The following is a 72,089-nucleotide window of genomic DNA, read 5'->3' on the forward strand; positions in this document are numbered from 1 at the left end:
TACCCATTTCCGGTTGTAGTATTGGAACCCACTTTTATGATAACTGATTCGTTTTTCCTTTTCACTAGACAGCTGGCCGCGGTAATTACGACTTTGCTTCCAATGAGGCTTCCCGAACAGTATCTTGAGCCGTATACTATAATGACGTGATGAGGTACGTCGCTTATGTAAACGACTGGATTACTATTGTAATTTAAATATGCATAGGGTAGTATTTCACGTTCTGGTAAAAAACGGTAAGGTGAGGCTGTTGGCAATAGGAGCAACAATGATAGCCTGGAACAGAATCAGTTGGACTTCATATACTGAAAAATATTGTGTTATTCCATGCAAAACACAGTAATTACGAATGCTATTTTTAGTAGTAGTTAAGGTCGTTTTTGTTGTAGTGCAATTAGAGAATGGATTTTTTACTTTGCACACTCGCCACTGTCTAAGATTTAATTATATAAGTTAGAAGAGATATAAGTTAAAATTCAAGTTAAGAAGAATTTTTATACATTTTCAGTTTACTTTAAGATTCCGTTAAAAATTTACTCGTCAAAGACATTGTTCTTCTTTCGTTTAGGTTCTTGACTTGTGCAGGTCATAGACCTCTCATTATTGAAAATTTAATTTTATAATTATGATAAGTAAATAAAATTATTCATTACGTTGATAAAACGAACTATTTTACATTTAATTATATGTATTATAAGTACTAAACTACTCATATGTGTATCCAAGCTCTTTGTTTACCATGCAAGGAAGAAATACAAAATACTGCGAAAAATATTTTTTTCTTTTCAGTACATATACTAGTTGTCGTCCGAGGCTTCGCTCGCGACTTTTGTGGTCAGTCGTCAGACATATTAAGCATAAAAAAGTACCTTACTTGAGGTTCAAGTTTACTTCATACCAAATATTAACAATTTATGTATTTTTATTTTAACGTTTACTTTAATCCAGTAAATATTGTTACAGCTTAAAATTATTTAAGTTAATTTATAATACATTATTTTGTTTGTATAGTCTGTGCCGTCTTTAATTGTACTGTACTGTGTGTAGGGTTATTTATATAACATGGCTGTGGAATGGTATTTTAGTTTTTTATTATTTTCTCAAAGCATCTGCATGTTGTGCACGTCTGCAATGCAGTTAATATTACTCTCGACGTGAAGATGTTAATAAAATAGAACAGCTTTTATATTTAAATGGCCTACTTATTTACTATTATTCATATTATGTTTATCTGAACTAATATATTAAATAAGAAAGGAACCCTCTATATGTCTGTTTGTTATGCTTTCATGATTAAAACACTGAACATCAATTTATGAAATTTGTTATAAGACAAGCTTGTACACCAAGGAAGGACATAAGCTTTTTATAAGTAATAACCTAAAACTTACGATACTATCACTCCATCTAAGCGGGCGAAGCCGCGAACGTAAAGTAGTAATTTCATTAAAGATTTGGAATTCGAGTATAAATATTGTAGCGAAATCGATATTTAGCTCGATTACGATAAATCGATGATAACGATGAATGTTTAATATAAAAATAAAACTTACATTATTCAGTTAAATTTAATTTATCTCCGTTTCAGCTTGAAACATGATAAAGTCCACTTCTAACGATCAGATTAGGCAATAAAACTACGCGAACTATAAACAAAGAAATTGCTATCAGCGTCATAAAGCGGTCGCGTTATTGTGTATTAAAGCCTTCATCATACCTCGTCTGTGCAACCGATACGGAGTTATTGTTGTAAGGGAAAATATTTATTACAATTTTTATCAGTCATTTTTATATCTACGAGGAAATTTGTGACTCTTATTACATAGGTAAAAAGGTATATATTTCTAAGTTTAACTGTTAACCGAGTGAAAAAGTTGGTTTGACGCTACACATCCTATAAACGCGTGGAATTGCCCTGTATCGCAAAGGTGGCAGGGCCATCCCTACAATATCTACGGGTTGATATTCATGTCACGTTTGGGGAGAAAAGTCGGAGGAATGGATTTACTTTGGCACTTTGATATGAAAGGAACGGCGTGTAATCACACAGAGGATAGACATTCACTTAAGCGTATTGAAATGTACTAACTACGTTTTGTTGTGATACCTTTGTCTAAAGTAAAGAATGTCTTTGACATATTTCAGTGTTAGTTCATGTAAACGATATAAAACAATGTCGCCTTTTTTGTCTTTGTTACTATTTAACCACCCAACGGATTTTGATAAGGTTTTCACGAATTGTGAAGCTATAATTGATGTAAGTTTGTATATGTAATTTGAAAATATTATTATTACTGAACGATGACGGTTTTTTATCCAAAAAACTATACAGACGGTTACAATGATAACGCTGGTTAAACATTAATAGAAACATCAAAGCACTTAACTAGAAAATTGAAGATTTTAAAAGACCAACAGAATAGTCAGCGCCACGACTTGTGTCTATGTTGTAAGGTAAATTAAATATTGTTATATATTATATATTACTATAAAACTAAAAGTTATATACGAAGCCATTTTCTCCAATTAATTCAATTCATTGCTAATCCTTATTCAGATATGTTTGTTACCTAAGCATTTAATATTGGTTGAAACCGTCTTTCATATATATTATTCTAATGAATTATTTAGAAGATATCACCGATTCCAAATACGTACTACCAAAAAAACGTTCACTGTGAAATATACGGTCGAAAACTAGCTGTAACAATATTTTTTTTAACATTATTAGTATTTCGAGATTCGGAGAACACTGAAAGTGAATATAATTCTGTTATTGAAGTATTACAGGGAATTTGTAATGCTATGTTCATACAAACTACATGAAAACATAAAATTTTTATTCAAACATTTATTTAAAAAAATATTATCTTCATTTTGTATAAATAATAAACCGAGGTGCAGTTCAGATATAATTGGTCGGCCATGATAGGAACCAGAAAGCCACAGAAAATCGTAATGCATAGAACCTCAGTCCAAAATAAAGGGGTTAAACAAGCGACAGATACCAGGAAACTCAGATCAAAACTATTTTTCGCTAAGCTATCTATTACAAGATTTTATTAATTTCATTGGAATATTAATTAACACAATACAAAGGGAACCTTCGGCTTATTTTTTCGTAATATATTTTTAAATATTTTTTAACGAATGTTTTACGTAATCGATACGCGCAAATCGCGATGCAATCTCGCCGCCGCCGTGTTGCCTAATATATCAGAGCGGGAAGAACGCAATGAAACTTTGACACTTTTGCCGCAAATACAAGGGAAGGTGTGAGGTTTCCGCGCGGCATATTTATCTGTAACGCCCAATCGAGCAAGGTCAACGACGTATATCCAACTTAAAATAAATTACACCTGTGCCAAGCCTGGGCGGGTCGCTAGTATACGAATAAAATAAAAAGGGAAAGCATTATGTAGGTTTTGTCGAAAATGAGATTCTGCACTTTCAGGTTGATGCTTTTATGTATAATCTTATTTGTTCCTTGGCATATTTTATGTTTCAGGAAATAGTTACTACACGAAATAATAGTTTCTAATCATTTTTCTTCATGCGATTTCAATAATTTAACGCCATTGAATGCTACGCATTTTTTAATTAAATAATTTCTAAGAAATTGTAATATACAATTCAATGTATCGTAATTACATTTTTAGTTATCACATAGTTGAAATATATTTTTAGAACATGAATCACCTAGAATTTTAAATAAAATAATATTTTACGCGACTAAAATTCCAGGTGATACCGAAAATAAATTAAAAAATTTTGCTCCATCAGTCCATCCGTCCATGGTTATAGGACGAATTGATTATTTAATTATATGTACGTATCGTTTATTCTTTACATATCAGAATCGAATGAAGTTATACATTCGTAGTTATTCAGCGCCGACCAATCAATTTACTACGCTCTGCAATGCGTCAATTTTATATTTTTTATATTTCAATTTAACGAGATGGATACAGCAGTACACGAACGCTTTGAATCATGAAACAGAAATGAAAAGAAGCTAAAGCTTTTTTAAATCTCATCCGTCTATTCGATTTTTAAAAACGTTATTCAAATCTTAAAGTTTCAAGTTGGTCCTTATACCTAGAATGATTAATGTAAAGTTCTTGTTTGACTTTTTGAATACGATTATATTTTATTGAAATATTTATCATATGTACCACTAAGTTATGTTCTTTGCAAATTTTTTTTTAATCATATTTTTTTAGAGTATACATTTATTTCACATGGTATTTACACTATAAATATAATTTAATATTCCTCTTACGTCTTAGATTTATTTTATTCGATTCTATGAATAGCTTTATAACAAAAAATATATAATCATCATTGAATAATACATAAAACAAGACTGCCTTAAAAAAATATTTTCATGATGGTCTAAACCAGAAAAATAATTTCTGAAAATAAAATATGTATACACTAAACGCTCATAAATGTTCTATCACAGAATAAAAATAAAGGCTCCGTTTGTCTCTTGTTAAGTATTGCGACCAATTAGAAATAAACCTGAATGATGGATTATCAGAACTTAACCTGACAACAGCAAGTTTCCTGGTGTTTTCCGTCACCGCAGCTTGAGACGAATTGCAAGCAAAAATCAGAACGTGAATACGCCTTTATATATGAACAGATGTTTTATCCGCTGAGATGGTTCGACGTTATTAGAGTGGTATAACATCAGACCCAGACGTTACACCATCTGAAATATTTTTTAGCTAATGAACTCAAACCACCTGATGGTAAGTGGTCACCATCGCCCATAGACAATGGCGCTGTAGGAAATATTACCCATTCCTTACACCGCCAATGCGCCACCAACCTTGGGAAAATGTCCCTTGTGCCTATTTACACTGGCTCACTTATTCTTCAAACCGAAACACAACAATACTGAGTACTGTTATTTGGCGGTAGAATATCTGATGAATGGGTGGTACCTACCCAGACGAGCTTGCACAAAGACCTTGCAGAAACTACAAAGTAAATATTTACACAGACACACGCAGGTTTCCTCATGATGGTTTCCTTCAGCGCCGAACACGAGATCAATTATTAATAATATTATTAATAATAATTACAAATTAAGCGCCTGAAAATTCAGTGGTACTTGACTGTGGTTAAGATGCACGCGTTCTAACCACTGGGCTATCTGGGCTTCTTGTGCTTGTATCCTTGGATCTGTTCTACATTTTCGGAACAATTTCTACTATAAATATGTTATAACAGATTCTATATTTTTTTAATATTAATGTTAATATTTTGTCATACAATGTACCGTGATTCCCATGTCAGTCTCATGTACTGTGATTTACATTGTCAAAGTGATACTCGCTTAAATTTTTAGTATCCACATGAAGTATGCATTTGTGACCTGCGACGCTATAGTAACCTTTATCTTGTTACCCCCATTAGGTTTTCTTTATAAGTCGTTTTCTTCGGAATATTTGTCATTTTATAGCTGACTCACATTACTGGTCAGCAAGTCGCAGAAAATGGGATCCTAACCTTAGTAACGGTGACGTGACATTGTGTATTCATGTCGATAAAATCTTTAAAAACTCTCTTTATAGGCCTCTGTCTCTTAGAAAATGTCGGTTTAAAGTCGGTTTTATTTAATAATAACTTATATATATTATACTTATATTTGATAACAAATGATATTTGTTATTGTTAAATGTTTTACAAAATAGTCGTGTCAAACATTTTGTATCCCAGGCTTAAATATTTTTATATTTACCAATTTATAATAGAAACAGTAAAATAACTACTATATAGAGTACTGGTATTATTGTTCAAAATAATACCTCCTATGTAGTTTGTAGGTGAATACAATTACATTGAAAAAAAAAGACAGCTATTTATTTTAAAAAGAATATTTTTTTTATTCATTTTAATCGGATTAAAATTTTTATTACAGACTCGTTGAAGAATAATTCCGCATAATCCTAACCCTGACCCTCAAGAACAAAACACAGTAAGTATAAGTAAAACAAAAGTAGGTAATCCTTGTCGGTTATTTGTTTATATAAAGTGCGGCGGGGCCCGAGACGATGGCGCGGCACGCAAGCCGTAGCGCACGATGCCGCGGCAGTCACGCGAAGGCGGCTGACCTCTACGGTGGTCGCTACATAGCTACGTCAGTACTACGCGCTACGGCTACGTAATGTGGTGTTTTCTACTTTTGACTCTGTTCGTCACAGTCCAAGGACGCGCGGTAAGAATGACTTTCTTATTCTTACAAAACAACGACTGAAATCGAAAATCACATGTTTAAATATTTCTTGTTTGATGTTTTTTTTTCTATCATTAGTCTTTGGATTATTTTCTGTCATAATTTAATTCTAGTACTTATATAAAAGGTTCCTTTTATGTTTAAAACATTAAGACATTAATTCTTTGCATTTTCTCAAAGCGAACCTAACTTTCTACCGTCTCCAGTTGAATTCGCTTGTAGACGTAATTTATCACTTCGGTGAATTTAACGTTTCTTATCTCTTTGTGTGAATTTTAAATAATCTTATATTATGGCTAAAAATACTAGTTCATTTTAATGACAATTTGGTAAGTTTGATTAATGACTTTAAAAAAATAGAAATGATGTTCGTAAGTTTTTTATTACTTCAAACAAAGTACTATAAAAATTATATTATTTTGTTTTTAATTAAGTTTTAGTTATAGTTTTATTCATACATTTTTTTTTAAATATAGTTTTGTGAGTGTACTTTAAAAAGACATATCAAGTAATTACCTAATCGTAATAAATCTTATTCTATTGTTGTTGTCCGTTCACAAACTACAGTATTTGGTCTGAGTAGAGAATTAAGTAGGTGTGCGATATTTTTATCACTGGATTAATACAAAAGATAAATGTTTCATCCTTATCTATGTAGCCTATTTATATTATTCTTTGCCAGTAAATTTCCATCTATAAATATGGAAAATAATAATATCATGTTTATATTTATACATAAACATTATGTGTAGTATGTAAAATAAATGTTTAAGCATTATATTGAAATAAAAAATAATCTTTATAAATTTATAGAAAGGACTTAAAGAATATGCATTGAATAATAATAAAAAAAAAAACTATACAGACAGACATGATGTACAAATTATAGCAAAGTCTTTGGGCTATTAACAGTCATTAATCACGTTGATATAAATACTAAGAGCATTGCATTTGTATGTTTTTCTGTTATTTCTGTAACTATGATATTAAAAGTTACAAAGCTTTGCACTGAAAGTGTTGCAATTGCAATACATATTTGTATGTATGTATGAATAACGATGCTTGTATTCATGTTAAAACATTCATAAATCTGCTAATGAAAAAAAATACCTTAATTGAAATACAGAGTACTTTACTGGAATACAATACATAAACAATGGTCTATCCATTTTGTAGTAACAATAGACTTGACAGTACTCTTAGAACCAAAGCCGGTCTTCTTACGACAACAGTACAAAGAAGTGTATCAATTGACACGATATGATTAAAAATATAATTAAAATCTTTTAATTTGGAAATATATAACACCGGATTCTATGATAACTTCTTCTTAATTATCTCTATGATTGTTTTGATAAAAAAAATAATAAGAAATTTTATTTTGTTTTATCAAATTTATGAATAAACTATTCTAAAGGTTTTTTAAAAATAGAATGAATAAAAAGAAATTATAAAGTAAAGTAAAGGAAAAATATATTTATGAGTGACTCATTGTCTCTGCATAATTAAAAAAAAAACAGTGATGGAAGAGGAAGATTTAAATATAATACATGGATAGTGACGCTTATGCTGACATGATGTCTTAAGGTCCGTGAGATGACTAATGAATGACTGATAAAAAAAAATTCAAATTGGATTATATTTGTTAATGCACGCTGATGATTTGACGTAGAGGCGCGTTCGTGAGTAAAAAGGTCTATAATTTTTAGTAAGTTCAGAGGCTGTTTTAAATTAAATCATATAACTTAATCTTCGTTTTTCACGTTCACTTTTTCCAGAATACCACTGGTGTGGCTTAATTTAAAGTCAATTTGTTTAAATTAACAGAAAGCGCATACAATTTATTTGATTTTTTTTCTTCTCAAGATTAACGCTATGTGAGGTGACAAGTAAATTTAAGTAACCTTTTATTGTTTTGCATTTTTTAATCCTAAAATAAAAATAATCTACAAAAGATAAAGGTTTTCTAAATCCGAATTGAAAGCTTCTTTTACGTTTTATTATCTTAAGCCATGCTCTAAATGCACTTTTATAAACCAAACATTAAATTAGTTGAAAATGATCAAATATTAATCTATGTATTCTATATAAATAGTAAAAAAATAAAATTGCCTAACTTTTTTAAAACGAATCAACGGATTTTGATGCGGTTTTCACCAATCGAAAGAGCGTTAAACAAATAAATTTTTATATATATAATTTGTAAATATTTTGTACGAATTGTCTGAACTGTGACGGTGTTTTCTCATAATAAACTGCGTTTGTACGCTTACATGGCTATCTCTCGCTTTATCTGAGGAGATAAATCAAAACAATTTACTAGACGTTTTTAGGTTATTTACATAGCCATATTTTCCATTTTATTATAAATTCTTATTCAGATAAATGTTGTCTTTTGCATTTTACCATTCGGAATACTTTAGAAGATATCCAACATTAGAATTTGTACAGATTCCAATTTACTTGCAATCAAAAAAATTGTTCGCTTTGAAACATTTGGTGCTTGGCTAACTGGATGAAACAATAATTGTTGACCATTAGAATTTTGCCAGTTAGAACTATAAGCCTTCGAATTTCATTTGATTCATGGTTCAAAATAAAATTCCGAATGAACTATTTTTTTATATTATTTATATTTAGCTTAAATAGGGATTTATAATAAAATGGAAAAATCTATTAAAACAATAAACGTCTAAAAAACTTGTTCACATATTTAATGCTTTAATTGCGCCCGGGCGTAGTCTATAGTATTTTAGAGCGTCGCTAATATCTTACTAAAACTTATAGGGTGAAATTGTAAGAAAAAGTAATCGAGGGCACCTCATCGAAATTCAAATCATTCATTAGAAAATAATAATCGGAAAATCGCGAAAACCAATTTCTTTTTATGTTTGCATTTGTAGATTATTATTTTTTTGTTTGATTTTACCGTTTATCTTTTCTTATTATAATTTAATCCTTTTTTCCCCCATCGGATCAAACGAATAATATACAAAAGAAGAATATTATAATATCTGTAACTAAATTTTTATAAACAATGCACAAATAACTCAATATTACATAAAATGACATTTTTTTATTGGCCGTTACACGAGCTGCCTCGTGAAAAGTTTTCATAGCTGATGATATGTCGCATAACTAAGTTCCTTAGTATGAAAACCGTATACCCGTATATCATGCAATTTCGTTATTTTTAAAATCTCTATTTAAAGAGAATTCAGCAAGTAGTAATTCACGAATCCGAAGCCATAACTGACTTTTATAAGATTAAAACTCTACGTTATTTTTAAGTGTGTTTCGTCCCATTTTTTTAATCTGGTGCTGAGATTGATTTATAAGCTGTAGTATCTGACATTTATATTAGCTGTGATCAGATTATCTAGCTTATGCTCATATATGTAATTGAATCTAATATTTAATATTACGTTTTACACGCAATTAACCGATGACCGAGATTTTATATCACTTGTGCCTAAAAGAAAAATGGCTGAGGAGTAAGCTTGAAATTATTTCACCACGCTGCTAAATTTAAATTATAAATTTGATGAGAAAAAAGTGCCGTGCAGGTTTTGCTCACGATGTTTTTGTTTCATCGCTGAGCCTGAGATGAATAATAAAAACAAATTAAACACAGCAAAATGTAAATTAAAAAAAAAATCAGCAATGCTTTGAATGATCTCAGCTCTCTGACTTAACATTATAAATTCATCGTCAATTGATTCAACGTAACTAGCACTTATCGAATGTATAGCAGAGGAAATACAAGAGAGCACGAGTGATTATTTGAATCAGCAAGTCAAATACGAGCGCGAGAGAATAGCTGGTTAATTACGTTATCAGCACAGCTTGTCTCGGTATCTATGCAAACTGTAGGAGTTAGAACACAGTTGACTATCGATTCCCGTCTTGCATGTATAAAGTTATTTTATTGGTGGAAACGGTACACTGTTTTGCGTTTTATGCATATGTAATATGTTTGTTATGTAATATGTAAGTTTTTGAAACTAAATGTTACTGAAGAACGTAAATTTTGTTTATAGTTTAAAATATTTTTATATTGGGATTGCTTTTCATCTTTTACATGTATAGACTATACCAATTTATATTTAAAAGTTAAAGGGAGATCTTTATACTGTAGTTATAAATGACAGCAAATAAGTGTTTTTTATACAAGACTCGTACCGTAGAATTTACCCTTATAATTAACAAGATCAACATGTCACATATACCATGAAGTTTCTGAAAACTTGCTAGCGTTCTAATTTGTTTTAAGCAATCAACGCTGTACAGTTTAATTAAATACTAAAATTGATTGAAAAAATATAATTAAGATTAGTTATTTTAAACATAAACAAAAAACATGATGTTTTTGTCCAAACATCAAAAAAGTCACATAGCAATAACCCCCGCAACATATTTAAGACTACAATATTAAGAGTATATAATTGATTATATTTGTATTAGAATATAACTGAAAAACCTGATTTACTTACATTGCATCCATTCATCACCTAGTTTTCTTTAAGCCATTGAATAAAGCGTGAAAATGTTAGACGTGATTTAATAAGGCAATTCACATTACAAAAGGAATACCGATCTTAATGGAATCATACCCTATTAATACCTATCGGAATAGGGGCAAATGAAACAGATGACGTCGAATAGGAAATTACTTCCAACGGTGTCGATTTGATAAAGCTTCGAGATTCCGAGCCAATTCAAACTTTAATAAAAGTTTGAGTATACCGAGTGTAGTTCATTAACAATGCAGCTAGTGCATTCCGGCTTCAATTTTATCTTGCTACGTATACAAGTTTTAGTATAAGTATTTCGGTAACGAATTTCATTCTGCGTTGAATTCTACGAATGTTTCTTTTTCCGGCATTGCATAGTTTTGAGAAAACAATGAAATGGTCTTGCAAATATTTGTATGTAAGTTTAATTGTATGTTAAAATGAAAATTAAATTTAAGATAAAATTTAGGAGCTGAGATGCCGCAGTGACATTACTTTTTTTTCGAAACTGTGTGTTGAATTTACAAAGACTTTATTTCGAATTACCTCGTGCATGGTGGTCAAGGAAAACAGATTGCAAAATCAAAATCAAAATATACTTTATTCAAGTAGGTTTTTGTAAGTACTTTTGAATCGTCATTTTATACGATTGTTTTAAATAAAGTTACCACTGGTTTGGAATGTAGATTCTATGAAAAAGATCCGACAAACTCAATATTTACTCTTTTCCAAACATTTGTAATACAAAGTTATTTCAATCATATACATATAATTAAATTTGTAAAGTATTTCCAGCCTGAAAGTCAATAATTACTAACTCCATGATTTTGTATCATTTGTATCTTGTGTTGACTAATGTCTTATTTATTAATGATTTTTAAGCCAACGATTTAAATCTATGAATTAGCAAAGTTAAAGATGTCTGCAAAAATCATTAGAGTATCATGTCAGCGTCTGTGGTGTGAAGAGAGGCCCAGCTGAGGGATATTTACCGGTAGTTAATTTTTGTTTTTTGATTGAATTGAATTTTTTGATTTGATTAATTTTGGTTTTTGGTAAACAGGTAAACATCAGTAACACATGGGTGCTACCAGAGGAGGGCTTCCCCGTGTTCTACCGCTACTTCAGAGATCGCATCTCATGGTACGAGGCTGATGCGGTCTGCCAGTTCCATCATGCGAACCTCGTTACAGGTAGGTAGCAAATACTCCTGAACTTAAGTATTTTTTATATTTAAATTTCTTTCAACAATATGCTTTTACATCTGTGTTACTCAATCATCCGTACAATACTAATCTAAATAAATATACTAGGCGAATTAATATTGAAATGAATAGTAGACTATAATTGTACACTGATTTTAGGTGAATTGTAAACAAAATAATATTTAAGTTAAATATTACCTAAACACTACAAAAATATGGTTTATCTTTGAATAAACCAACTTTTCAGCAAAAATATAACACGTAAAATTAATTTTATCTATGCGAGTATTTTTCGTTAATAAATATTAAATATCACATAACATACATATAAGAAATATTATTTAAAGTAAGTATTTTAGAAAAAAGTAAGTGCCTTTAAAATGATAATTTATATTTAAGCATTGACGTAATCGTCCGACATAACCAATAAAAATATATAATTGTAAAAAACACTTGTAATTAATAAAACCTTATACAGAATAAGAAAACAGCTACAATGAAATAATCTGGTCATTACAGTAACAACCTATCATTATATCCGGAATAACGGTATTGTTGGTTGTAATGAGGACATTTAGGAAAGCAATTTGGCCATTGTTCACAAAAATGGGCAGCTGTTAGGGTGTGATCAAAAATACTTTAATATTGAAGATTGCATTAAAGTAATTAATGATTTTATGAAAACTTTATTTTTATATGATTTCAATTTAATTAAATGATTTCTTGTACTGAATTTTAAAATTGATTATTTAGCTTCACTTCCATGGCTTGTAAAGAATTATGTGATTTTTTTAAAACCTCGTAAAAAGTAACAACGACACATTCTTTAAAGTATTTATCAAATATTTGCATTAAAAAAAATAACTTTTTTCAATACGATGTTAGTGTACATTATTATATTCTTGAGCTCAACATATATATATTTTAAATAAAATTAAGCAAATATTGTAAAATTTGACAACATTATACATATATTGTTTCAGTAATTTACTGTGGTCTCTAAATAATCAATTAAGATTTACTTATTTTACTTAAAAAACATCTGAAAAGGGTATTATTTCCCTTTGTAAATTGTATTAAGTAAAATGAAGATGACGAATAGGCAGCAAAACCATTTTTATTCTATCACTCATCAAAAACACCCACACACACATATACAATTATATACTAAGTTCTCTTTTATAAATTTTATAGTCACTTCTACATAACATTTCACATAACATTTTAGTTTGTCTAAACATACAAATAAACCAAATAATGTAATAACAAAACAACCTATAATAATTTGACATTTGATTGAAAACAATATATGGAATATGTATAATATAATGTCCGTATACCCTTGTTAGGTGTAATCGAAGCCCAACCGAGACCTCCATTACCCTTGATGTCCCCGACCCTGCGATATCACCCGTCACAAATAAATGTACCCTACGATAAGATAATATAAATATTAAGAGACTGACCGCCTAAATTACATTCATAAACATCTTATTTAATAAAGATTTTAATAAAGCGAGTTTTTGAGCTAAAATATTAATGAGTTCTAAAGAGCTAAATTAAAAATGAGAATAGTGATAATAATTTGAATGTCTTTCTGAACGAAATTCTAGTACAGTAATAAACCTTAAAAGCTAATTTTGTAGTATTACATACAAGTGTACACTACGCTACAAAATATAGTGAGCAAAATAGTTTAACTCTCTAATTCTGTTCTCTTATTTACTGTAAATCTATATTTTGTTATTATTATTTATAGCTTAGTAATATTGACGTATCTATTTTTAACTGTTTTGAGAATAGAAATAAAACATAATTTTTAATCATAAGTCAAAGTCAAAGTCAAAAATCTTTATTCAATATAGAAGTGTTTGCACTTGCTTATTGATTGTCAAAAATCTACCACCGGTTCGGAATTTAGCACCTCGGACCTGAGAAGAACCGGCGAAAGAAACTCAGCGGGATAATTCCGTTAGTATGTATTGTATTCGGTGTAAATGAAATCGTATAATCTTAGTTAAGCGAAAGCAATTAGCCTAACCATAAATGAGTCGCCCGTGCCCTCAGTAATTACAATGAGCACAGAGTAAGCTATTCAGAGATTGCTATTTGTCATTTGACATTACTGGTGGCGGTTGACAAGTTAAGTAGTCGATAAATTTGTTAAATACTTTGATATTTGTGTTCTTTGGTAAACTTTGATTATGTTATTTAAAATGAGAACTGATGTAATGCAATTACTTCGATGTTATTGTTTGAATTGAAAGAGTTTAATGTTCTTAAATTTCATCAAATTGTCTTTGTTTATGAAATTTATATTGCGTTAATAAACTTTTACTGTTTTATTTTGTTCGCTTTTTTCGCCTCACAGAAAAAAGTTTAATAACCCTAAATAAGACATAAATTGTTTTTTACGACTTCTGTATGAAAATGAAATATTTATGTCACAGAACAAAATATCTTCAATCATACATTTCGTGCACACGAGTTATTCGACTTCTTCATCGACAGCGATTAAATAGTCTGAACTGAACGGGCTCTCAATATTTCGTTGTTAACACATTTTCTATATTTCGGTCATTTTTTTTTACATATATTCACAGACTAAAAATTAACTTAAAGTAAACCTAATCTCAATGGCACCCGGTAGATACAAATTTCTACCATTAATATTTTCTACTTCTATATTATATGTATATATATTTGAGTTCCGGTGGAAAGGTTGGTGAGTTAGTTACAAGCGTAACATATTTGACGACATAGTAAGCGATTGACAATATTATATAATGACTTACATTTCTCACAGTGCCAATATTAGCGGTGACGACATGCCAGTTCCTGTCCAATAAATGACCGTCAAACTTCCATTTTCAAATTTAAATAGCGTGATCAGATAAGCGCATGTTTTCATAAGTATTAGCGGGATCACTGTTTGAGTTAGTTAATCCATCATCCTTTCTTCCTTTACATAACAACTAATTTATGAACTCTTTGTGTATTTCTTTTATATCATATCAATTTATGGTTCTCGTTATACGAGGCCTTCGCCAATATTTCAGATGAACGTGAGGGTTTTTTTCAAATATTGCGTTACCGTTTGTTCGTGTTCTGTTAATTCTATTACTTGAATATCATAAATTTTACTATTATTATATACTTAACTAGTTTACGCCCTCGTCTTCGTCTGTAAGGTTTTACAGGTGATAGATATATTTTTCTGGGATGAAAAACCTGTGTGCTATTCCAGACTATAATTTATCTATGTTTTAAATTTCATTCAAATCTGTTCAGCGCGGTTTGATTAACGAATGTCTATCCATCCAAACTTTCGAGGTTATAGTATTAGTAAGAAAACATATATATTTAAGAACTGAATATTTCCTTTTTGTTTTTACACTATATATCTATTACAAGAATAAAAAAAAACAGGTTTTAGTTGGAATAATAAACGAAATCTTAATTGGTAGTAAGTCTTTGTGCAAGCCCGTCTGGGTAGGTACCGCCAAACAGGCATTCTTAGTATTGTTGTGTTCCGTTTTGAAGTGAGCTAGGAGTTACTAGCACAAGGGACTTAGTTAACTAGCACGAACGTCTTAGTTCCCAAGGATGGTTGCGCATGGGTGATGTAAGGGATGTTTAATATTTCTTACAGAACCAATTTACAAGGGGGGGAGGTGACCACTTATCATCAGGTGCTGACCAATCTATGGATATATCTTTGTTCATGTTTTACATACATTACATACATATGTCTTATCTTTGTTCATGTTTTAACATTATATTTATTTAATTCTTAAAGGTTTTTTCATTGTTAAATTATAAACTAAATCTCGATAATTTCATGAAAGCTTTCGCGTACTTTATTAATTGTATAATAATGTTATACTTAAGTTATTTCAAGGATCCGCAATGAAAACATAACATTACGTTTCTGTGATATAAAAACAAAAAAATATAAAACAAACGTGTAGACCACACACAATATTCATTAATAATAGTTATAAATATTTTAGTTACATTACTAAATAATCTGCCTTACTAATGCACTATATAATTTGTAATAGATCTGTCTAACGTATGAAAAACAACAGTATAGTTCATACAATACGTCAATAACAAAAAATCAAATTACATTATTACATTTCTAGATATAACTTAAACGGCAAATACGGATCATTCATGAATAAAAAGTTTCATAAATACATTTGCGTCGTTTATCGAAGTAAAGCGAAGCCTCATAAATATCATTGAATTAATTAAAAACAATATCATTGCCACCATTTTTCTATTTGACTTTCAGTTTTTTATCATCAATTTATTATCGTTTAAAATGTTCAGTTTCAATAGTATACTAAGCAATTTTTTTATAGAACATGTATACGTAACGATGCATTACATCTTATGTATTTATACAGACAATATCTTATATAAATATTTACATATATCTGATCCCAAACAAAAGTCCGTCATTGTAAATTTAATTCCATTCTCTACTTGTTCAATTCGAGTATTATTTGAAACAAACAATGCCCACTAGGCATCGTCACAGCCTTGACGCCTTGTTATGGGCTTCTTCAAAGTTATTGTCGAACAAATCCTTTGAAACATAAAACGTCTCCTGTAAATGTAAACTTAAATTAGGCCCGAAAAGCCGTCGGGAGATTTATTCCTCGATCTGGCATTCCGCAACTTCGCAAAATTATGTTGAAAGCAAACTTTGTAAAGAAGGGTAATTTATAAGTACGGCATAATTGATTATAGCTAATTATGGCCTGCTCTTAGCTTCTATAATAATTTTGTTTAGCCTAAACTTTAGGCTAAACAAAATTATTAAAGCATTAGCCAAACGTAGTATAATATGTAGGTACTTTTATAAATGAAATTAGAGTTTTCGTAACATATATTTGTGTTTTGTAATTTTGAAAGGAGTTCATTGATATGATATTTTAATTGATGATGATATTCTTTTGATCGTTTTCGGCCAAGGTGGTTAATTCAGGCGCAGGACCAACGGTTTAGCGTTGTTGCCGAGGCATGAGAATTTACACAAAATTTGCACATCCAGACTGGGCATTGTACAGCGGACCGTAAACAGTTTGTAAAATTTAAATAACATAAATAAAAAATACTATATTGATATCTCGTACGTTCTCGGTTGCGTGTAGAGCAATTACTAAACGTTTTAATGCGTATATAAAAAGCTTTTAAATAAAATGAAAGGAACGTAATACCGCATTGCTTTTAAAATGTTGAATGGAACGATGTGTGTACTCAGAAAACATATTTGAGCTATTTAAATTGCTATTCATTACCATTTTCATGGTACTCTTTATATTTATTTTTAAAAAACTCTAGTAACTGAAGGGTTTTTAGTCTGATTTATGTTTAATAAATAAATTTTGACTAAAATATCATCCTTGAGCCAAAATTGCTGAAGCAATCAGTACAGTAGAGATGTTTTGATATTCTAATACACGGATACAGAATATAAAATAGGGGATAAATATTTATAAGTGAAAATCGGTATATTTGGGAATATAACAACGAAACGTCGTCTTTACTCTTTAAAAAAATATATATTTAGAGCTCTTGTCTATACGAAAACATCAAAATGAAAATGTAACACGGCTTCAATCTATTATGTTGTACATCAATTGGGTGACAGCTTAGAAGGGCCAACGGATAAGCATAGAAAGGGGAGAACACACGATATGTGGGAAGATGAGATAATTAAGACAGCTGTAGTAGTGTACCACTTGTATCCAAAACCTCAATCTTGAGGGGCTCGTTAGAGGAGGTTTTCGTATAGTCTTCAAATTCTCAAAATATTTTTAAAATAGATAAGGGATTTCATTTCTCTTATTGAAATTGATAAGTTATACTTATGTGTAAATGAGTACATAAAATTTCGCTGATTTGATGAACGGGATACGCGAAGAATGTCGTGAAGTCGAGATTACACCGTCAATTAACTTCAGTAGACAGGCGCAATTTCATTGTGCCATTCTGAGTATAGGAGGAAAAAATTGTACGTAAAAATATAATATTATCTACGACCAACAACAATGGGTTCTCTTTTTTTATTAAATTGATTATAAAAGGACTCCGAATAACGTCTCCGGTCTAAATAAGTTTTTTTTTTATAGATATCGACTTCAACATTATCTTTGTTTACACTTACCGAGTAGGTTTTTGATTAAAGTATATATCGTGTATTGAACCTTGGTAACCTTATCAGTATTGTTTAATTAGTTTGACAGCATATATTCGGAGTTCTTGCCATTACTCTTCTTTTCTTTGCGTAAAGCCATTTGTGGAGGTTAATGTACAAGCGCTCTGAATAGGGAATTGAGATTGGACCCGTGAGTCACGAAGGCCATGCTTTTTTATCTGTATTACTTTCTTATGAGAACAAATATAGATCGCAAGCTTTAACTTGTTTTGAAAAACAAGAAACAGTCGCTACTTTGAAAGAAGTGTCAATGTGGTCGTAATCAAGGAAACTTAAGGTAGTAAAACCTTTTCTAAAAAAACTTATTTTTATTCATTTAGAGATGCGATTCAGGCCTGTCTACTTAATTTTTCATCATACATGAGTATTTTTATAGCATAAAATGATTTTATATTTTCATCCTGTTATAATATGCCACAAAGAAATTTTATCTACCGTTATTTTACATCGTTATAACGTTTTCGAAAATCTCTGTTTCGGTACGAATTAATTTCGTATCTTAAGTACTTGATGTTTTTAAAGTTGAGTAAATTGCACAAGTGCTGCAATCAAGGATTTTTTTTACGTGAAAAATTCAGTGCTCGTTGCTTTTAATCATGAAAGCGTACTACACTGAATGCTGCTCTAATTTTCCCGCTTGAAAAATATTTCAAACAAAGATCATCATTAAATGTTTCAAAAGACCTAGGCCAGGTGCAATAGACCGTGCTCACTCATTATATCGTGACGCAAACCTGAAAAAGGTTTTTACCATTACTCTTTTTGGGAGTAAATTGTGAATTTAGGTTGTGTAACACACGGTACAAGTGTTATGGCCTGGTTTTGTTTATAACGTGCGGCTTTGGTGGTTAAGCAACGTTAATTGTCGAAACTAGGTACGTTCCCTATTAACAATTTTAACTTCTTTTAACATTTTTCGGCGAGCGTTTGAATTGGTTATCTTTGTTAGTGTTCTTGATAATTGTTGACACAATGGGTTAATTGGACTACGTTTTGTGTTCACCAAACAGAGAACAATCTTTTTTAAATTGTGAAAATGTAAATTTTAAATTGAACTCTTTTTTTCATTAGCAGTTGATCGTAAATTCGTTTGACCAAGTTTAAAAAGGGGATATAGTATTTTGACCGTCCCTGATGACAATGTGTTTTCCATTGAATTGCTCATTTGCTTGGTGTAAGATTTTTGCAATAGTTTATTTGTCCCACTATTGGGTTATCCCAAACTCTCTTTGAAGAGAGCTTGGTACATATTTGCCCCAAAATATCAAGCCATTATATGGACATACACATTTAGTAGAATTTTAGTCGACACATGTAGGTTTGATCGCGGTGTTTTCGTTTACCGCAAAGCCTAATTTTAATTATAAATTATAGGCACATTTTTATGACAATAAGCCTTAAATCTTTAGACTATTTATCAATTTATATGTATATAAAAAAGACGCAATTAAACAATTTAACACAGATACATCGTACAAACAAATATATATAAAACGTTTGCATGACTTAATGTGGATATGTTATAACATACCTAATAAGATTTTAAATTAACATGGTTATTTTTATTACTAACAGTATTTAAAACGGGATATTATAAATATCGAGCTCCAACAAATAAAAATAAAAAACATGGTAAATATCCCGTTTTAAATACTGTTAACATACCTAATGTTATAACATATCCATATTAAACACAGAACAATGCTATTTTGATCTCTTTTATTTTAAGTGTAATGAATATGTCTTCCGTTTTTTCACAGCTCATATTATTTAAATTCTACCGAGCAGTTCGACTTTCTGATGGAACTCTTGTGTAAATTGCTACTCAAACTTTGAATATCAAGTTTTCGAATCAACTTTGTCTCGAGATCCTTAAAGTTATATTGTGATAATTTTCTTTAAGAATTCTTTGTCAAAGCTTAATGTTTAAATTAACTTTTAAAGCGAATAGAGATATTATCTTTTCTTCGAGCTACTATATTGTTTAGACGAACAATTATTACAACGTGTATTTTTTATTTGTGATATCTCTATGAATAAGCTATGAGCAACTTCGCAGGGATGTCATTATAGATGGATTATCTTTAATACTTTTATGCCATTGTCTTTCAAGGGAATTACTATCGTTAAACATATTCACCGCGTTGGCTTTAGGGGAGAACTTACTTCCAGTGAACTTACATACCCGTAAGAAGTAAGCCCGACATGCGTTATGAATTCTTATTTCATACTGGCATGAAATTAAATTGGATTTCCCCGTTTGTGAAAAATTCAATGGTTACTTCATTCGTCTTTTTGATTACGTTACATAAAAAAAAAGTTTGTAGGTTTTTCATATAGGCAAGTTTTTTATTCTCGAAGATGTATTATAAGTGTCAAGGTATTGAAAGGACAGCCGACCCTAACCCGTGTATCAAGTAAATTTATTGGCTCTGAGCAGATTTTATCCGGGCGGTACAAAAAAATCGGACTCTTTGTACGTGTAGAGCAGAGAAAATAGACAGAATTTCATTATTTATTTCTGACAAATACTCTATCTATATATCTTTTCTAATAGTACTGTGACATTACATTAAACTTTTAATTTCTATTAATTGTTCTTTGTTTTTCATTAATTGTATTCTCATTTGTCCATCACTAATGGAGTTGTAACAGACATCCAAACAAAGAAACTTTCGTTTATCATAACAGTAAAATTCTAGCGACAAAAATAACTCAAATTGTTAGAGTTAAGCTCGCGAAACGTAAAAATTCTCATTGTATAAATAAAAGACTTGTCTCATGTTTTTAGTTTGTGCAATACTATCGGGGACAGTGTACTTTTATATTATATGTAGTTATGTTTACGTGTTGATTGGTTTTGCTTTGTTTAAATCAACGCTAATGGCTGAATGCTTTTAATATTATTAAACGAGAAGATAATATCCAGATAACGATATCGTTATTGTGGGTTTGGCAGCTTTAATTAATCGAAACAGTGGCTAACAGTGTGATAGTGATTTCGGAAATTGTATCTTGGAGTATTGTTTCGAAACAGAATTCGTTACATATCTGTGTAATAAATAAAACATAAAGACTTTGATAATATCTTTTTTCATTATTCGGCTTCGGAGTCGTGGTATATTGTCACATTTGAACTAAAATCTATACTTGTGTATTTCATTGCAAATACCCCACAAAATCATTTAAAATAAACATAACATTATTCTCGAGAGGTTAAGTAAATAATAGTAAAGTATTTTTTTAAAAAAATGTAGGAAAATTCAAATGAGTGTTTATTATTCTTAAGGTTTCTGTGAAAGCTGAATCTGTCACTTTTCTTGCAACGGACGTCTTAGTGTTTCCCTCTCATTAAAGTAATTTAAACCGATTCTTTGTTTTTCATGCAATCTCATTCAACTAAACGGAAGCGTTTAGTTGTAATTAAATAGAATAAGAATATTTTAGGTACACCTTAATGATTAATATCGTTTTTTTTGGTTTATTGCAGTTTTCGCTCATCATATTTTTGGAAAGGTTAACAAATCAATTAGTATTTGTAGTAATACATAGTTCTATTTTTAATATTGATTAATCTATTTATTAAATACCCGATATGTCTCAAATGTCTAAGTATATGTTACGGAAGTTTCAAATATATTTTACGAAGTAACTCGTAAGCTTTCACACAATATGGCTTCAAGACAGTTACATTCTCATCCAAGAAAGCAGCGAACAAAACTCATGAAATCTTAAACAGTACTTAGTGCCCGTGTCAAATGCGTCTCATGGTTCTAAAGGAAACGTTATATAAAATGTCTTTGTGAGGAGAAAGCTAAAACAAGAACAATAGAGTTGATTGCAAATGTTAAAATGCTAGTTACGAGACGAAGCATTCTGTAGTATGCTCATATGACCCGAGGCGGAACACGTCCGAGTTAAAAGTTGTTCACATTCTGAAGGAATGGTTTTATTGGATTGGTATTGCAGAAGTAGTTTACTTTAAAGATTTTTCATTCTGATAAATGCGATACTTCGGATTATTTACCGTTGTTATATTTCGCTGTCGTATGAAATACATTTTCCTGACTTCAATTAAAGAAAAGGTACGACACTATTTACTTTATATTATATATTTATTCATATTAATAAGATACCTATTGGAAGCGAACGATAAAGTTTTATAAATGTAATAATATATAAGGTAGCTATTTTAAAATATCTTTACTAATAAAAGTATGTAAAATGTTTCATAGAATCATTGCGAGGTCGACCAAGGAATTTCAGTAGTGACGTGACGTTTAATTTAATATTATATTAAGTAGAGTATTCATTAGAATATTTTCGGGTGAAACGAATATAATTTATGTGCGTGAGGTTTTTTATACATTGATAATATTATTACTAACATACATAGCAAAATGAACAAAGTACATACTGTAAACGCTTGAAATGGTGGCAAAAAAGCATTTCCCCGATGAATTCCAATTCTCCGTGCAAAAAATTAATCAGCGTTTCTTTCAGCATTCGAGGCAAATTTGACTTATTACAAAAAAGAACTTGATTTTAAAGTTGATTAGCTCACTTGCTACTGTCACGTACTTATTATATTATAGAAATAAATAGTATTTTAAGAATATTATCACGCCGTTTTACGTTCGAGGTGTTCAATCTATGTACCTTTTTAAATGGTTAAACGGATTGGAGTGACTTAGAATTAAATTATTTATTTCAATTTAATTAAATTATATTATTTTCGTTTAATTTGGAATACTGTCTATTAAGCTAAATATATATAGATATTTAAGCGATATAAACTAAATACATATATTAGCTTTATCTTTGGTAAATTGTTTAAACTTATTGTATTACAGAACCCTATTTCTGCTATGTTATTGTGAAAAAGTTATGTCACGTAGTTAGAACTTCTGTAAACGTACGCAACCCGTGCGTGACTTGAATATTTACACTACGTGCGTTCGTTCATAAAAAATTAGGATAACTGACGTTTATATTAACATTTTCTTTAGGCCGAAAGCACTTGGGACAGCTTAATGTCTTTCTTATGTGAATGAAAATTGTTTGGAAAACTGTTTTACAACATTTTTTGTAGCATTTCCTTCTTCTTTCAATAAGTATTTATAATGCTTTTGTATTGATGGAAAATAGTTCAATTTGAGTTTATTTTAGTATATAAAGAAAGACGTGTGCGTCTCGGGATGCCCGACATAAATGATAACTTAAACCATCCGAAATACGGTTATATATTTTATTATAAAAAATAATAATAATATAACTTCTTATTATCAAAGAAATCTACCGTAGTAATCACCGACGAAAAAGTTAATTTATATATAACAGCCTGTAATGATGCATTAAATGTCCGTTTCACATTGAGATTTTATATGTCAAAAAATGTAGGTATATGTTTTTAATTGTTACCTTTAGGGTTAATCATTTTATGAATGAAATGTCTATTTTAGTTCAAACGTTTTTATAATTATGTTATTTTGTCTGAGTGCTTATACTTTCTATAAAGTTAACTTCTGTAAATTTCATCTCATATATGATATGACTTGTAGGTTAAGCTCTTTTCTTTAATTAATTTTATTATTATATGGACATTTTTAATTTTCTTAAGATATAGTTCTAGCACATTTCAATTCCTTGTCTATTGTTGTAACGGTCTCTATTAAATACGAACACTAGCAAAAACAAATCATATCGTCAGCCCAACTTTAAGAGTATGATTAATAGAATACGAGCTCAAATGTCACGCCGTGTGGTCCTCAGCGAGACCTTAGTCAATCCTTGTTATTTTAAAGACAAAGCAACAAAACAAACTTTGCTTTGGATATACATTTTCCGAAATTCATAATCAGTTAGTATACGAGGATTAACGATTGTAGCTTCTATTATATCTCTCTGAAGTGCTGATTATCGTATAGCTCGTTAACGGTTAGTAACGTTCCGACCGGGCATAAGTATTCATTTTATTTGTTTGAAGATTTAATTTATTGTAAATTTAAAATAACATATATTTTTTTAAGATACACTCAACCTTACAATCCACTTTTTATGTTGGTGTAATCGTTTTTTAAATACATAAACGTTCAATGGTCGATCAGGTGAAGGAGTTCGAGGGACTCAGCTACTTACATAAATTTTTAAATAAAGAACCGTCAAATATTAGTTATTTTGCCGAAAGCTATAATCGAGTTGAATTTCTAGAGAGTCTTGAGGCCGTTAGTCTACGCCACTGCCGCTTTATAGCCACAATGAGTTGTTTGTCTAATGCAAAAACGTATACGACCTTATTTATTTGTCTTGTCTCGGTGCAATGCCCCTATTATAGACGCAATTTCGCAAAAATACTTTCTTATTGCAAAACAATGTAACCGCTCTCCAATATTCATTTGAACATACATGTATTTGGCTGTGTGTGAGATATTAGATTATTTGTCAGGATATTGCCTTTTGTCTATGTAGATTTAATTCTTACAAATATAAAATATAGGATTTCAAAAATTATAAGCGTTATTTAAATAAATAGATTTAATTTCTAAGTTTAGTTGGATTTGAATAATGAATGAATGTGCCTCAGCTTGCGGCTGGTGCGAAGTTTGTACAAGGGATCGGTGATATCATTTATTAACCGCCAACTTGCCACCGCGCACCCGCCTGCTTTTTAGAAGAGATTAATAGGTGTTATCCACGATCAAAGTGAATAACGTAATTGATAATCCGTTGTAAAAGTACGTCCGGATAATATAAATTTTAGTGAGACAGTAACTGTTATAACTTTTTGTTTTATACGTATCTTCTACTTTGTCGTATTATATTGATTATATTATTGTATATAACAGAGCGCTTGTTCGTGTCGTGGTTTCAAAGTAACTTTTAAGCGTCTATGGTCGATTTTCTGAGAACGTCAAAGACTAAAATATTGCTAGAACTTAAAGACAATAAAATTATTATTACTATGATCAAATTTCGTTATGCTTTCACATAACCGATATTCTGCGATATTTTTGTAATGACACGCATTTGTTACTTATGTTATTTAAACTTTTTTGTATTTATATTTTTACTTTTGTTGCTTTTGCTCATGGAATACTTCGTGTAATAGTGCAAATATATTTTTTAAAAGTATAACACCTCGTCTTATTGCCACCAATGGTGATAGAAGGACTGCTAGTATTCCTGCTCCTATTCCACGCGGTCATGACTACAAAGAGTAACTACTGTAGTACGATACAAACAGTAACTATTTTTATTTTTTATTTATATATAATAATGGCCTTCACGTAAACATTATTAAACATTTGAAGTATATTGTGTAACATTTTATTTTATAAATAAAATATAATTTTATGTTTAACATCAACATTTCATGCAGTACGATTTTAATTGAAAATTTTCAACTCACAAATTTGCGTGGGTCCAACTTTAGTACGAATATTTGTATGAAGACCTTTTACCTGTTTTTCCTGATCCAGATTCGATGTTGTATTTATTTTTTTGCCAGCAACCGCAAAATCATTTCATTGACTGGGAACGAATATAAAAATAACGGTCCAAAAGGCTGAAAGCTTTTTCAATTTGTTCAGCCTTTCGTCGTATATTTTAGAAATTTTAATGGAATCATGAATTTCCAGTATTGCTTTCCAATACCTATTTGCTATACATATGTTATTTGAAAAACAAATTGAGAATTGCCCTTTGATAAAACTATTTAGCCAATGAATACTATATTAAAAAAAATCTACTACCAACTCTGTGGACATTTTTTCATTGCACAAACTAAGGATAGCATCAACGATAAAATAAATTTCGCTAACAACTTTACTAAAGAAGAAAAACACGAAATTGTTCAACTAAAAAAAATTCATTAAAATATTTTTTAAATTGTTAAACAATCAATAGGAAGTCTACATATTTTATTAGACGCTTTTTGCCGAAATATCTTTAGAATTAAAGTTAATGTCCCACTGTTGGGATAAAGTCTACGTGAGTACATATGTGACAGATGTTTTATTATTTTAAGACATGGATTATATTTGCACAAATTAAGTATTTGAAAACACTAGTGATTACCGGAATCCGAAGCTAAATTTTATGTTTTCTGTAAGCTAAAATAATTCAATATCGTTTTGCATCTAATAAGATTTTTATACTATTAAAACACCGTAAAGTATCACCGTAGTCATAGTATTATTATTATTATTATTTATTCCGTTCTCACTAACGTTATCTCTCAATAATCTATATTTGTCATTACTCAGATGTTTCTCAATTATAAGTAACAGTTAATAACAAAAAAACTTAAGCATGAAGTTATATTAATGAACGTATAATGTTAAGGATAGCTCTCATTACCTTGATTACCGTCCAGTTTATTAGGGTGTAAGTCAAGGTGTGGTTTCTAAGCTTGATATGTGATGGTCGCTCAACTAGGTGTGCCGTTATTGATCGCCTGGGCTATTTTTGTCCAAGTTACTTAAGTTTTAACATACCTATTCGCTGAAAGTGATCGTTGCTGCGATTTAAAGAATATAGTTTTAAAGTTTAAACCGGTTTTCCTATAACTTAAAAACGACATAGATATTATTAATGTAATAAAATAATTATTATATTATACTGAAGAGACAATTTATTTTAATATTTTTAAATAATAAATTACACTATAGTTTAATATGAATGTACTACCGCTTTGAAAGATAGATTCTGCCAAGAGGAACCAGTAATGAATTTAATAGTTTCCTCTTTCATTCTAATTACAATACTCAGTATTTGTAGCATAGATATCCAATACTTTAAACTGTACGAATTTCACAATATTCTAGTACAATGCACACAATTTACAGTAATAAGAGCCAATTTTATTTATATTGTAATACTATCTACCCGTCCTGGCTTCACATGTGTACAAAAGGGTTTAAATACAATTTTAAATTGTAGAACGAACATGAAAAGATGAATTCTTTTTTGGATAGGAAATTCTCTCTTGTTATTATTTCTCTGTAATATGCATGTATTATACATATAAACCTTCCTCTTGAATCACTGTGTATGGATGAAACCGCGCTAAAATCCGTTGCGTAGTTCAAAAGATCTAAGAGTACAGATAGGAAGGAAGCGACATTATTTTATACCAAGTAAGAGAAGCCTAACATATTTAGATATTTTGTATGTTTTAATATACTTAACTGCTGAGTCCTGCTTTTTGTTCTATTCGGTATATATCATACTTTAAATTAATAAATTATTAATTGTAAATACATTTTTAATCGTCATATACATGTCTGCCAACAAATTCGACGAGAACATCACAGCGTTGTTACCAGACTTATTGTTATGCGAAAACATTATTTGTATAAAGGAATAAATTCAAATGTATGTCAGTCATTTCCTTACATTAATATAATATGAGTTCTTTTTAATTTTGTGTCTTATTCAGTAACAAACAATTGGTGTCAGCGGATTTCAAATTTTAAATTTAGAAATATGAAAGTATGCACCTACAGCCGTCAGTCTAACCACCATACGCTTCGAATAAATTTTAAGCTAATAAAAAAGATACATTGTAAGTTCTTGTAATATAAAACCTACTGTTATTAGAAGCACTCTATATTTGAATAGTTTAAATCTACATATAGTTTTCGTTTAAAGACAACATAACTTTCATAAGAAAAGTCATCATTTGTCATAATTCTCTCTAAATATTCTTTAATATAAACATTACAGCCTCAGAGAGTACTTTTTGAATTATCATAGCGCTATAACTCATCAGCGAGGACGTTAGGACCTCCGTCAAGCTTATTATAGACCATTAATTCTGAGGCACGAATCGGGCCCTACCTTTTATCGTTAAATGTCGTTTTAAAGAGTAATTAGGAAGGAGTTTGAGTGAACATTGACCTAAAATCAGGGCCCTTAGTACGTGGGGAATGTTAAGCAAAATTAGTTCCAGGCTCGAAAAAGTTTTGCATACTTTTTACAATTTAAACATGGAAAAGGGGATCCATGCAAATAATTGTCCTTTCAAACGAACCCGGCGTTACTCTTTCACTTCGAAATAAAACGGTACTAGAAAATGTTTACAATAATTTCAAATATTTTAAATATAAATGTGTAAAAATATAAAAATGACAAATCCATTCATACATCTTAAACGGATTGTGTTTAAAAATCACAACTGGCTCTTATAAACACACGACACACGAAGATCAGAACAAAAAAAAAAAAATGTTTTGTTCGACTAAAATAACATTTTGAATTAAAATTCATTATGAATAAGTTTTCCATAACCATTAGACAACTGAACCTGAACAGGTTTTCTTTTAAATTTTCGAAATCAAACGGCGCTTGGAATATCCGAGAATATAGCAGAATATTTATTTTACAATGACATTTTAGTTGAAAAACATCATACAGATTTTATATTACTGATATACTTTTATCTTCTTACAACCACTGAACCCATATATAGCAGTTTAGTTTTAGCTTCATAATATAGACACATATTTTTCTAGAAACGGAGCAAGCGAAATTTGGGTTATAAAATCTCATAACTTCGATGACCCACATGTAGCGATATCGGGCGGTATTGTTTGCGTTGGAAATCCATCATGGTAGCCGTATAATATGATTTAGGATGGTAATAAAATAACTCGTCTAATGGTTGTACAACGATGAAATTTCGCGTTAAATTTTATGGACGCTAAGTAATTTATACGATGTATGTTGGTAAGATATAAAATGGTAACTTACTTTATAATTTAGTTAATTATATAATGAGTGAATTAAAAAAAAATCTATGTTTTCTTGGGACACAAGCTTGCTTCGTACCAAGTTTCATCAAAATAAGTTCAAAGGCTTAGCCGTGACAGCGTAACAACCAGACAGAGTAACATTCGCATTTATGATATTATTATAGATAAGCGTAAATGATAACAGAAACATAAAAGGTACATATATATTATAATAAAATTGCTAATTTATATAGTAATATAATACCAAAATATCCTAAGTTTATTATAGGCTTTCGCAAGGTAATTAAAACATTGTGAAATTTAATACAGCTGTAGTAGTAGCTGTTTTATCGAATAATATACTTTATTTTACTTTTCACAAATTACCTCTACAAAATAATTTGTTGTATGTTTTATGCAAAATATTCATGAGAATAATGAATACTAATAATATTAACATAACATATAAATTAGTTAATGTTGTTTGAAAATAGTTGTCATGTCTACCAATTGAGTTTATATATATATTAGTAATAAAATCAATGATATACCTTATATTCTACAATATATATAAAATAACTCCAATTCTATAATAAACACAAAATCAACGCTTTTGCTGTGAAAAATACAATGTACATTTATTTTAAATTAAGCTTCTATATTTTGTCTTGGTAAATCTATGTAGGGTACGGATTAGCAGAGCGGTAACACTATTAAGAGTAGAGCAGAGATCATTATATCCTGGCGCGTGCTATCCTTAAGTCGCAGGAAATATCTAGTTACAAGATAAGCTAGATATACTTGGATAAATACTTACTGAATGTTAAGCTAATATAATTTAATAAGTTCTTCCGAATGATGAAATAGACATGATTTGTATTTTACGTAATATCCATGAAAATGTAGGTGGCGTTCGAATTAAATTGTTCGTTCTACATTACGGATATTCTGTACGAATTGAAATCGTATCGCACTCATGAAATGTTAAAAACCAACTTAGGGTGATGAACTATTTTAAAGTAGGTATTTAATTAAAAAGTAGGTATATGTGTTAATTTTTAAAGGCAATTTTGTATATCACTTTTTGTCTACACAACTTACACAATACTTAATCAATAAAATCTATGAACTACATGAGATTTACCGACCACGAATATGGTTAAAAAAAGTCATAATTTTATAGTAAATTTAAATTAGGCCTTGTTTTTTTTTTAATATTCATTTTCAAATATTATTTAGTTGGTTTGCTTATAGCAGCTTTCATATGTAATACAATCAAGAGCTACTCGTTGTGACAGGAGGCATTACAAATAGTTCTGAAACTAATTTAAACAATTGCGCAACATATTAAAGACACCCATACAATAGTAAATTATTACACAAGGGCACAATAAATTATATTGCGCAATTTATATAATATGTCTCTAAAGTCTTTCAGTTAGGGTAATAACAATGATATAATTTGATTGTTTGAATGCCAAGACTCATCACCTACCGCCAAACAGCAATACTTTCTGCTGTATTTTGGTTAACAGGATGAGCCAGTTTAACTACGGACACAAGTAACATAACATTTTAGTTCTCAATGTTGATGGTGCACTGACGATGTATTCTGTTAACTCATTTTCAATAAATAAATGACAAAGATGACATATACTAATGACTAATGACATATACTAATGATTAATGACATATACACCAGACTTCTTAAGTGACCGGACCCTTTGTGTATGTGCTTAGTTTATTGCCGTATAATAATGTCGGCTTTATTTACGTATCCTTTTTTAATGATTAGCTTTGAATTATTGATATTACTAGTTTGAAATAAGAACATGTTTAAATATGTAACGATGCTTTAATGATTGATATGAAAAAAAAATACATTTTAATTTCTTTGTGTGCGGACATCGTAGAATAGCTCGTTAACCCTCCCTTTGGTTCCCTGACATCTGACACTGGACAACAAACACCCCCTTAATTGCTGTCAGACGTGTCACCCCGGTTTATTAATTTATTCTACGTACAAGTTGCAGCCTAATAAACGTACATGGAATTTTGCTTGCTTAAAACTCGTATGGTTTACATTCTTATACTAAAGTAAGTAAGGCTTTCGGGTCTTAAGCCGGGAGTGTATCAATCCGGTCTCTGCAATATATAAAAGAACTTTAATAAAAAATATACGTACGTCTTAGCAAACTATAAACATATTTAAAATTCTATTATATCAATAAATATGTATAATTACATAATACATAATTTAGACCATAAATATTTAATCATCTTACTTTTTATTTTATAAATATATAGTACATATATATATTATTCGCATTGTTAAATGTTCTGCTAGTTTTGTATTTTTATGATAGAATTTTTGTCGCATAAAATTATTGTTTTATAGATTGATAATAATATAAATAATAAAAGATAAAGTTAAGAAATCAGATAAAGTTCTATTGACAGTTAAATCATTATTTATCTGTAATTTGTTATCCGTCGTAAATGGAAATAAAATACCACTAAAAGTGTTATATTTCATCACTTATATCTCCAATTCTAACTTATTATTATTACATATCGACGTATGAAGCAAGCCTGCATTTCATTAGATATCATTTTCAATTTGGATCTTGGATTTCAATTTCCGCGAATCTCATGAAATCTCCTCAGTGACATTACCTTGAGGGTAACTTACGCTGTAGGGAACGTAACTTGATGAAGTTAAACCTACCAATTTACATAACACCATCCAGTCGGGTCTGAACGGTTCATTGATTCCCTTTATTTCTTTAGAAAATTGTTGGTAAAACCTTAAGAGTATAAGGAGAATCGACTTATCTCTTTATATAAGAAAAATCAGTACGTCAGTATGTTTTAAGCTGATACTTTTCTATAAATTAATTTATTTATTAGATGACTTTGTGTTTAGGTTTCTCGATAACTTTGCTGAGATTGTATAAGGTAATGTTTATATCATTGTTGTGTACAACATAATGGTATACTTTGACAACTATATCTATGATGGACCGTTAAACAGGAGCATTTTCAGTAAATAGGGGTTTTTAAATAGCCGTTCATCAGCATAAAAAGAGAAAATCTTGTTATTTTTCAGGAAAATACAAATTCTCTACAATAACATGCATTAATTATAAGCCTTAATTTTTTAATTACTCTGTTTATAAAAATTACGAAAGTCGCAATTAAATCCGTTGCGTAGCTTAAAAGATCTAACGTAAAGATGGCGGGAAGCAAGAAAGATTATGTTTATTGTTTGATGGATTGTCTAAAAGTTATGTTTTATTTGTTATCGAGTAGACATGGATTCGATTGTTGAACACGTGTATCGTAACTGAATATTGCTGATTTCCACACTAAGAAAGTACTTCGTGTTTATAATCATTAATCTCGAGTTCGGCGAACTTGTATAAAACAAAAAGAACAATACTTTGTATGAAAATTACATATGTACGCATTGGAGCAGCGAAGTAAAATGAGCTCTTTTCCTTAGAAATGAAAGAGTAACCCAGCTGTGACATTTAAAGGTTTAATTACTACTACTCTTATTAGTAATTAATTTTTATTTTCATTATTTAATTTAAACGTTTGTTCGTATTGTTATAGTAAACTGGTCTGTAATAGACGAGTTAGAATTAGTCAATTAAGCCGAAGCGTTTGTAGGCGGTGAGCTGTTCAACAGCTAATTTCACATACAACTTTTAGCATTTAGCCCATTCGGGACTCAAAAGCTTTGGGTCTTTTAAACCTCTTCATTCGATTTTTCGATTGTATGTTTTCTACTTTATTAAATACTAGCGTTATACAATCACACCTCGTGTTTATAATTCATCTCGTGCTCAGCGGTGAAGGAAAACATCGTGAGGAAACCTGCATGTGTCATTCTGCCACATGTGTATTTTTTCTCCTCAAAGGGAGAGGAGGCCTTAGCCCAGCAGTGGGATATTTACAGGTTGTTAATGTAATGTAAAAATGTTCTACAATTATTAACAATATAACAAATATTCAATGAATTGATTTATCGATACGACGGGTAATAGCTATACTTCAATAGATGGCGTAGTCAATAGCTGTTAGCTAATTCCATTTTAGGAACAAAATATTCACTACGTAAAAAGGGCCCGATCGATGGCGGTGTCTTCGAGTTATTAATACATTTTGTCTTATATTTTTGTAGACAAAGTAGCGATGTGGCGAGGTGTTATTATAATCGTATTAAGAGACTTCTCGTCTTTTTTTAGGGCAAATTTGTATTTTTCTGTTATATCTTGAACCTATTGGGATGTTAACCATTCATTTATCAGTTACTCTATAGCCAAACAAGAATTAATTTTCAGGTAGATTAAGAGATTTATTAGGTGGCACTTTGATTGTGCATATATGGTTTATATTACTAATAAATATCCAGGTAGTTGCTCTACTGTCATAAAAAAGAACAAAATTAAAATTTCGTTATAAGATAGAATTAAGAAATATATAAAGTAGATGTATGCTTTAGACGCATTAATTAATACTCTTTCTACACTCAATAGCTTCCTCGCGTATCGCCGACCACTCTCAGTAAACTTCGTGAAGGCTTTAACAAAGCCTTATTCATGCGGGTCTTCTTAACGATAATAGGAACCCTCTTTCAAAATTAGTCTTCTATCATTTTTCTTGGATAAATAACGTGTTCGCTAATATTTTATAAATAACTTGCATAAACTTAAACAGAAAATCACAGTAAAATGATTTTGGAATTTTACATTTTTTACATTACACTAATAACCTGTAAATTTCCCACTGCTGGGCTAAGGCTCTTCTCTCTTCCAGGAGAAAATTTGGAGCATATTCCACCACGCTGCTTTATTGCGGGTTGGTGGTATACACATGTGGCAGAATTTCGTTGAATTTAGACACATGCAGTTTTCTTCACGATGATTTCTTTCACCGCCGAGCACGAGATGAATTATAAACACAGATTAAGCATATGAAAATGCCTGCCTGGGTTTGAACCCGAAATCATCGGTTAAGATGCACTCGTTCTAGCAACTAGTCCATCTCAGCTCTTTTAGAATTATAGGCACATAATTGAGTTCTTACTTAAAAATATATAGCATTAAAACTACGAAACAAGAACACACAATATATATACCACAATAATAATCGAAATACAGGCCTATACATAAGACGGTAAGAAATGTTTGGTCTCCTGAGGCTATCTTGGTGTTCCACGATGTAATACAGTATGTTTGATATTGAGCTTAGACTGGTTTATATTTATAGAATTTGATGTTAGTAAGAACATTTGTAAATACATTTTTATACACGAGTATACGTCTGGATACAGAGGAATGAGGTAATGGATTCCTGTGATCTGTTGAGTATTATTGTATATATATTTTACAAAGCTAACATAAATCCTATATAGCCGACGGAGAGGAGGCGCCATCTTGAAAATTGTACGTTTAACAAATCCCGTAGTGATGGGTATCGAATGGCTTTCCATTCGATACTCAATAAAGTGATGAATTTGCTTATTTAGTTTTCCATTTTGCTTATAAAAACATCGACGATCGAAGTTACATTAGCTTAAAATTTTAACATATATTCTTTAAGATATTTCTTTACAGAATAAAATAAAGTGTCTTATTCTTTTTTTTATTGTCATAATTTGATATATTTTTGAAAAATATAATGTAATTAGCAGATTTCGGTTAGAGTGTACGTTTATATTAATATCATTTAAAATGTAAAATAACACAGTAGCAATTTGGTTTTGTAGATGTTTGAAATGAGAATTACGGACGAATAGTTTAGATAGTCTGATTATATTAATTCTGTTTTGGGTTATGAAGTTAGATTTTGAACCTATTATTATATAATTAGGCGATTTAGAAATTAAAATACCCTAAATACAAAAAAATGCATGAATAGTTCTAATATGAAAGTACTAGGTATTGGTAGTGTAATGTTATTTACAATATTAATTTTGATACAACCATCATTGTAAGTGTTCGAAATTTCTTTTAACATTATCATTTAAGCTAGCATTTTGAGCTATAATTATTGCAAACATGAGATGTGGACAGTTAAACAGCGTCACAAATATTGACTTGGCGTCGGTCCGTAGTTGTGCCGGTTGCCAGTCCCGCGGGCCCGCGCCATGGTTGTCACTCCGCCAACTACTATTCGTCCCGCTACCAAATAAACTCAATGCTCGCTTTTATTTATTTGAAGATATATTCTTAAACTGCAAACATTTTCAAGGAAAAGTTGCCTATATAATATTTAATGTGCCTGCCTTTACCAATTCAGCGGAAGATTTTTATATCTTGTGCATTCCGGATAAAAACTCTTTATACAAAATCGGTGTTTTTAAAATTTGACAAAATCTTAAACAAGTTTAATCTAAAGTTATTGTAAGCGACATTTGTATTTATTCCAGACGGATACTTGATTAACGCGGAGATATGAAGCCGGTCTTGAAATACGGGTAGTATTCGTGTATTCCTCATTATGTATACGTCATTTAATTTTTGGAAATACAACATTCATAGTCATTCCACCGTAAATTAAAGTAAAATCAGTGTGACGTATGTGTTCCGAGCAACTGAAGTTGATTTTAGTGTGAACATAATAATACTAAAATTAATGAATTGGAGCATTGGTATGTTTGAAAGCCTTAGTCGCAAGAAGTATTAGTTGTCCGATTTCAAAATATATTTCTTTGTGTGATCCGTTCACCGAGAAGGACTTCGTAGGCTTCGTTACTTCCCATTACGACCCCTAGGAATAGAGCATTAACCATAATCTAGTAAATTTTAGGTATACACACATGATGTGTGTGCAAAACAAGCATGTATAATCCAATGTAGAAGCGGTTGAAACTGCGGGACATAGCTAGTAAAAAATAAGAAACTATACATGTCGACATAATATCAGTTCTACGAACGTTAGAAGTGTCTCCGGGGATTTCTTTGTTATATCATGTTACTCGCAAAAGATGATGAATTGCTTCATGTAAAAAATGGTATCGCTCACGGGTAATGCGACTGTACGTAATGTGCCGCTCTTAATCTCCTTTTGTGTTCGGGCTAAAAGGATTTATCCGGTTCCTTTTTACGTGTGAACGGTGCCACGATTTTGATAGACTTACCAAATTGTTAAATACTATCTTTGTAGGACACTATTGAGAACAAGAATAAATACTAAATTAGGTAGAAAAACTTTAGTGAATGTATTTTTGAACAAAATTTTGTACCGGCAGACAAAGTAGGTACAGTATTACCAAATAATATGTTAGCCATATATGTATATAATTTTTTGTCTAATACGATCTTAAGATAGGGCTTTTTATTGATTCTTAAATAATTAAAGTTGAGACACTGATATTTTATATTTTTTAATTAAAATATTTTTATGTCACGATTTTAAGCAGATTCTTGGTGAGGGATTTACAGAGTCATGATACTCATCTACATAAACAAATATGCGACGTATATTTTTCGACAGAAAATTGTATTGATTATAATTTAGTTATTACAAAAATAATAATTAGCTTTTAAAAAAATTAAATAAGAGATTGCACAAAAACGTTGCAGTTAATTTATTCATAGGATGTTTATTAATTAAATATATTTAAATTTCATTATGAATATTATATATACCTAGTATATTTACGGCTTCTGTCTCGCAGGAATACGTATGAGCAACGGCATACAAAATTACAAAATGTATAAATTAGCAACATTACGTTACGTTTCATTACATTATAACTTATTAAATGATGAATCCATTTTTACGTGCGATTTAATTAATTTTATATTACATTTCCATAGTCATTACACGCTAAAGTTGCTTTGGACATGTTATGAACACGTTAAAAATTCGCTATAACAATGTATAAACCTTTATACTTATAGTTTATTTTTAATTAAACTCAACGTAGCTTTATTGTAAAGTTTCGCCGACATTTTCATATTACACGGCGCCGTCTTCGAGGCGCGTGTTCCATTTAACAGACTCAATTTGAATAAGCCTGACACGGAGGTGACATCTCGTAGCGGTAATGCAAATTTCCTCCCAGCTATCGTCGAGTGCCGTAGTTTCCTACTATTATTTGCCACCTGAATTGCCTGTCAATCAGGGCCCGATTGTATCAGAGCAGTTTGATTAAGTCATTTTGAGATTACGCTACGTCATTTACACGTCATATAGTATACGCGAATGCATAGGTCTATTCATTACATGTATTTTGTTTAGTTATAATATAGGATTACTATACAGTAAAGCAAAAACCGACAAAGGCAAGAGCTTGTTCTTAAGGAGAAGTTTTTGAGTTAATTCTACCACGCTGTTCCATTACGGAAATTCTTGCAAGTCAAGCATTTCTCTCGTCTTCTAACTAGTGGTAAGCAAGGGTAATAGAGGTAAACTAGTGGTAAATTGTAAACACAAATTGTATACGTAAAAACTCAGGCATGTTTTACCGGATTTTAACTCGCAATCAATCTATAAGATAGTGATCTATCTATCCGGCCATCTTAGCGTATTACATCGTACTATTATTATTTTTGAAATAACAAACATCTTATCTTTTAGAGGGGAAATATTTGAATCTCAGTGTATTATGTTTTTAGTGGGTGCAATTTTTGCGTCAGAGAACCTTAATTGCGATTAAATGTGGATATATTGTAATTATGTGTTCGCGGTTTTTATATTAACCTTAAAATATTATAAATATTTATATACCCACTTAGCTTTAAATATTGTATAAAGTACTATATATATTTCATGGTAAGAAGTTAAACTACTAATAATCATAATAATTATAATAATGACATTCCACAATAGTAAAATACAAATATCCAAAAGAAAAAATATATGTATCGTTTTCCATAAAAAATATTGTCCATCTGTGCCCAATTTATTATGCTAAAGTTTCTCATATGTTTTCGGACTTTCATGTTACTTATAAAACTTTCTTGTTGGTCTTTCTACCGACGTTACTGGCGTATATAAGTTTTGCCAAACTTATCGTTGGCTTAGGAGTTTTCACGTGATGAGATGAAACAATAATATGACGAAAGAACATAAGTAATTAATTATTATAATTGCGAATTACAACCCCATAATTTAGTCAAATAGTTCAAATCACACATATTTAAAATATTGACTAAGTTTGAAATTCATATTTAAAATAAACGCTTGTTATTATTACTTATTAAATAGTTACGTAACAACTTCTTCCTCAGAAATATAGAAAAATAAAATTAATAGTCCCGCGTCTATTGTTGAAGGTACAAAAGGGTACCCTCTTTACCTCTGAAACAACACACGTTAGACCGCATGAATGGCAACTTATCGATGGTGTAAGGAGTTATTTGCTTCTTGCAATGCTGATATTTTTGAGCGAAGGTCACTATTTGCTGGTGTCCATTGTACCCGAATGACTTTCTAAATAAAATATAAAGACGTCAGCCCAATCAATAATAGTAAAAACTTGATTTTTCTATCTTTGTTTCAATTTAGTAAATATATTTGAGTACTTAAAGCGTCAACATTTGAAAAGTGCCCGAAAGTTAGGAAATTAAAAAAGTTTAAGAATTAATATTGTTCAACTGCGAGTACAAATATTGTTCTTTTTGTTTAATCTTTTTATTCTGTATTATAAAATAAAATTTTCGGCCAAGTTTGAAATATAACGTAATATTCTTGAAAGTCATATTATTACATTTTGTATTGTTTACATTACATACATTAACAGCCTGTAAATTTTCCACTGCTGGGCTAAGGCCTCCTCTACCTTTGAGGAGAAGGTATGGAGCATATTCCACCACGCTGCTCTAATGCGGGTTGGTGGATTGGATTGTGGTTGTATTATTTAATTAGTAGGTATTTAGTGTGTACATTTTGGGAGAGAATAAAATACTTTAAATTTAAATTCTGCAGCCTCGCTATCAGAACACGTCACCCCCCCCCCCCTCTTTTTTGAAACTCAAAAATATTATTTTAATTTATTTGTTAATTTATTTATATATAAATTTAATCTGGTAGATTAGAAAAACGATAAAGTAAATATTTATTTTAATCTGTATACGAATATCATTATTGTTATTAAGAATCCATGAACATGTACGTTGTATTAGTATACGATGTGGATGGGTATGATGAGGCGTTCCAAATACATATCGACTTGGTGGTATTCGTAGCTTTGCCGCTTGCCAGTCCCACGGATCGTCACGATATTTGGCTCGCTTCCAACCAGCATTATTCGCGCTGTTACAAATAAATGCGCTATTTGCTCGTATTCAAACTTTTAAGATAAATAAAAGCAATATCTTAAGAATAGAATAACCTACTTATGTAATGTACATAAAGCGTTTTTTGTATGTATTTTATATTGCTTCTATTTATTTCGATCTTGAAAGGATTCAATAGGTGTGTTTAACTATCAACATACACACTGCTGGGCTAAGGCCTCCTCTACCTTTGAGGAGAAGTTTTGGAGCATATTCCACCACGCTGCTCCAATGCGGGTTGGTGGAATACACATGTGGCAGAATTTCGTTGAAATTAGACACATGCAGGTTTCCTCACGATGTTTTCCTTCAACGCCGAGCACGAGATGAATTATAAACACAAATTAAGCATATGAAAAATTCAGAGGTGCATTCCTGGGTTTGAACCCGAAATCATCGGTTAATACCCGAAATAATACCCGAAATAATCAGTTAATATGCACGCGTTCTAACCACTGGGCCATCTTGGCTCTTAACTATCAAGATGTATAGCAGTGTTGATAAATATACTAATATCTGTCTGTTGCTCTTTCACGGCCAAACCACTTAACGACGACTTGACGACCGACTCTAAAACACGAGCAAAGCCGCGGCGTCTAGTAGACATATAAACTTTAGATGGTTCTATTATAGCTCACGAAGATTGTACTTTCTTGTTTTTAGACAGGTTTAATTATATTGGCAATTTGTGGGAAATTCCTTTGAGAATACTTAAAGGTATTAGTTTACGTTACGTTTAGTCGATAAGCCGCAGTCAACAAGACAAAACACGTCGCAATAACTTATTCAAATGAACTTAGTATTTCAAAGTTAATACTCCTAGTAGGATTTTAATTGAAATAGTTTTTTCTAAACAGGCTTAAATTATGTAGCAACATTTACTAACAATACCCTAAGTTAGAATAACCTATGACTTAACAATTTAAAAAAAAAAAAAATACAAAATCATAATACATGTTTTTTTCAAATAGGCTCTTACACGCATTTTAACTTTGTACAACATTGAATTAAATTAAATTATTTTTTGTTTTACAACCCTTAGACAAGAATTATATTTTAAGATATTATAATAATTAACGGTATAAAATTTCGCTACTCGATTTAAACGTTACAATTTATTATTTACTTCATATTTCAAAGTGCTTTGTAACTTCTAAAAGCTACCTAAAGAAATGAAGCAATTTCATCCTTTCTTTACCAGCCATGACGTGGCGTCTAATACCTAGTTTTCCGAGACCTTGCAGCTCGAGGTAAAAAGATTAATTTGGAAACCCTTAGAAAAAGATAACAAATTGCTCTTGGTTGAAGATTAGATTGTTCAAAGATAATACGACTACAATACGTTGCTGTAGTTTCACTAATCTTCTTTTGTTGTGAGTATTAGACGATTTATTGGATACGTCTTTTCATGTTGGTATTAAAAGTTATAAAATGCTTGGAATAGGGTATAAAATGGTTTTAATAAAATAATACTTATAATTTATTATTAAACTGAAATTTACAAAAGTAATTGTAGTGGTAATGCATACATTAAACAAATGTATCATTTATACCCACTGGCGATGTGTCTGTACTACGCGCGGGACCAATTTGTGGCCGGTACTTGACAGCATCTTTTGAAATATTTTATATCCAAAATGAAAATTTATAAACGATAACCTAATGTTTTATTTTGATATTATATAATATAAAATTTAAAATAAAATTATATAGGTATATCTTTTGCACTTATAATAAAAAAAAAATACATTATGATTTCCTAAATAATTATAATATCTTGAAGTTTAATTGATTTTTAATGTCAGTTTTACACCTCACTGTGATACTATAAATAGTTTAGAAGAAATAAAATGTACAAAAATTAATAATATACTGACAACTTTCACATTAAATTTAGTTTCAGTTTCGAATACCTATGTACGTATATTCTGACATCGCTTCAAATTTCCTGCTGCCGATCACCGAGGGGCGTAGTTTCCGTACAACTAGTACGAAAATTAACCTACAATTCCGTTCGGTAAATTAGTGAATTACATACTTGTCTTTTATGAAAGCAATTTAAATAAATGTTCAAAAGATAAGAAAATATTAAACTTATTATTAATATCTACATAAACTATGTAATGTTTAATTTAAACTCTTAACTTTAAAATTAAATTTAAACTATTCAATGTACTTTTTGTTTTTAAAGAAACATTTTACGATTGTAAATAAATTATTCAATTTAGAAACATTAAACTTTGTCAAATTAAGAATTAAATCGGTCGAGAATAGAAAATACCCTGTGAAGAACGACCGATAAAACTCAGCAGTTTGAAAACAACTCAAATCTTTAGCGATTAGATACCAATTCTCTATTGCTACTCAAGTCAAAGAAGAGCTAATTTGATTCAGAAAAAGCTTAAAGAAACATTTCGAGACTTTAAATAATCTGCTTTCAGTTTAAATTATGCATTTTTTAATAAAATTGCATTGTTATTCGAGTTTATTATTCAACAGCTTATAAATTATTAACAACTAAACCTTAATTCTGTTTCAAATTACGTTCAAGTCTCGATTGTAGAGTACTCGTTCAAATATCACAAACGTAGTTATCCGATCTCCTGGGACGAAATTGCGGCTGCCACGATATTTCGTATCGTATAATAAAATTATAGTCTGTCGTTTTGAGGAATACTTTATTTATATAGTTACTTTAAACACGAATACACTCGTATATAATAATATACGAGTGTATTCGTGATAACGTTACATTACGTAGCGATATATGTATATGCATAAATTAATAATTGTATATTTGTAACCTCCTCGGTCTTAAGCTAGCTTGTGGACTCAAGGTCCTAAATTTCAAGCCTGAGTCAGCAGAGGAAGGAAATAATTGTAAGCAGCCCAGAATTAGGTAGTTGGAGTGCTATACTCCCGTGCCTCGTAAAGCTCTTAGTTCCTGATTTGTCTCTGGGCGAGTGGGGTTATGGAACAACGGAATATGCTCCTTTGTTTGCGTACAAACACACTACTGCGTAGATGGCTAATCTTTGTGATTAGTAGCGGTAGCCTTAGGATTACACTAATTGTGTTATTATTATAATATTAGCGATAACTTACATAAACCATATGTATAATGAATAATAAGGTCTTTTAAAAGTAATATCGATTATCCACCCACAAGGAAATAGTTTGAAGTGCAAAACTTCTATAAAACACTTAGGATTTGGCTCCGTTCATTTTGTATTTCGTAAGAAAATTTTAAAAGAACACGATGCACTCGTCAGGATAAAAATATGAAGAGGCGTAATACGAGAAAACAATTATATTAAAATAAAACGTGGAATTATTTAATATAAATGAGCTTATATTCTGTTAACGGTCACATTGTCATAATTTTCTTTTCTTCGTATCAACGTAAATCTCATTATACTCGAAGAAATTGGGACAGGAATAAAAAATACGCTTTCTTATTAATGTCGCAAGAGTCTTAAGGAAATTGACAGTATCTTCACTGTATTGTTATTAAACGCTTAATATTTTCTTCATGATTGTATTAAAGTTTTATTTTTAACTTTAACAATGATATTTATAGTTTCTTTTAAATAGTTTTCTCTTATAAAAGTAAATATTTTTAAGCTCTGAATGTTATTAGCTCGGTATGTGGACAGTTAAATTGCCTAACAAAATATTGACTTGGTTGCGGTCCAAACTTTTATTGGTTGCCAGTCCCATGGGTCGTTGCCAATCCTTGGCAAGATTCCAATTGACGTTATGTATACGCCGTCGTTGGTAATACAAAAACAAGACATGTAATTTGTTAAAAAATAAAATAAATTTTATTTTACTTTTCAAGTAAGTAAATGTTAAGCAATTATTAGCATATTTTAGTCATCTATGCTGCATGCATGCATAACTTTAACATACTAATATTATACTTTATTGCATTCTTAATCAATTAAACGCATCGGGTATAAAAAACGTCAAATTAATCTGTCGTCATCATTGACATTTTCACATCTAACAATTGTATGGTAGATCCAAATATATAAATAAAACATAAGTACCTACACTTGATCTTTATTAATGTGACACAAATTTCCTTTTATTAGGGGCCGATTTCCAATTATAAATAATTGATTACTCTAATTGATCTGCCAATCAGTTCGGTTATATATGTCTCTGTTCAATATTAATTGCAAATCATTAGGAAGAGATAAATAAAAATATATTTTTACGTGTGACGTACCTATTTGCAGACAAAATGGTTCATTAATTATTTTTATCTTCGTTTGTAATTAAATACTCAATATTAAAATGATATAAACTTTTTATTTGTTAAATCAACATATTTTTTCAAACATTTGCCAAATCCAGATTACATTTATATTACATTTAACTAAAACACTGTAGGGACAGTTATTTATATCAGGTTTTATTTATCAATAAAAATAATACGTTTAATGTTCAAGGTGTTTAACAACGTGACCTTAAACTATTATATTTACTTATTTTTAACTTGTTCGCCAGTTGATACAACAGCACAGTACGACGCGGTGCGGGCGTATCTCAAGGAACTGGACATTTCTAGTGCTGTGTGGGTCGGCCTGATCCGCAGCAATCCAGACGGCGACTTTACTTGGACGTACGTAATACGTGAAAAATAATTGTTATATTTTTTTATTTAATAATCTTTGCTGTTGTTTAGTTTGACTAAGCAATTTATTACAATCTGTTTACGATCAAATGATAAATAAACATTTTTTTTTGTCAATCAGATTATACAATAATATATAATATTGTCACCTAAAAATATTTTATGTAAGTGTGTATGTAATTTTCGTCACCAGAGATTATCGCGGTTTAAGCGGTGATGGCTACTGGAGCTCTGCACCGGATGCCCGTTCTGCTCCACTATGTGCCGCTGCTGACCCAGCTGCTGACTACCGCTGGGAAGCAAGGGCTTGTGGTGGCCCTTCTGTGGCCTCGTTCATTTGCGAACTCCCAGGTAAAAGAATAAAGTAATTTTTGATTAAAATATAAGTTGGGCTTTAAAGTTTTATGTAAATAAACAATTGTACGTATCATAACGAACTACTTTATCATTCCAATTTTTACAAATACATATACAGATGCAAAATAGATACAGTAATGCAATTTAGTCGTGATTTAACTAAGTACTTCAATTACTTAAAATGTGTCTCTCAACGTATTGAAAAAAACTTATTTTTCTCAATAGTTCCACAATGGGCACTTGGAAATGAGGGTTGTATGGTGAGAGCTTTGCCGGCTTTGACAGCCCTATATTTACCTGAAAGCGCAGCGGTACAGCTCACTGCGGATTGCGGTCTAGCTGGCGTGAAACGCGTTCAATGTACTGGAAACATGGTATGACACTATGAGACGGTTTTAAAAAAGATTTTAAACTGTATTACGGACTATTTTTAAAATCTATTTATTTTACAGAAACGTGAGGATCTCCTAAGTGAGTTATCATGTACTGAAGATGAACAAACATCTACTTCTTCAGTTGTGACATCATCGACTATGTCCTATCAAACCTCAACCGATTCCGCATTTTCTGATCAAGAAACTAATAACGAAGCTAGTACAGAAGAAAGTAGTACAACTGAACATGAAGATGATATCAATCAATCTAGTACTAAGTTGTTCACTAAAACGTTTGTAATTTCTAGCACTGTAGATACATGGACCCAGAAACAAGAAGTACCCATCACTAATTATAGAGTTCCATTAGATAAAAGCATCAACTTAGATATTATAGATAACAATAATCTATTAAATAATGATATTCCAAAATTAGCCAATAATGATGAATTCTTCACGAACGAGGAGACTGAGAAGTTAGAAGATGAAAAGAACATGCAACATAAAAAACTACACGATGAACTTGCACGTCTCGGTAACTTTGAAACAATATTTAGCCAACCCACTGATCATTTTGTACCGCCTTTAGTTATGGCAAAAGCTAAAATTAGTGACGATATGACAGCTTTGTCAATTGAAGAAAAATTAGCACAACAGTTTGCTGAACGACAATTTATAGGACATGATAACATACAAAATGATAATTTAGATATTAAAAACGACACCAAAGAAATTTCTTCAACAGAAACTCTAGACAAATTATATATAACGGAAAATCCATTAACAAATATCATGTCTTCCACTAGAGTTAATGATAATGTAAGTAATACAAAAAATGTCTTACCAAAAAAATATAATAATAAATACGACTATACTAAAGGGAAATCTTTAAAGAACCGAATCCCTACTAAATCTACAGAATATTCGTCACCATCATACAAAGATAAGTCAGACGCAACGTACTCAACAAATACACCGTTGAAAACATTTGAACCAAAATTTCATTCTAATAATTACCGGGTACCGGAAGAAGATTCATCTCTTGAACTTACTGTAATTATAAAAGAACCTGAATTGAATGGTAAAAACAAAGATATACAAACGAATTATTCCATTTTGGACATTGGTGAATTTGAAAAGAAAAATTCGACGAAAAATGAAACAGAACACAAATTAGCGTACACTGTAACAACGGATCATCAAGTTATAATAAGTGATGAAGTTATCAAAATTGAAATAATAAATGAGAAAAAAAACAATCATTCTAATATAGATATCACGGTGTATGAAATTACAACCAAAGTTCCGACTTATAAAGATGACATTGAAACTAACAAAAGTGAAATTTTAAAACAGTCTAACCAACCTACAACGACACAGCCTAATGACTTAACGTTTAACAAAACTTCTACTCTTTCCTCTGTAAATGATTTAATTACCGCTTCTATTCGTCCCACTGAACGGAATTTAACTTCATCTGATATAATATCCCAATCTACTGAAGCGACCTTAATAACTGTTACTAATGATTTAAGTACCGATTTGGATACGAACAATTTGACGTTTGATTTTAAGAACCAAAATATATCTGAAGACATATTTAAGGCACTCAACATTTCAACTAATGAAAACGACGATGGAGGCAATGATGCTGAATTTATTGAGCATTTAGAAAAGAATGACACAGATGTAACATCCGAGATTGATGATTTTCAGTCACCGTTATTATCCGGCGCAAGTGAACCTTTACATAAGCCCAACAGGTCTAGGCGACCGCAAACACAGAATCGAGCAAATAAATTTAACCCATTTCGAATTTTAGGTTAGAAATTTTACACAACATTCCTGTATTTTAACTGCCATACAAGGAAATTCTAATAATAAAAAATATAAATGACTGAACCAAAGTAAAACATCTACCTAGCAAGTATTTCACTTTCACAATAATATTGTGATGGCACTGTGCACTTAGCTGATTCTCATATTATATAATCAGTGGTTTATAGTAGATTTATCATGATTCATTACAATTTTTTCAAAGTAAATTTGCACTGCATGTTTCCATACTATACTTAATATATTTTTAATATCACTGACATTATAATATCATCAATATGTATAAAATAAAGTAGTCAATTCATATGCTTCAAAAAAGCATAGCTATGTCATCATTATAAATGGATTTCGATACGTTGCGATCGGATTTTTAGAAATTGCCCTTCAAAGCGAAGATAATCAAGATTGAAATAATTTTAGTCTTTTATCTATTCTGAAACACATATCTTATGAAACTTTATGTTAAATTTTTTAAAGCGAAGACAGATAATACTACGCCTGCAATTTATTTTCACAGATTAAAATCATATTTTGGTTAAATTTTTATCTTTTGAAAAGATGCATAAATGCATCCTTTTGAATTTTTAAATATACTTTTTACAAATAATGTTATCTAAAGGTTTAGATTCGTAGAACATCAACACAATTAGTAGTAAATAAGTAATATTCATAGTTATATTTACTGTTATTAAGAAAATGAAAATTCATGAATCATATCATTCTAGAATAAGTCTTAAATGTTTTATAAAGATACTCTAAGTAATAAATTATAAATTAATTAATAGCACAGTGAATGGAAGAACTTCAACACAGGCGATAAAAAGAAATAATTACCAGTTTTGTATTACGCTAAGCGTACTTGTAAACATCTATTAAGCGGGAATGAATTGAAATAAAAATAAAATAAATTCTATGGAAAGAATAAAACTGTGTGAATGTCTAATGATATTCCGTTTATAAATTATATTTATCACTTATGTAGAATATAGATTAATGATTTTATAAATAAAGATTTAGACAAATTACTTTACTTTCATTTATTTCGAATGTATTTGAACTGGAATTACTTAAGCATATAAAAAATATAAAGCAAATTTTACAAAGTGACAGCCACAGTGGACGTGGTTTTCACGAATAGTCGCAACTTTTGAAACATTTGACGTTGTCAATATTTGTTGAACACTTCAGCGCCAGCTCTCTCAACTTCGCGCTGGTCTCAACTTCTATTCAATTTTCTTCAGAATTTGTTTCCACGCTTTACTTAAAATTTTTACTCAATTTATAACCAACATGCAAAATATTTTGTCAAGTTATTTAATATCGTATATAACGTATATATTAAAATATTTTTACTGAATAAGTTTGAATTTACATTTTTCCGAGAGCACAAATATTATAATAAAAATATAATTAATATATTTCACCTACTTGTGATTAAAAGTCTATTCAAAAGTTTTTTATTTATTCTATCCTCACAACACGCTAACGGTTAATAAAATTAGGGCAACAGTTAATAAATTTATTGCCCTTCATGAAAATACTTGTCTTATGTTATTTTCTAAGCATTTGACTTAAATTTTAGAGCACGATGATAAGGTGTCACTTTTGCCTATAGACTGGCACTGCAAGATGTCAAATGTATTATTATTATTTTTACCGTAAACTTATCGTCAAAAATAGTATCTAAGGTGTTATCTCCTTGTGGCTTTTATTACACGGGCTTATTAACATATACTAAGAGTCGAGATGGCCCAAATAGTCGAGATGGCCCAGTGGTTAGAACGCGTGCATCTTAACCGATGATCTCGGGTTCAAACCCAGGCAGGCACCACTGAAATTTCATGTGCTTAATTTGCGTTTATAATTCATCTCGTGCTCGGCGGTGAAGGAAAACATCGTGAGGAAACCTGCATGTGTCTAATTTCAACGAAATTCTGCCACATGTGTATTCCGCCAACCCGCATTGGAGCAGCGTGGTGGTATATGCTCCAAACCTCCTCCTCAAAGGAGAGAAGGCCTCTATCCCAGCAGTGGGACATTTACGGGCTGCTAATGCTAAAAAAAAAATGCTATCCTTATTAACATTGTCCTTTCCAGTCGGAATGTTTGACAAGCATAGTCTGAGCTCCACAGATAGAGCATTCGGATTAAGACATAACAAGTATTTTGAACAATTATTAATTCAACATAGACTTTGTATTCGCAATTACTAAAAAAGTACCGATTGATATTCCTATTTTTATTACAATACTGGAAATTTAGAGTTTGAATGATTTGAGACGTACATATCAAATTCAATATTTTGAGGTAGATTTATTTTATAATTTAGTTTAATGAGAATGTACAGATAATTTTATGCAAAGAAAAATAAAAACACACGGTAGGTTCTAATAACGACTGTGACAATGTAGTCGTCTTTATTTTTTAACTATTTTAATTTCAGACAATGTATTTTTACATAATATTCAATTCCATTGAAATACAACAATTTCATTTTTGTGGACTAATGACTATAAAAATGTTTGAGAGCGTCGATGTGCTTAAATTGCCTTTATTACAAATATTCATTACTTAGGTACATTAAGTACCAATATTTTAAAAAACTATTCGTGGTAGAAGAATATTTTATTTTAATATAAGTGTAGTCAAACCGTATCCATCGTAAGGTACATTAAATTTCATCCTGATAATTAGGATGTTGACTGGTCTGATCCGTCCGTCTGTCGTAAAAAGTAACTATAAAAAATGAAATAAACCGAGTCGTCCATTTTCATTAAGGGCTGGCAACTTTTTTGTTGTTTTAACGTACTAGCTTTAAATATCATTCTATTTTTTCCTTTCTAAATGTTTTATTGCAAAAGTATTTTAAAACGATTCAAGAATGCAATGCCATTTCTCGCAAACACGTCGATGAAAACCGGAACAAACTTGTGTCTGAAATCTAGATTTAAATATACTATACAATGACTAGTCATTGTTAAAAAAAGTCTCGGACTGAAGCCGGCTAAACCTAGTCCAATTCAACCCCAAATAGACACAAGTTTGAGCCTTAACGACTAAAAAGTCACCATTTGTCGTCTCTACGATCTGAGAATATTCCCATGGCTGTCACAGCGAGGGTCGAATTATCGAAGCCCTTTCCAATCTGCTTGATCCTTTGGCTTTGCGTAGAGATGTTGGATCACTATGCACCTTTTATCGCTATTTCACGATAATATTCCGAGGAATTGTTTGCAATAATCCCGCCTGCTTATATTAACCTTCGGACATTAAGTCAGAATTCATCCGCATTAACTATATGTCCGTAAATCCACAACAGTGCGATTTTTAAGACAATTTCTACTTTGTAGAGCCACTCTGTGAATCCATCTTCCAACGACGGTTTTACCAAACCAAATTTCAAAAATAGAGCCTTCACATTTCTTAAACGCCGGTACCGTACCTGCAATACCCCCGGATTTGCAGATGTCCATGGGTGGTGGTAGTCCATCAGGTGAGCCTTCTGTTCATTCGGTAACTATAACATAAAAAATGCAATTTCTAGCCATTTTAACAATAAGTATATATTTTTAGTTTTATTTAAATATGTATTAATTAACATAAAAGATACAGTATGTTTCATAATGACAAAACTTTTTGTAATTTTTAAATTAGAAAAAAATTAATATAACCACAGCGTGATAAAAACGACAGTTTAGTTTTTTTTATTTTCAAATCAATATAAAAAAAGTAACAACCCTATCCAAGACAGAATTAAAGGCATTTTCGTATCTTCATAAATTTGATGAAGGATCTGCGAGAAATGGCCTTTTTTAACCTCCTTTTTTCGATACATACTTTGATGAAATATTAATGTTATATTTATAAAATGAAAAAATGTATTCGTAAAAAGTGAATAAACATTTATTTTTGTTATCACTGAATTATTTTTCAATGAATTTCATGGAATCATTCAAGTTTGTAAATACAGCGTTCTACAATTTTGTTCAATATGCTTCAATAATTATCCTCAAAATACGATGATTCTTTCGAATTTTTTACTTCTTGCAAAATAGAACGTTTTTAACGACGTTTTGCATACCTGCACTAAGATTAAATATTAAAAATCATAACTATAGCCTGTGCTTCTTCACTTGATGGCAGCACGTTGTGCTAACCCATCTGGGTATACACTGGGTATACCCACTCAACACATATTATACTTCCAAACAGTGATACTTAATATTATTGGATTGCTTTTGATGGGTAGTGATCCAGTTCAACTATAGTATAGGACCAAGGAAAATATCATCTGAAGTACCAAGGTTAATGGTGCATTGCATAGAGTCAGTAACTCTTTTGTGGGGCGATATATACTGTTCTACAACAGAATCCCAGACAGCGTTAAGGAACGCTTGTGTGCCAAAGGTTATTCTGCCAGTTTCCCTCTCTATTTTACAAAAATATAGTAAAGTAAAATATAGTATAAAGTTATTACAATTACCGTTATTGGAATTTTACAGGTTGCCGACGTTTAATTTTAGGACTTTAAAGCATAAGTAGCTGAAATGTTGAGCTCTTAATAATTGATGAACGTTCAACTATAGTTTCAGTCTGGTTTTGATCACTAGACTGAATTTACGAGATATCTAGACACTGACCGCAACTTGAAGCTCCGCTTGTTGTATTATCTATCTCGCATTCTAAGATTCAAAAGCCAATTTTAAGTTCTTTTTAAACGAGTGTTATCTGAATGAATGAAATATTTAGATAATTAAGTTTTTAAAATTTCTTTTATTAGACGGATTTTAAATATTTTTTAAAAGTTAAAATCTAATAAATATTCATTGTCAAGACTGTTTTAGTAGCGGTTTGGAGCTGGACAGTAAGCAATGTTAGAATCTCGAGTTTTGAACAGCACATAAAGACATTATTCCTCTCAGTTGTAGGATGGACGTCCCATCGGAATATGTTAATAAAGCCTACGTTTACTCTCATATACCGATGGGAGGTATTTTCGCAGACGCGTCTATTATATGTATAGCAATATCAACGCGTCATGATATGTAGAGACTAGCCGTCGTCGTGGCCAAAATCGGTTTCAGTTGACAACTTGTAATTAGTTAAGTATGTTTTATTTGGTTCTTGCAAAAATTCTTTTAGGCATTTCTTGTAAGCATAAAAAAATCGTTTCAAAGATATTCAATTATATTTGTAAAAATGGATAAGAAAAAGGGTCTTGGGTGAAAAGATTAGCAGCCGGCGGCTGGGCAGACAGAGGGTACAGGGGGAGATTATTTAGAGCAACATTAATCGTTTTATAATATTTTATAAATCATTGTTTACTTACGAAATAAATTTATCTAACAAACAAAAGTGGCTGAGTGAGGTTAAGGGCAGTTACTCAAGATGATTGAACACATGTACACTCATATGTGTTCAATCATCTTTAGAAACTGCCTGTAGGTGTGATGTACACGCATAGAAAACAAAAGGTAGAAGGTAAAATTATTGACATTACTTGATAAATATATGATTGTGTGCAATTTAATAATAACGGTGGGATTGTTTCTGTCACTCACTCACTTTCTATTCATATATTATATATAAATTAAACTTATTGTTGACGCATGATGTTATCAGGGAATAAAATGTTTAAAAAAATAAGAAGCAGAGCTCTCTGCTACTTATTTAGCTTTATGAAAAACTAGCCGGATCCGTGGCTTTACCAAGAAGTTTATATGACTTTCTAACACACAAAAAACATTTTACTCCATACCCATACAAATTTCCAGCCCCTTTTTCACGCTCTAATAATAACTAAGGGATAATTTTTGTAATAAATACTAATCTATGTTCTTTCCCGGGGTTCAAACCATTTCCATATAATATATAATAAAATGAAGCATGTTATTATTAATTATTATTATTTAATCACATCAACCAAATGGAAAAATATAAGTAATAATGATTCCCACTTTTGTCTTCCTGACGTCAATCCCTCATCCCGTGGCATTCCAAATTCTTATAATTCCTATACATTTTGATGCAAAAAGATTACTTTAAACGAGATATTTTATCAATATATATGTAACTTATCTTGTTTCCGTCGATGTTCAATTTCATATAAACTCGATCAATATGTTTATCGTTTTCTGACAGCGACCTGCGATGTCATTAAATATTAATCGAATTTATAACGTCACATTAAGTAGTAATAATGTGTGTGGTATATATACGTAGACAGTTTCAATAATAATACATATATCAAAATTTATAACTATTTAAATAAGATTTTTATTTTAATTATAATGATAAGACAAAATAATTATTATTGAATAATTTATTGTGTATTTTTTATACTATACAATAGCTAACTAGTCTTACTTTTACCCCGTACATGTGTATTTAAATTTACGCAAATAAATAAAGGGGTGGTATGTTTGCGTAACGCACAGAATTGTAATTATTTTTCTATTTACTGTACGGGAACTGTTCGCTCCCCAACCTCGTACCGCACCGAACGTGCTTGCCCCTGGGCTTTATTTAGCCGTAGTTTTGTACGCACTTCAAAAGCTTCGACGTGGATATATTATTTTTTTTAGCGGAAAAACTACAAAAAAATCGTAATTAGCTTGATATTGAAAAAGCTATAAAAAAGGTGATGATACTAGAAACATTAATATATGCAGTTCGGGTAAAAATAATTCTTAAAGATGGGTTGTATTAAGCACTTAGATAAAAAGGGAATTTTAGTATTAGATATCATTGTATATCAAGAAAACAATAATGCTGATTCGATATCCCTCGACAACATTTTCATAAGTAATATGATACTATCGCAACATCAAATCATGACAATAACATTTTTCATATTACTTAGTTAATTATTTAATTTAATATTCTTAAACGCTAAGGTTTAAATTTTATCCTAAACTTAAGAAACTTACTATTGTATTATTAATTCTATTAAAAAAATAAGTATTTCAATTAGAAGTAAAATGTGTAATTTTGAACTGACTCATGTTTTTGGTAAAAAGATAGAGATTATTATATTTGTAGATTATTCAAATAAAAAAAAATATAATATACTTGACGCCTAACGTCATGTGACGCCAGCTTTGTATGCTCAACAGTGTAACCTACTATTTAGTTCATGAAAATAATGCGATGAATTTCCATGTCCTTGAGGACCTTTAAAGTTAAGAGCAGATACGTGAAAATAGAAACCATAACGCATGTTCGGCTTTCTTAATACGGATAATATATGACTCGTAACACACTCAATGTAAATTCTCTTCTAGCTTGCCGCTGTGAAAATGTTAATTTGATATTGGTTGTCAAATATATTTAAAGAATTCGTTTAACCTTTAATAACAAGAAAGTACACAAATTAATTGAGTTCGGTTTAAAGATACAAAAGCACTGTTAACGTTAAGAAAGCTGAAAGCAATTTAAATTATTTATTGAGTACCTTAATTCGTCATACAGTGTAAAGGTTCAGGCTCAAAGAAAATGTATCGCATAAAAATGATATATTATAGCGTATTCACATGTAATCAGTTAGTATGATGACTTCGAGGGCTCACCTATATTTAAATAACAAAATCGTTACTTACAACGTTAGAGATCAATATTTATTTATTTATTTTGTTATGATTGTTTTTATGAGTTCCTTAGCGGTTACACCAATCTGATGTATATTTTTTTCGATATCATGAAGACGAAATCTCTCAGCAAGCTCAAAGAGTAGTTCAAAGCTATCGCACCATCCTAACTCTATAAAATTAACCACTTTGGTAGAATATATAAAATATCAGGAAGATCGTGTGGCGGCTCACCCGCCATCGACCGTAAGCTCCGACCGTAGTCTTGTGAGCCATTCGCGTAAAGACTGAAGAGGTTTTTATATTAATAGTGCATAAGTATTCCGTAGACCAATAAAAACACACTGCTGTGCTAACGCAGCTGAAGCCATGATTTTATTATCAAAAATAAGTTCTAAGGTCCTTATTATATAATATACATAGCGTAGCGCTCAAACATACCGACCAAGTATTCCATCTTATTATAATAGAATAATATTTAAAACAATAAAGCGTGAAGCTTCTGTTCAGATAGAGGATATTGATTTAGTAAGTAGTTCAAACCGGTGAAGTAATTAATCGTTTATTCATTTATATTTATTGGCTATGCACATCCTTACATTTAATCTCGTCACTTTTACGTCTATTTAAAATATTTATAAAAACATCTTTTTATAAATAAATGACAATGTATTAAAATTGTAAAAAAATCTAAAACCTCTCTCTCGCCGGTTATAAGCTAAAAATTTACAAGAAAAAAAAGAAAGAAAAAGCTTTACAATCTTTTTCACATAAATATTAGCAGCCCGTAAATGTCCCACTGCTGGGATAAAGGCCTCCTCTCCCTTTGAGGAGAAGGTTTGGAGCATATTCCACATAAATATAAAACTATGAAAAAAAAATTAACGTCTTGGCACAGAATTTAAACAGGAGTGTTTAGAGTAATGATTACATGAGCCTTTTATGATATCAATACGTTTAATTACCATATTTTAACTATTTTTTTATTTTTTTACTGTTAATTTTCGTATTTTGTTGTATATTTTGATTATATTCCTATGATTCTTATAGCCGTCAGTTGTTGGGTATAAAAAAACCTACGTCCTTCTTGGGGTTCAAACTTGCTGTATAGCAAACTTCATAAAATTCGGTTCAGTGGCTTGACCGTTAAGGGTAACAGACATAAGACTAAGACTGGTTAAAATGCAGAAGAATCATAAAAAAAAAGTATAATTTATTGATATTGATCCTTTACTCCTCATAATTAACGGTTTATAATTACTTTACTACGTCTGATTTATAAATAAAAACATATGCGATATTTTGAATTTTACCTATAAAAAGACTAAGACTCTAATGATATTTAAACTTTTTGAATTATTTTTGAATTTGATTATTTATATTTTCAAAAGATATTAAGTAGGTATAACTGAAACGGTTATTTATATATACTAATTAAAAATGAAAAAAGTCTCGAAGTTTCGGGACTTTAACTCTGAAGACTGAAAATGTCGAGACTTACCAAACTCTAGTAAACCTTTAGTCTATAACTTGAGACGAGATTAATTAAGTGTATATATATAAATGAAGTTAGGCATATTTGATACCTTTGTTCAGAATTTCTCAATAAGCTGTTCAGTGTTTACGGACAGTTACTATTTCGAACAGCCTTATAACAATATTACATTAACATAATATCTGCATTATACATTACATTACCATCAGTCGATTACTGAATATCCAGCGGGTCGAATAGTATGGAATAACGCGTATTATGCAAATAGATGAGGTCACCTGCTACCTCGGGAGATTGCACTAATAATTCCATACTGCCTTTGTGTTTAGAAATATTATACATTGAAATCAATAGTAATAAATCATTTTTCCCGACTGGCTATCGACGCACAAATTTGGAACATACGAATAAGTCTTTTTTATAAGTTCGTTTATCCGCTAAGAAATATTTTTTGGAAAATTCAACTTTAAGAGTGAAGGAAAATCGGGGTAACTTTATATGACTTTTACTAGTCAGAACAGAGAGCTTATATAGTATAATTTCAAACCTTTAGTAAGTGATATTTTACGTTTTTAATTGAAGGGTTTTTATTTTGAAAATTGTTGGACAAGAATTTGTTTTTAAATTACAGTTACAAATTGTAGTTTTAAATTACATTTATTATGCATAATAGTATATTTCTGACCGTAATATACTGCTATGCGTAATAAATGATGGTTGAGCATAATGTCAAAGTAAGTCTTTGAAAACCAACTGATCAGTTTTAATTCTTACCCTTTGATACACGCACACACGCACGTTGTGAGTGCCTCTGTCTTTGACGCTAGCAGAGCCTTATTAGGTGATATAATTAGTTTTATGTAATTTTATGCTATCTGACAAAGTGATTTCATCCTTTTTTCCACTTCTTTACTGAGCACGGCTCTGTCTTTACGAACCATCCAAATATTCGTATCCTATTCAAGATTATGTTTTTGTCCGATTTGCTATTGAAACATTTTGACCATGGAATGGAAGTGGAAAAATCTTCATTAAAAGTACAACACCTCTCCTTATGCCTCCAGAGGATCGGTTTTGCGATTCAACGGGAAAATTCCGCTAGTATTCTTGCCACCATTCCACGCGGTCAAGATATATACAGTAACTATTTTTAATTAATATGTATACAACAATACTTAGTTTTGTTGTGTTCCAGTTCGAAAGGTGAGTTAGTTATTGTTTGAAAACAAGATTCGTCTACCATAAAAAAACATGTACAAACTCCTTTTCATTTTTTGTTTAATCAAATCAAAATTCCAAACGTGCAATGCAGTAATATGTATATTATGTTCGAAAAACATTTTCCAAAAATCCTTCATTAAAAATAAAATACAAATTACTTTTAACTTACTGCCATTAAGTAATTTTATTAATTGAATAATAGAGTAAGGAATGAGTACATAAGAGGAAGTTTGAAAGTGGCACCGGTAACCGAGAAGCTATCTGGAAACCGGCTGTCTTGGTATGGGCATGTTATGCGGAGGATTGAAGACCATGTTGTCAAGGTTTTGAGAATGGATGTGGATGGATAAAGAGGCAGTGGACGACCCAAGAAACGATGGATGGATTGTGTGAAAGACAATATGGTTAGAAAGAATGTTACTTGTGGGATGACGTCCGACAGAGAAGTATGGAAGATGAAGACATGCTGCGCCGACCCCCAGTAAAATTGGGATGAGGGCAGGAGAATGATGATTAATTAAATAATGTCAACAATGCTACATTTATCATCATACAATTTATTTATTTATTTATTTTTGACGTCGTCCCAACATATTGTCTAAAAAAAATTGTCACCTCTTGTATGCTATTGTTTACGCTTTTTCTCACTAACTTTTTTATTATTATACAAATAAGAATATTTTTACTGTATTGTTAGAATAGGAAAGCTCATTTGCATTTTCAAGGCTTAAGCCTAACATTCTCAGTCTGTTGTAGTTTTATACCGGTAAATGGTGGACTTGAACAAGAAATTATTTGAACTGGAACTTTGATGATGGCATAGTAAAGTATTTCAAATAATATATTTTTCTTAATGAATACTTTTACTCGCTTATTGATCAACCCCCAACACATACAAACAATTAATAATATTTTGAACACAATCTGAGGAGCCTTTCCTATGGTAATAATTATCCCATCAAAAACATAAATGTAAAAATGAGAGCCAAGTCCAATATTATGATATATACCTTGGTTGTTCACTTCAACGACAAAAGAAGTGAGATCTAAATGGGTGCCAAGTACAATGGTCCTTCCTGATATTTATTTATAACTACATAAAATATCATTTCTTCTTATAACTTAGGATAACATATTGTAGCCTAAGGTCTGTCTTAGTTTTATAATTAGCTTGGCTTGGCTTTTATAATTTTGACACGTTTATTTAAATAGTTTTTGAGTTAAAAAGTGGCTCCAAATGGTTCGTGTAATATTACACACGGTGCTGCTCGCCAGTTCTATTACTTGTACTTGGCTGACACGCTCCCGCGTGTCTAGATTACATTACAATTCTGTGCAACTATCTTTATAAGCATAGTATGTATTGCTTGTTTTAACATTAATACTACAACTTTAATGACATATTTAAATATTTTACAAGTAATCGGGAAAATTAAAGATTAGAATTATAGAATGTATATACATTCTATAATGAGATGATGATGAGACTATTTTTTAAAATAGAACATATGTTCTATTTCAAAAAATAGTCTCATTTCTGCGATTAGGCCTATTTGTTAAGGTTTTTTGATATTATAGTTTCTGGAAGGTATATTTCCTACTCAATATTTATATTTAACGCTAATGTTGGTATACAAGTAGATTAGGTCCCTTGGCAAGGAATCGATTCATGAATGGAAATTAGTACAACGGATCCAATAATTGAATAAACTTGCTATCTATCCATTATATGATATAGTGTGATACAACGAATAGATGATATTTTTTATATAATTTTATTTTTTATTTTAGCCGAGCAATAGTCGTCATGATTTAAACAGTTGCTATTTTAAGACTTACTAGACAACTTCGCCCGAAATCATTACGGAAATGTTGAGGACATTTTGTTTAAATTAGTATGTTTGCTAATTTTTCTACTATTTCCAATTTTTTTATAATACTCCTCGTCTGCCAAACAATAAAACCCTATTCCCCCCCCCCTATCGCATTCCTTTTTTTAAATCTATACTTATATATCATATTTTCTTTATATGTTGTATTTTTATTTTTTATTTTACTAACGTATTATAATGTAAAACGTAACTAAATTTCAAGCAAATGGCTGACGATTCACTATTACTCAAATAGTTACCGAAGAATTTGTGAACTTTGAAATTCGAATTTGTGGTTTAATATAATTCAACAGATTTAGACCGGACTTGTAACTAAGTGACCCTAACAACTGAGGTTCCAAATAATTCTCATTCGAGTATATCTACGTTAATAAATCATTTATTTCGAAGAACTCCTATTCAAACTTTTGTTACTGGGTATAATCGTATTCACGAATTTTCCGTAGATTTATCTACATTGTTATGTATGGGCAATGTTATTGTAACCTACATATTTATTGCATTTATTAAATTTAAATGGTTAGTTAGTAAAATAAGAAAAATATTATAAAGCAATTCAATAAGTTGTTAAAACATACAACTATTTCAATTTTCAATCAATATCTCACGAATAGTTCGCGTCGACCCGGTAAAGTTACCGTAAAAGCCGCAGCACCAACTCAATTTTCCAACAGATAACTTTTTAAGAAAACCCTTCTTCGAGAAATCGTAAACTAGTTGAATAAGTTTCTACGTCTGCTATCAATTCATGAACAAAGTTAGGCTTAAAAAGTAAAACGATGAACTGAAGAAACATTCAGGAAGATAATTTATTGTTCCTAATATTGTAAACTACTACTTTAAGGAGTTTAATATAATTTAACATAAACAGACCGTTTGATTACATAATCACAAACATTCGTGTCATCTGAGATGGGAATTTTTTTTTTTAGTGTAACTAGTAAATTAATAATAACAGTCGTATGAAATCATATAAAAAATATCCATAAACAAAAACCTTAAACGTTTTAGTGATCGATTAAGCTATTAATGTTTACCAAAACTAATATTTTCCAATAAAATTCATAATTTAATCCGGCTTCAGTGGAGCTTACCAAACAAAAATTATTCTCGAATGTATATTACAAAAGTCGTTGCCTGCAGCTCCGTTCGTTAAAACCTGATAGCCTAGTTCATACATAACATAAACCATAACATTAACAGCCTGTAAATTTCCCATAGCTGGGCTAAGGCCTCCTCTCCCTTTGAGGAGAAGGTTTATATATTATATTTCATATTCCACGCTGGGTTGGTGGAATACACATGTGGTAGAATTTCGTTGAATTTAGATACATGCAGGTTTCCTCACGGTGTTTTCCTTCACCGCCGAGCACGAGATGAATTATAAACACAAATTAAGCACACGAAAATTCAATTGCACGCGTTCGAAGCACTGGGCCATCTCGGCTCTTCCTTTTTGCTCTATACCAAATTACATCAAATTTGGTTCAGTGGTTTGGCCGTAAAAGAGCAACAGACAGACAGACAGAATTACTTTCGCATTTATAATATTAGTATATATTGTTACGAATAATTAAATTGTTTTTCGGCAAGCATTCAATTACTGTATTACTTTTATTAATAATTTTCAGAGTTACGATAATAGCAGATAAATAGGCGTTGAATGGTTATGAAATTATTCGGCGAAAATGTTATCAAGCAAAGAGGCGTTGTCGTATATTTCCCGTTTTACGATCATGCGTCGTAATGTCATAAGCTTTCATTATAAAAAGGTACACGGAAAGCTCATAAACGTAATGTAGCGGGATAAACCGTTCTTTAAACAGAGTTAGGGTTGCTTTGCACACCTGTGGCATCATAAACGTAATTTATACTGAGTTCTGTCTATTAAAAATTAAAAATAACGCGACCTGTTTTTACATACTATTACACTATAATACTATACTTGCTTACGAGTTGCCTTCTTGTAAAATTATGATATAATTTAGATGTTCGTTATTTCTTTCAGCTCATTATCTTAAATGGTGGTCTCGTTTTCTAATTACAGTAATTATGTATACTTTAAGTGTTGTCCAGGCGATGATTAGTCAAAACGGAGGCCCTTCTATTCCACGGTCCACGGAAAGGACCCCCACGCCCTCGTGGGGGTCCTTTCCGTGGACCGTATAATAGATAATTCCAGTATCACCGTCCGGGGGACGGTGATCAAGTTGCAGGCCCAGATGAAGTATCTGGGCCTCATCCTGGACGGTCGATGGAGCTTCGGGCAGCATTTTGTCCATCTCGGCCCGAGGCTCATCAACGCCGCCGCCGCTCTCGGCCGCCTCCTTCCGAATGTGGGAGGACCGGGATCGCTATGCCGGCGTCTTTATTCCGGCGTAGTGAGGTCGATGGCGCTGTACGGTGCTCCGATCTGGATTGACGCCCTCACCGCTCACAATCGGGCCCTGCTGCGGAAGCCGCAGAGGGTCATAGCGGTGAGAGGCATCAGAGGGTACCGTACGGTGTCGTGGACTGCGGCGACACTTCTCGCGGGCGATCCTCCCCGGGAGCTCCAGGCGGAGGTGCTCGCGGAGGTGTACCGGTTCCGGGTCGAAACGAGGAACCGCGGCGACCATCCAGGGTCGGCGGAGGTCGGGCGGATCAGGGCTCTAGCCCAGCAAGCCCTGATCGTCCGATGGCAGGAGGATCTGGGGTCACCCACGGCGGGCCTGGCGACAGTGGAGGCGATCCGTCCCCACTTGAGTCGCTGGGTCGAGAGAAAGAAGGGCACACTCACCTTCAGGATGACACAGGTACTTACCGGGCACGGGTGCTTTGGTAAGTACCTGCACGGAATAGCGCGGCGGGAGGTGTCACCCTCCTGCCACGAGTGTGGTGCGCTAGTCGACACGTCGCACCACACCCTGAGTGAGTATGCTGCGTGGGGGCCCCAGAAGCACACCCTGGCGGCGACTATGGGCGGAGACCTCTCGCTGCCGAGCATCGTCAACGAAATGCTCAGTAGCGAGACGTGCTGGTCGGAGATGCGCTCCTTCTGCGAAAACGTGATGTCGCAGAAGGAGCGGGAGCGGGAAGAGGATGCCGCTGCAGACCCGCTCCGCCGAAGACGACCAGGGAGGAGGAAGAAGCGCTACGCGCACCTTCTCCTCCCGCCTCAATAGGCGTCGCAGGGACTAGGAGGGTCTCAGTACCCTGAGAACCCCTTCTAGGTGTTGGAGGCCGACCGTCAGGGCGTCACGGTAGCATGCGTAAGCGATCCCGTGGCGCCCGCCGAAAGACGGAGAGGGTACCGCTGGTTTTTTAGTGGGTAAACCCGGCGTACCTGGGCGCACTCCGCGTCCAGGACTCCGGGGAGTCCCACACACCCCCCCCACTTACCATCACGTGGGGGAATCGCGTAAAGCGTTTTTCCAGCGATAAAAAAAAAAAAGGCGGTGATTAGTCAAACAATTCTGTCTTTTCTTTACAAAGTAAAATCAATTATACCAGAATCAGCCTTTAAATAAACACCAATTAACTAATGTTATGTAGTATGATTCATATAAAATTACTCTATTTGGGTTCAACGCGAGCTCAAAAATGAAGAAAAACGTAACTGTCATGTAGAAAATCATGAAACTTGAGGTGTAGCAAAGTTGTGGAATAACAGCCTTATTTTATAAAAGTAGAAAAGCCCAGCGCTGGGGCTTTTACGGGCTGTTACTTATAACATACTGTCACTTATCACGTATATATATATTTTATAAGTATATTTAGTTCGGGTTTTATGTATTACCTGTGTGATCAAATATTTATCACACCGCCACGCTTCGGGCTATAAAATGATACTAGAGGGTTAGGGGTAATGTACAATATTGAAATAATGTATGTATGTACATGTGAATATTATCAATATCTAACTATATTTTACCTATCGATAAGGTGAAAAGTATGGATATAAGTGTCATATTCTTTGAGACACGTGACAACGTATTGACATTGAGAATTTTGGGTCCGTCAGTGCTATTCTCTAAGAACTCATTTCGTATTTAATTCATGAAATGATGAAATTCGATTTACGGTGATAAGCTACATTGATATGTGTATCTTTAAATGTTATAATTATTATAGGTTGAACACCAATTTTCGATATTTCATGATCGTGTTTCGCGGTGAGTTCCGATTTTTTTTCTTACAGAATATATACATATATAGGTATTGTTTTCGTCAGATATAAATGAAAACATCACATCGTTATTCACTTTAATTTAGATTTTTAGATCTTTAAACATTCTACATATATATATATATATATATATATATATATATATATATATATAAGATAACTAAGATATTAACGTCATTTCTGCTTTAAAAAAAAGTTTAAATAAATCAAAGTCAAAGTCAAAAATCTTTATTCAATATAGAAGTGTTTGCACTTGCTTATTGGTTGTCAAAAATCTACCACCGGTTCGGAATTTAGCACCTCGGACCTGAGAAGAACCGGCGAAAGAAACTCAGCGGGATATATTTTTTTTATTTTTTTTAACCATTTTCCATGTAGGTACAATGATAAGTATATTTTAGTTGTTTGAAACAGCCTGGAGGCGATCATTTCATTCCCAAGGTGTGCAGTCAACTAAAAAGTCATTAGTGTTGTAATATCCTTTAGCACACAAACGCTCTTTAACGACTCTTTTGAATTTTATAATTGAATAATTTTGAACGTTTTCTGGGATCCTGTTGTAAAAACGTATACATTGCCCCAAAAAAGAGTTACTAACCCTGTGTAATCGGGTACTTGGAGTAACAAGTTTATTTTTGTTCCTAGTGTTAATAGAATGTACGTCACAATTTCTGGGAAAATCATTTATGTTTTTGCGTACATACATATGATTTCATAATTATTAATTTTTCACTCCTAAGGATTATTATTGATATTTTTTTCTATATATACTATACAATACAAATATGGATAGTTTTAACGATTTGTACTATGATATTTAATTACGTATATATGAGCCACAAGGTCCTTTTTGTCCCTTAAATTATAAAGCACTTAAAATACGGAACAACACGCATTATGCAAATGACCAAATACCGACATCACCTGCTACCTCGAGACATTCCGGCCTGTGTCAAACACAAATCACTTTGCGTTAACGCTACTGGATTCCGGAGGCCATACCACAGGGCTGGCATTAAATCCATCAGGGTATTATACGATTATCGGTGGTATTCAAAGCGAGGAACGCTGATTATATTACGTTACTAACTAAGTTAAATTAATATATTGTTGTTGTCGGTAAATTTTATCTTTTTGTACGTATAGACAAAAAATTGTTATAAATATGTATCTAATTTGACAAGATAAATAACGAAATACAACTATTTTAGATGAAGCCATCGAATGGTCAGAAACTTAGTTATATAAAAATAAGTTAATTCTATATAATATATACTTACAGAATAGACTTATTTTTTATAATTAAGTAACAAAAACAGCAATGATGTTAAAACAATTGAACAAAAAGCTTACTTTCTTTCAAATTTGACAGTTAATATTAATTGAAAAATAATAATACTTAGATCAAAAACCCCCTAATTGGGCTAGTTAGGTATACAAATTGTTAATGATATGATAATTTATTTATTACGTCAATTTAATTAAATATATCGGATTAAAATCTGAATGTATGGTAGTGAAGTTGGGTCAGTAGTTTATTTAATATCGCTTTAACTTTATGCTAATAAAGTGCTTTACAAATAATTCAAAACTTTAAGAGTCCTAAGCTAATAGATAACAGGTTTGCTTGTAACAAAGATTGTTGATGCTTGACTTAGTAAATCGCTTTAGTTTCAATGTGTAGAATAACTAACTTAGACGAGGATAAGTTTTTTTAAGTTATTATAACCCAGGCAGGCACCACTGAATTTTCATATGCTTAATTTGTGTTTATAATTCATCTCGTGCTCGGCGTTGAAGGAAAACCTCGTGAGGAAACCTGCATGTGTCTAATTTCAACGAAATTCTGCCACATGTGTATTCCGCCAAACCGCACTGGAGCAGCGTGGTGGAATATGCTCCAAACCTTCTCCTCAAAGGGAGAGGAGGCCTTTAGACCAGCAGTGGGAAAATTTACAGGCTGCTAATGCAAAAAGTACGTAGAATATAATTACATATTCCTTTGATAATAATTAATAGTATATTTTAATAGTGGCTAGGTAGCTATAAGGAAGGCTAGATTCTAGCATAAATATTAAATAAAATCGTTTTATGTAATTCAAAATACTACTTCAGTTAAAATATATAATTACTAAATGTAATATTTATAATATTTGGCGGAATTATAGTGTAATTAACAATTTATTACATTATTTAATTCTTTATTCGTTACTGACTATGAATTACATTATTAAATTTCATCTTGAATAGAGTTTTATATAAATTAATTTTATACATGTTTAGCTTGAAAACTTTAATAATATAATAATTCCGAATTACAAATTTCTGAAAGTAAATAATATAAAGCTCATTTATAGAAAAAATCATTAGTGATATTTTTGTTCCACGAATTAAATAATTGTTTTAGTACTTATATGCTTAAACTTTAATTTTCTTATATAAATTAAAAAGATGTTTACATGTAGGAAAATCATGCCCCGTTTAGCATTGTACCTAAAAACTTAAAGAAAGATAATTAGATGATTAATGAATAACTGATAAACAATAATTGATAATCATTGGATCATTATCCTTACACAGTAACGTAGGAGTATTTCATTTATTTATTACCATATAATTCAATTATTAATACAACCGTCGTCGTGCTTTGTTATTTATATAATAATTATTATAAATATCATATGAGGATAATGTTAATAATAATATATAAACCGCCTCTCAGTCCGTTCGTAGTCTCGTTAAGGAATTTATTGAGAGTAAGTGGTAGGAACATAACCACCCAATTACCGGTCTCGGAGTTACGAGATTAATATTATAGCATTCTATGATTAAGGTCTACAGGATTGATACAAGAATGTTATATGGCATCTACAAAATATTAATTGACAAACTTTGATGTAGCCTATAAAACCTTACGATATATGTCATAAATATGTATATGTAATAATTATTTATATCTCTAAGTCACATACAAGAATAATATATATATATATATAAGAATGAATATGTATGTATTTTATTTTTATTAAATTTGAACTGTTTTCTTAAGTCTTCAGATAAACAGTCATTATTTATTTGGACTTGGAGTTTTGACTGTAATATTATGAATTTTTTTACTCTTGCGCTTGCAAATGCTTTCGTGGGACACAAATACGTGGAAGCGCTTACCTTCTATGGCGAGGAAATTTTTGTTTCTATAAATTAGTATAAACCATTATAAAAATGATATATTGGATATACATTTAACAAACTGTTAAATTGTTTCTAAACGTATTCGAAATCGAATGTAAAACCAATATCCAAATGGAATGGTATAATGCAATGTAAATTCCAATTTGAGCAGAACCAATTATGGATGAAATGATAGCATTTGTGTGTTTAAACATTCACGGGTAACTAATCTTCTTCACAAGTAAAGTATAATTATATACGATACGACGATATCATTAACTACGTGGGAGTGCTAAAGAATTTGTACCAAATCAATAACGTTGATGATGAATACTGTAATATTAAGGACAGTTTTTTTTTATAGCCAACTGGAAGCACTACTGAAAGTACACAAAAATTATACCGTTTGATCCAGCGCGTCTCGGAGATTATAAAATTATTATATAAGATGAGCTTTATATATAGATTATTGACGAGGCAAGCGTCTAATTTATACTCTTTTAAAAAAACAAAAAAACATAACGAATAAAAATACGAATACTATAATATATATTATATAAAAAGATTGAGAATTAAATTGTATTAATTCATGTGTAAAACTACAAAAAAAGCAATTGTTTGTCTTTGCGGCTTGTACATAATTATTAAAATATATACAATATATAACTCTATTGAGTTATCTCGCTAACTCAATCAAAATCAAATTGCTGACTATAATATTAACTGAGATTTTACTTGCAACATTATCCGGTGAAAGGAAATTATATCGGGTCGCGATCATCAGCAGTGAGGGAACGAGAAAGTAGAAGTACAGATTGTATTTATAGTACGGATAAATTTATAGTGTAATAAAACATAAAAAAAATGTCAGATTATATGGTATTAATGTTTGAACACTATTGCATTAATGATTTAAATTTCGTCGCCTCTAAAAACAACTATTTGGTGGTAGGGCTTTGTGCAAGCCCGTCTGGGTAGGTATCATCCACTCATCAGATATTCTACCTCCAAACAGCAGTACTCAGTATTGTTGTGTTCCAGTTTGAAAGGTGAGTGAGCCAGTGTAACTACAGGCACAAACGACATAACATCTTAGTTTCCGAGGTTGGTGGCGCATTGGTGATGTAAGGAATGGTTAATACTTCTTACAGCGCCATTGTCTATGGGTGGTAGTGACCACTTACCATCAGGTGACCTATTTGCTCGTCCGCCTACCGATATCATAAAAAAAAACTATTGTTATAACAATGAGGTTGTTATCAACAAAAAATATTGACTAATATACTTTAATATTACATAAAATTATTACTAGGGATCGATTAAAATGCATACCAACTCCAAGAGTATGTATAAGAATTTAAAGGCAGCGTGAGTGGAGGGCGGAGGGCAGACGCTAATGCGGCGTGTCGGAGTGCAGCTAAGTGCCGCGCTAAATTGCTCGCAACGCCCGCCACGAGTGGAGTGACGTACATCTGCCTAATACATAGCTGCATGTATGAGGTTCTCCATTGCTTACTGCTTCCTGCTTCGTATTAAGTTTTCTTCTAGGTTATGTTTTAACTTTTGGTATTAAGAAAACTAAATGAATATTTTCTATTGATTAAACCAAAATTAATTATAAAGTATTTTAGAAATATAATTAAAAACTTAAGTGTATCTTACAATGTGAGTATATAAATAACATTGTTAAAGCCAGTACATGCTTTAGTTAATTCAAATATTACATATGCACAAATATGAAACACGCTATAAACTCCTTGTGTTGCCAGCAGGGGCGGAATAAAAAAAAGATTAAAAACGTTTAAGATAAAAAAAAAACTTGAAGACCATTAACTTTATATCATTAGACGAAGTTACTTAAGAAATTCAGCTTGAATCAAAAAAATCCATCGCTAAAGGCTGAGATTCATCAATCTTAAAACTTGTAATCGCTCCATCTTGGTAAAGTTTGAGAAGTTTGAAGTATCGCCTACCCTCGTACCGAGTCCCACACGATTAACCGAATAATAACTTTTCACTGTAAACTTATAATGTATGATGAAATATTTGAATAAAATGACATTATTTTTACCAAAAAATTAACTATTATTTAAAAAAATATATATTTAATTAATGTTTACTATTCATCCCCCAATGGTTGTTATTTAAACATTGTTGAAAATTTTAGAAAAACCTATATGAAAATACATTTTTTAGACCCTCTTTTACAATTATAAAGGTCGTCAATTTGGAGCAATTGACGACCTTTATAATTGTAAAAAAGGAAATCTGATGACAAACACAGGAGAAAAAATGATTGTATGTAATGATTTGTTTATTTTTGCCTATGTATGTAATATAAATCGCGTTGAATTAAAAATATTTTTAGATGGTTATGGAATAAATTTACTTGGTGGTAGGGCTTTGTGCAAGCCCGTCTGGGTAGGTACCACCCACTCATCAGATATTCTACCGCCAAATATCAGTACACTATATTGTTGTGTTCCGGTTAGAAGGGTGAATGAGCCTGTGTAATCACAGGCACAAGGGACATAGCATCTTGGTTCCTAAGGTTGGAGGCGCATAGGTGATGTAAGGAATGGTTAATATTTCTTACAGCGCCTTTGTCTATGGGCGGTGGTGACCGCTTACCATCAGGTGGCCCATATGCTAGACCGCCAACCAATGTCATAAAAAAAAATAACTTCACGTAATATAAAATGTAGGTAATATATTTTCAAAAACAAAATCACTAAGCTAAGCTATTTTATGGTTCAATGAGAATAGCATTTATATTAAAGAAAGCGGGACAGATTATGTATTCTTTTTAGTATTTTTAGAACGATTTCACTTCGGGTTAAAAGGTCTGACACTTAATAATTCTTATTTCAGAGAAAGGCTTCCAATTCTCAACGCGTTACGTTTAGACAAGACGCCTTGACGAGGGTTCAGATCGTAATTGAAAATTTAATTAAGCGTACTAATTTTATCTTAATTTTACTAATATTCTGAGTTCTGTTACATCCGTATATCGGACTTGTTTAACAAGTATTATTTTTATCAGGTGAATTATCTTAAATTAATCTAAATTTAATGTAACTTTGTAGACGCTACTTTACCATTCATTCGAGTTAAAGGGTGTGGATACAAGTATTATTTTAGACCTAACGGATAAAACATATTAGGGTCCATATTTGGTAGCGCCTGAACAGTGTAAAGCGTGTTTTACACTATTCGCTGCGCCACTGTCTGTAAGCGAACGTTCCCTTACTTTTCTGACAACAGAGGATCGTGTCACTTCGAAAAATAATAATAAGAAACTCCTTGATTATCGAAACGAATGGAACAATTTAACCCGTTTTGCAATAATATTGATATCTAATTTGAAACACGCTATTTTTTTTAATAATTGTACATATTACGTAAGGCATTTATGATTTCTTTCTTGTCATTCCTATAAGCTTTCTATTATTCTAAATTACAGCATTGATTTTCAAACCTAATAATTCATTCGATAGTTACTTTGAAGTAAAAATCAAAATCGGAATCCTGAAAGTAAATTTTGCGAGGAAATTTGAAAAGTAAGATTATTTTAATTTTTGTTTAGTAACATTTCAGAAATGAAGGTTTTTAGATATTCATTCTTTGTTACGCCAAAGAGTTGAAGATAATAGAATGGACTAGTTGATGTTTACGCTTGTTATAAAAAGTAATCGATCATCTGGGAACACGCTTTGTCATCATCGCCGTCAATACAATAGACAATATATGTCTCTCATTTCATTACAAGGAAACCACATTGACATGAGTTATGTTAAGCCGTGAGTATGACGTATGAGTCTAAATAATGAATACCTTTTTCAGGTATTCAATTCAATTCAATTTTCAAAGGTATTCAATGTTTAGACTAGAGTAAGGTAAAAGGTACTAAGCCTGCTTTTAGTCGCTTGAATATTATTTTAACTTTTATATATTGTTTCTTTGTTTTTACGGATTAAAAGAAAATCACAACAACTGTGAAATGTCAACTTTGCAATTTGACAAAGTTTACGTTTAGGGTAGGTTCTGTAATATAACAAATAACTCAAATATTATTTAGTAATCAATTGATTGCCCTCAAGCAATGCATGTTACTAGTGCTTCTGATTTCGTACAGCTCTATACAATAAAACGTAGCATAGATATGAAAATGAGTAATTATTTATAAAATAATTAATGTTCTCTAATATCTTCTATACTGCTCAAAAGTTATTAATTGTTAGTACGCAATACTTGACATAATCTTGTTAGATAATTAATTTTGCTAGCAATTTCAAGCGAGACTTTAGTGTACCTACAAAGTAATTACCATATGCATAAGCACTTGATTGCTCTTAGAATTATTTATAAATATTGTTCTGGGCTAATATTTTACCTACATTAATCAAAACTCGTGTGATTTGAGAAATTTAAACAGTGGTAATGAATCATTTATTCTAACTAAGATCTGATCGGTTACTAGTTACAAAATACGTTAAGTGTACGAAAGTGTGCGTTGGAATCGGTAGAAACCGGAACTGACTGAATCTGTTTAACTTGCTCCCTGAGCTCCTCTTAGAATATTTATGTGAACTGCATAATCAAATATCTACGTTGATAGCAGTGACAACCGTGGTTGACTAATATATGTAACTACTACGAAGTTTAGTATTTTAAAAATGTTTGTTTTGAATAAAGTTGAAATTTTACTCGACAAAATAGAAAGTAAATCAGTAAAGTACCATTGCATACCTGCATATGTATGCATGCAAACCAGAAGTTGTAGCGATTTTTTTAGAGAGAACTAAAGCACAAGCATGTATGTTGGAAATAAATGACATTAAAATAGTCAAATAAACAGCACAGACATAATTAAAACTAAAAAAAAAGGCTCTTTGATTCTCTATATGTTAATTTGTGTTTGTTTATTTCAGAATCTACACTAATTTATAACTCACTTTATTGCTGCACACACACTGCTCCAATGCGGGTTGGAGGAGTACACATTTGGCAGAATTTCGTTGAAATTAGACACATGCAGGTTTCCTCACGATGTTATCCTTCACCGCTGAGCACGAGATTAAATACAAATTAAGCTCATGAAAATTCAGTGGTGCTTGACTGGGTTTGAACCCGAAATCATCGGTTAAGATGCCCGTGGTTAGAGCGCATGCATGGTAGTGCATGAAATTACAATATATTAAAATACCATTCTTATGTACATACTTTAATGTACACAGTTGACGTCATACGCCCTACCACCAAATAGTTGTTAACCAGTAATTTAAGTAATTTTACTAAAGTCTCAGCTGTATTTTGATGTACTGACCTCTTTTTAACCTCTCCTTTCCAAGGAAATACCGTAACGATCTTGTTTAGTAATATTTGTCAAACTTTTCATTTATATGTATAGAGGACAATTAATAATTAAAATATTTGCATGTATAATATTGAATACATTAAAACAAGGAATTTAAGTTTAACGTAATTTCTCGTTAACGTATAATTAGATATTATATGGTATTTTTGGATGATAATAAGTTTTAACGTATATTAATACTTATTACTTACATAACAAATTCAATGCAATAGTATTTATTCCATAGATTTCCCGCTGCGGCTTCGCACGGGACAATGCTGATACTAAATATACTACAGAATATCTTTATATAGAACGTTCACAGTCTTTCAGCCATTAGTCAATACAAACCGCTAAGTCCCTGCGTTTTAAATCTGTAATATCTTCGAAAATATTCATTTAAATGTCATGTGCAAAAAGCCATATTGATTTATATTAAATGCAAAATGTATTTAAGGTAATTAATTGGATAAGGATTAATGCTGTGTTGTTTAAAATTGCTTTGAAAATCACCTATTATTTATCGTAGGAAGTAAAGGATAATAGATGGCTATCATAAAAGATAGACATATACCACCTCAGACTTTTTTGTAGACCTTTTTAAAATGTACAATACTGTAGAACATTATTTTGATCTATCTCGTAGGGTTATCTTGTCAAGCGTTCGCAATGTAAGCGCAAAAAAGTGTTTATTTACGACATCACTTTAGAAACCTCTAAAATTATCAGTGTTTCTCTACTGTATTGCGCATGTTTTATACATAT

General features: G+C 31.2%; 1 protein-coding gene across 1 annotated transcript; it reads left to right on the forward strand.

Annotated features, from left to right (window-relative positions):
- Positions 1-6,122: 6,122 nt before the first annotated feature.
- LOC125076996 lies at positions 6,123-46,963 on the forward strand. Its single transcript, XM_047688764.1, has 6 exons — positions 6,123-6,229; positions 11,825-11,954; positions 43,742-43,856; positions 44,062-44,219; positions 44,451-44,599; positions 44,678-46,963. Exons 1-6 carry the CDS (start codon positions 6,179-6,181, stop codon positions 46,424-46,426), a joined length of 2,352 nt encoding a protein of 783 aa, XP_047544720.1. The 5' UTR covers positions 6,123-6,178; the 3' UTR covers positions 46,427-46,963.
- Positions 46,964-72,089: the final 25,126 nt, after the last annotated feature.

This window comes from Vanessa atalanta, chromosome 3, assembly GCF_905147765.1.
Source record: "Vanessa atalanta chromosome 3, ilVanAtal1.2, whole genome shotgun sequence".
Lineage (NCBI taxonomy): Eukaryota > Metazoa > Arthropoda > Insecta > Lepidoptera > Nymphalidae > Vanessa > Vanessa atalanta.

Excerpts from the sequence above, each read along its gene's own strand:
- LOC125076996 (XM_047688764.1), top strand. The coding sequence starts at position 6,179 with ATGTGGTGTTTTCTACTTTTGACTCTGTTCGTCACAGTCCAAGGACGC. Across the intron at positions 11,955-43,741 it reads TCATGCGAACCTCGTTACAG|TTGATACAACAGCACAGTAC; the intron begins GTAGGTAGCAAA and ends CTTGTTCGCCAG. Across the intron at positions 44,600-44,677 it reads TTCAATGTACTGGAAACATG|AAACGTGAGGATCTCCTAAG; the intron begins GTATGACACTAT and ends TTTATTTTACAG.